General features: G+C 38.9%; 3 protein-coding genes across 10 annotated transcripts; 1 reads left to right on the plus strand and 2 right to left on the minus strand.

The window, feature by feature from the left end:
* Positions 1 to 335: 335 nt before the first annotated feature.
* Positions 336 to 24,805, minus strand: NDUFAF7 (NADH:ubiquinone oxidoreductase complex assembly factor 7). Its single transcript, XM_043604157.1, has 10 exons — positions 24,670 to 24,805; positions 24,217 to 24,377; positions 11,067 to 11,147; positions 9,598 to 9,708; positions 6,337 to 6,550; positions 5,438 to 5,496; positions 4,418 to 4,528; positions 2,180 to 2,323; positions 1,599 to 1,772; positions 336 to 631 (listed from the first exon to the last, which is right to left on the minus strand). Exons 1-10 carry the CDS (start codon positions 24,722 to 24,724, stop codon positions 419 to 421), a joined length of 1,323 nt encoding a protein of 440 aa, XP_043460092.1. The 5' UTR covers positions 24,725 to 24,805; the 3' UTR covers positions 336 to 418.
* On the plus strand, positions 24,805 to 47,580 carry CEBPZ (CCAAT enhancer binding protein zeta). Its single transcript, XM_043604152.1, has 16 exons — positions 24,805 to 25,020; positions 27,244 to 28,742; positions 31,819 to 32,050; positions 32,627 to 32,807; positions 33,802 to 33,890; positions 36,725 to 36,778; positions 37,344 to 37,446; positions 37,550 to 37,618; positions 39,038 to 39,104; positions 40,178 to 40,278; positions 41,086 to 41,143; positions 41,423 to 41,604; positions 42,356 to 42,442; positions 46,118 to 46,179; positions 46,383 to 46,464; positions 47,249 to 47,580. The coding sequence occupies exons 1-16, from the start codon at positions 24,865 to 24,867 to the stop codon at positions 47,386 to 47,388; spliced, it is 3,162 nt and encodes a 1,053-aa protein (XP_043460087.1). The 5' UTR covers positions 24,805 to 24,864; the 3' UTR covers positions 47,389 to 47,580.
* On the minus strand, positions 32,591 to 52,146 carry CEBPZOS (CEBPZ opposite strand). Of its 8 annotated transcripts, XR_006301067.1 has the most exons (6): positions 51,603 to 51,801; positions 49,233 to 49,348; positions 48,097 to 48,141; positions 47,426 to 47,510; positions 33,142 to 33,232; positions 32,591 to 32,750 (listed from the first exon to the last, which is right to left on the minus strand). XR_006301067.1 is itself a non-coding variant. In XM_043604165.1 (5 exons), exons 2-4 carry the CDS (start codon positions 49,345 to 49,347, stop codon positions 47,428 to 47,430), a joined length of 243 nt encoding a protein of 80 aa, XP_043460100.1. In that variant the 5' UTR covers position 49,348; positions 52,115 to 52,146; the 3' UTR covers positions 46,879 to 47,289; positions 47,426 to 47,427. The 8 variants fall into 8 exon arrangements, 7 of the variants coding, with proteins under 7 accessions (XP_043460100.1, XP_043460094.1, XP_043460098.1 ...); XM_043604165.1 differs by lacking the exons at positions 32,591 to 32,750; positions 33,142 to 33,232; positions 51,603 to 51,801 and adding exons at positions 46,879 to 47,289; positions 52,115 to 52,146; XM_043604159.1 differs by lacking the exons at positions 32,591 to 32,750; positions 33,142 to 33,232; positions 51,603 to 51,801 and adding exons at positions 46,879 to 47,289; positions 52,052 to 52,134.
* Between the last annotated feature and the right edge of the window lie 3,566 nt (positions 52,147 to 55,712).

The raw sequence follows: 55,712 nt of genomic DNA on the forward strand, positions 1-55,712 counted from the left end.
GTTAGGTGTCCAACTCTTGATACAGCTCAGATCACGATCTCACAGTTGTGGGATCGAGCCCTGCATCAGGCTCTGTCTGCACTGATGGCATGAAGGCCGCTTGGGATCCTGTCTCTCCGCCCCTCCCCAGTATGTTCACATGTACGTTCTCTTCCACAAAATAAACTTTAAAAAAATTAAGGATACTCTGTTTCATGGTAACTTGTTTCATTAAGCTGAAAGCACACAATTGTGCCAAAAGCCACACACAACCTTAAAAGATCAATGTTTAGTTGTACTGTATATAAAATGGGCTACTTTTATTGGCTGTGAGACATAAAATACTGCGATATGGATTTTACCTGTGATATATGTAAATGGGTTCCCTTTATTTTGCTTGCATAGGCAGACTTAGGGGTAAAACGTCCACATTGAGATATCACCTCCAGGCAAGTTCACCAAACCCAGCTACAGGTGACGGAGAAGGTTTTGACTGACACGCATTCATCGGATGGCTTCCACCATGAAGTCTCTGATGAGGTAGCAAGGCAAAAAAGTGAAATCTTTCTCCCATCTTCTTAGGATTCATCAACATATCATACCCCTGAAGTAACTGCTGCCTGGATGGCTCATCTGATTTGTCTGCAAGAACCTGAAAGGAAAAACTTCTTAGAAGAAATAACCAGAAGGATTCCTAGTTACATGCAGCAACACTCATGACTGTTAGCCACTCAGTAAAGCACTACTTAAGATGGGATTTCTGATCACCTGCCTCAAGAGTCATGGAGTGCTCACTAAAAGCCCAGGTTGCTGGGGTGCCGGGGTGGCTTAGTCGGTTAAGCGTCCAACTTTCGATTTTGGCTCAGGTCATGAGATCGAGTCCTGTGTCAGACTCTACACTGAGCATGGAGCCTAGGATTTTCTCTCCCTCTCCCTCTACTCTCTCTCATAATAAAATAAAAAATAAAAATTACTGGGGGGGCGGGGGGAACGTAGGTTGCCAAGACCCAAACCTGTGGATTTGTAGGTTTAGCAAATATTCCCAGGTGGTTTGATCTACTGATAAACACAGTCAAGTTTTCTTAACAAACACGAACACCATTTGGAAGTCTTAAATCTACCTCACACAGAAACACAGGAACTTACAAGGCTCCCCCGCCACAACAGGCAATCTGGTTCCACCATACCCTACAATAGCAATACCAAGCATCTGGCTAACAATAGGAGCGCTGAGGCCAGACGTACTTATTATTTTAAAGGTTTTTTTGGGGCGCCTGGGTGGCGCAGTCGGTTAAGCGTCCGACTTCAGCCAGGTCACGATCTCCCGGTCCGGGAGTTCGAGCCCCGCATCAGGCTCTGGGCTGATGGCTCAGAGCCTGGAGCCAGTTTCCGATTCTGTGTCTCCCTCTCTCTCTGACCCTCCCCCGTTCATGCTCTGTCTCTCTGTCCCAAAAATAAATAAACGTTGAAAAAAAAAATTAAAAAAAAAAAAAAAGGTTTTTTTGAAATACTACAAAATTTTTTGTTTCAAGTTTTTATTTGAATCCCAGTTAACACATAGCGTAACATTAGAAATACTACAAAATTGAAATATTTAAGATAGTGAAATAAATCATTACCTTCAGCCGGACATCAATGCCCATGTTTTTTAAAAACGTCTGTTGTTTTATTGGACCCAGAGAAGCTACTTTTCCCTCTGCCATTCTGCGCAAATAACTGAAGTCCACATCAGCTGTTAGGTCTGCGGTTCCCGGGGTGATAAGGACATCATGAAGCTTATGGCCACAAAATCCCTTGAAAATAATTTTAAAAAGATGAATTTTTGTCCTTTTGTGGTTATCAAGATTAAGGAAATGCTATCATTTTAGTACATTTTACATAACAGCTGTTAAAAAGAAAAACGTAGCCTGAATCATTGGTTTCCAAACTCTTAAAACAGCACCCTTTCTTCAAATGAGATGCTATGTGGAAAACCCAATATAAAGTGCCGCCTGGAGTGCCTGAAGATGCTGCCCACAGTGATGGAATAGAGAAGGAATTATAATACTATAAATGAATATTCATGACAAAACAATGTGATATTACAATGCTAGCCACTGTAGAAGCCAAAGATAAAGATCTTCAATGAGTTTCAAACCTAAAAACTTAATAGAGCACGCCAATTAACTTTTGAGAAGTCATCTTGCTGAATTATACGTACTCTGAAGGTGTCTGTCTTAGTCCCATCATGACCATAATCGGCAATCAGCGCAGCCCCTCCAGTCAGCGCAATGCGTTGAGAAAGTTCCTGAATAATTACACCAGCTTCAGGACACACTTCCACGTGATCCCTCGTTTCATCACTCTAGTAAAGGAACAGCTGCATCAAAATGCATCACTGAAAAAACGGTTTCCTTAGGGTTTTTCTATAATGAGCATTTCTTGGTTACAATACACTCCTTCTCAATACACATTATGTTGTCCACACTCAACTTTCCACATGACGTCCTCTTTATTATATGGAACTCCCTAGTGCTTTGATGCCGTCCACTAAGTTTACAAAGATACTTTAATTTTAATCCCTCTTATAAAAAGGCATATGCCTCCCAAACCCCTAGATGGCTGGTTCATTATAGTTTTATTTATGGTGATATTATGCTCGTAATTCATATAAATATATTCCCCTGGGCTGAATGCATGGGAAAGGAATTTTTGTCTGCCTAGAATAGTGCCTGGCAAATAACAGATGCTCTAAAATTTGTGCTGAAAGAACAAATGATATAAATCCAATATAACAAGATAGACCCTAGCAAGTAAGTATGTTTTGATACCTTCTTTTAGGGCAAAAGATACTCCAATGATATGCCCTCTGTCTAGAAACCTCAGCTCATGACCTTGTACCTGAGGCCATAATTTCCCAAGATATTCAACTATTTACTAAGGGTCCTTAATAAGTGCCTAATAGTCTAGATGATTCTTTTGATGTTTATTTATTTTAGTGCCCATTAGTCTAAAAAGTGAAATGACAGTATTAGAACTTGTCAACTTGACTAGTATATATGACATTACACTAACTCCTGAGAAAATGGGAAAAAGCGTTGGTCTTTATTATGAAAACCTGTATTAACTTTTGTTCCTTCCTAATATACTCTTAAAAATGAAGTTTTGGGGTGCCTGGGTGGCTCAGTCAGTTAGGCCCATGTCATGATCCTGCACTTCTTGGGTTTGAGCCCCACGCTGGGCTCTGTGCTGACAGCTCAGAGCCTAGAGCCTGCTTCAGATTCTGTGTCTCCCTCTCCCTCTGCCTCTGCCCCTCCCCTGCTTGTACTCTGTCTCCCAAAAATAAATAAATATTAAAAAAAAAAAAAAAATGAAGTACTGACCTGCCCTGATCTTGCCTCTAATGGCACAGAGCTAACAGGTATGGAGTCACACACACTTAGCAATTGAGTCTCTGCTCTTCGTACTGCTTACTAGAAACAAGTTACTTCAACTTGCAGAGTGCTTCCTCATCATGTACACACAAGGCTTATTGTGAGGCTTAAATCAAACAATAAAGCACTTAGCCCCCAGCTTTATTATTTTTTAATGTTTATTTTAGAGAGAGAGAGAGCACGCGCCCACACACGAGTCGGGGAGGGGCAGAGAGAGAGGGAAAGTCATCGCTCCCTCTCTCGTGAGTACCACTCACTCAAGTCAAGAACTGAAAACAATTGTATCTCCCAGGAGCAGGGGGTTAGCTCTTGGTAGCTATGAATTTGCTTCTCACTCAGGTAAAACTGGGAAGCTAGAATATGAAAAAACAGAAATGCCCCCAAGCACTCAGGTTGCTATTTGAATTTAATTATGCTCTGGAAAAAAAAAAAAATTTAATTGATAGGTTCATGTTTAAAAGCTCCTGTGATTTTGAAACAAGTAACTTCTGAGGAAAAAGTACTTAGTTATGGCCCAAAAAGTAGACCTTTTTACAACATGCAATCCAAAACCTAAACGTTCCTCACAAGTATAGGGTTTTTTGAACCCTAAACACAAGAATGGCTCTTGTGATTACTCCTTGAGGGCAAAAGCAGCAGCAGCACATGAACCATTTTGGCAGTGTAGAATGAAGCTTACATAATCGTTTGAGAATTAAATGAGAAAATACAGAGTCACATATACAAAGTACTCATTAAACAGTTGTTGCATTACTGTACCATCAGGTAGGCAATACTATCACCGCGTGGTAGGGAAGTGAGTGAAGGGAGAAGGTGAAGAACTTGCAGAGTAAGTGCTTACTAACTTCCCTGTTACGTCAAGGTCACGCACCCAAGAAAGGATTTTACCCCAGGCTCCTGACTCGATAGCCTCTGCACTTCCCACTCATAAAATGCACCGCATATGTTATGAGCAAATCTCTCCTGGCCCCTGTAAAGCAGTAACTCAGAAAACAAGACTATGAAGATTCGCGTGGTATTCCTACTTGTATGAAGACTTCCGCTGGGGTGACACAAGGCGCCAAAACAAACCGCAGTTTATCAGAAGCTTGGGGATCAATATCGATGAATACTTCTCGCCATCCTTGCGGAGTTTTCTAAACACAAAATAACACATAAAAACTAATTCTTACAAGTTTTTTCCTCAAAACTGCCTCCCCAAAATAACTATTAATTCTCTCCTGCCATATACAAGATAGATGACTAACATTTACAAAGGATTTTACCACTTAAAATCACTTGAAGGCATTACTTCAATTCCTTCAAACAGTAAGACGGACAGATGAAAACTACTAGTATTGGTTAGATAAGTGATGGAGCTGAAGATAAACTAAGCAGCATGGAAAGTGCCCCCTAACATGGAAAACAGACTCTGAAGGACTAATCAAAAGCTTTTGCTAACAAATCAATGCATGCTCTTAGCCTTAAAAATTACCAGGACACATACATTACCACCAAATCTTAAGTCTGCTCACTTCAGTTTCAATGAGGAAAAAATTTAATCTTTGGATATCAAAACTATTGGCTAAAATGTAATCCTTCCTTGCAATAAAGCCATTTACCATGTTATATTCTCACATATCTTTGTCCTTGGAAAAATAAGCTTTTTTATTGAAATTCAAATTAGTTAACATACAGTGTAATCTTGACTTCAGGAGTAGATTCCAGTGATTCATCTCTTACCTATGACACCCAGTGCTCATCCCAAAACGTGTCCTCCTTACTGCCCATCCCCGATTTAATCCATCCCCCCCACCTCCCCTCCAGCAACCCTCCATTTGTTCTCTGTGTTTAAGAGTCTCTTATGGGAAATAAACATTCTTAATAGTTATCCTAAGACAATTAAGATTCTACTTAACCTTTTACTTTTGCTTTTCAATTATTTATATTCATCAGAATTCCAAACAGAGTTAACTTTAACAGTAATCAAATACCATTCACGTTTATTCTTCCAACATAAGCCCCTTTGTTATTCAATTATAAATATGACTTTATCCCATCAATACCTGAAACTTATGCACAGGAAGAACATCAAAAAATTCATGCGCAAGATAAAAGCTGTACCCTATTTAAAAACAGAAGGAAAACATAGTTTCAGCATTAAGGCAGTATCTAATCGTTCTTTTGAACATCAACAAAAGAAAGCGCCTAGCAGATCGAGTAGGAACCTGAGGTGGCTTCCACAACCATCGCTACCAGAGAATCATCCACCTCAGGCACTGCTTCGCCTACTCTGAGAACACGCTCAAGACCAATTACTACCGTCCTTATTTTCCACATATCCGGACCCGACGGCCAAAACATCCCAATTATCAATTTAACCCTTTATTCACCACAGGGCATGAAAGAAATTAGAACCCAAATTTGTTAGCTAAAAGAGGCTTTGAACTTCCTAAAATCATCTGAGACAGCTGAGCCCAGGACTCGCCGAGGTGGCTTGCCAAGGTCAGACCACCACTTTAGGTGGGAGCAGAGGTTCATCAACATAGTGGATGGTCCCTGCCGAGTGCAGGGATTTTCCCACCTCTCTGAAGGTAAGCAAGGATGTTCAAAAGATGAGACAGTTAAACTCAAACCACCTAACTCTGCTTCCATCAGTCCCCACCGCCTTGGACTGCCTCAGAGACAGTGCTATCTTAGGGGTCAGGAAAAACTTAAAGGTACAATAGGGATCTATCTACATTTTTGTGCAAAACCATATGAAAGGCATTTCTCCCTATTATTAGGCATGTTATTTTTTTAATACAATGCTACTTTCTAGAAACAAATTTGCTATTCCCTATGAGTAAGGGTCCTGGTGGCATCGCATCAACGTACTATAGTGCTCTACACGTTTGTAGTCGCCTATCATCGCTGGGATGGGTGGTAATCAAAATTAGCTCATCACGCAGTGTAAACTAATTACCTTTTGGAACATCTTGCAGATCTCGGTACCAGGAAATTGGAATCCCAGATTTAGTAACACCTTTCATATATGCGGGGGATCCAGGATTTCGCTCTAGAGGGACCTTCTCTTCAGTCAGTGTTAATGCTTGAATCTCACTCAGTTTTTCGCTCACCTCTACCAGATGTATTGAAATGTCACAGTTTTTCAGCACAGATCCCAGCTGACTGAACACCTAAATACAAAAAGAAAGAAAAAAATGGCAAAATACAATGTGTTGAGTAGATTTTAGGTTTTCTAACCATTTCCCTTAACACTTTGCTCATGTCACAGAAGTAAAATTTGGTTTCAGAGGAACTTCACACAAGCCACTCTCCAGCAGTCCGTGAGATTCATAAACTATCAGTTATTACAGTCTACATGAAAGACGAACAATGCACAATTTGGTTTCCTAATGAGAAAAATTAGAATTAAGACTAACAAACATTAGGGGCGCCTGGGTGGCGCAGTTGGTTAAGCGTCCGACTTCAGCCAGGTCACGATCTCGCGGTCCGTGAGTTCGAGCCCCGCGTCGGGCTCTGGGCTGATGGCTCGGAGCCTGGAGCCTGTTTCCGATTCTTTGTCTCCCTCTCTCTCTGCCCCTCCCCCGTTCATGCTCTGTCTCGCTCTGTCCCAAAAATAAATAAAAACGTTAAAAAAAAAAAAAATTTAAAAAAAAAAATAAATAAAAAAAAGACTAACAAACATTAAAGATTCAGCATCCAGTAAATAATCAGACTAGGGAGTCTAAAGAGAGAACAAAAACATGAAATGTATATATCCCCCTGATTTTATGAAGCTGCTATGTCTGTGAAATAATCTCATCTTTGAGATGTTTCAACTGTGTTCTCAGGAAATCAAATTCGAAGGGCACTAAAAACTTCACAGTTTAACTTCGCAGTTCTTTCAATTTTTAATTTTTTTTAGCCACACACATTTATAACTGTTGTAAACATGAAGAAAAAAGGAGTACACTGATATTTTATCAATATCTCAATGCTAAAAATTCAATGCCAAGGCATAAAGTACGCCAATAGTATTTTTCATTTGAATGTAATTTTCACTGCTGATTTGCCTCCTATTTTTGAGATCTGAATAAGCAGGTATAGGCTAATAATAAGACAATTTTTCCAAATTTCGTTTGGAAATGAAACTACAAATGGAAAACTTCCCAAGAGAAAAATCCTTCAGAAATTATGATCAAAAAATGAAAACAAATCCATAATTATGTCTTTGTCCATTTTATTAACATTCTTTTAAATTCTTTAGCTTTTTAAAGTTCTTAGGACTTGACCTAAAGAAGCATCCTGTATGCATTTTAAGAGCTGTGGGCTTGATTTTTATTGTACCTGAAACAAGACAATATTATTTGAGAACCTTATTAAGTATTTTGTATTCAAATGACTTTGCCAATTCAAAGCGATAAAATAGAACACTGGAAACCTAAAACAGTGGTTCATTTCTTTTACCCCCAAATATGATATAATCAGGGTATCTGTCATTTTTAAAAATCCTTTGATTCCAAATTTCAAGCAAAAATCATACTGCATCAAGACATTCAAATGTATACTGAATATGTTTTTGTTTTTAAAAGCCTAATGAATTCCAAAACAGTGTAACTACAAAAGTTTAACAAACACAATTACTTATCATGTACTATAAACAATATTCCTCCTCTTTAGTGTTTTTACAAAACATTAGGTAGAGTGCTAGAAATAACAATACATGGAAAGATACCGCATCTTTGGTTAAAGTGACACGACCCTTCCCTTGGAAAATGTGTCCTCCCTCACCCTCAGATGCCACCACCATCATTTCCTGCTCTTTCTTTATAAATGTTCCTAATTGCATTTGTATCACCAAACACAAATTGTTGAATGTTGACATTTGGGGATTTTATATAGATACAATCATATGATCCGGATTCTTTTACAAATTGTTATTTTCACTCACAAGACACTGAGGTCCATCTGAGTGTTGTGCATTCTGCTGTGATTTCATGCAGTTTCACAACCCTTGATGTTCCACTGTATGTCTGACTGTACCACAATTTATTGATCTATTTTCCCATTGATAGGCATTTGGGTTGTTTCCATTTTTTTTGCTCTTCTAAATAATGCTGCTGTCTTCTTGACCATGTTTCCTGGTACACATCTGCACTAGCTCCTGTAGGGCACACGTCTAGCAGTAAAAGTGCTGCTGGCTCATACAGTATAAGTTACTGTGACGTTAGCAGACGATGCCCAATAAGCACGTCTCAAAGTGCTTACCACAAATTACACTCTTACAAACAGTGTCTGCGAGTCCCCATTGCTCCCCATCTCTCCATCTTCAACAACCCTTGGTGATGCCAAATGTGCTAATCTTGCGGACACGGTGGTATCTCACTCTGATTTTAACTTTCATTTCCTTGACTACCAATCAGTCTGAGCATCTTTTTGTTTTTACTACCCATGAGGACTTCCTCTTTCATGAAGGGCCTGTTCACATCTTTAGCCTGACTTTTCTATTGAGTTATCTGTCACCTTCTTAATGATTGAAAGGAATTCTTCATGTATGCTAACTACCAGTTCTTTATGTGTTACAAAAAACTACTCCCACTTTGCAGCTTGTCTTATCACTCTCTTTATGTGTCTTTTGAAAATTTTTTTTAATGCTTGTTTATTTTTGAGAGAGAACCAGAGCATGAGCGGGCGAGGGGCAGACAAAGAGGGCTCCAGGCTCTGAAATGTCAGCACAGAACCTGACGCGGGGCTGGAACTCACAGACCATGAGATCATGACCTGAGCTGAAGTCGGACGCTAAACCAACTGAGCCACCCAGGCGCCCCTACAGTGTCTTTGAAGAATAAAAAATTCCTAATTTCTTTAAAGAACAATAACTTCTTAAATTTAATGTAGTTGAAATTATCCCTCTATTCATCTTTACCTTTATGGCTTCTACCCTTTATATAATTCACAAATTCTTTTCCCACCTAGAAGACAAATATATTCTCCCATGATGTCTTCTAAAGGTTTTAAACTTTTCCCTTTCACATTCTCCCTACCCTCACTTTTTAGATTACAAACAGACAACAATAAGTAATGATTCATTATATCATTCTGACATTGTATTTTGGCGGAGAAAGAGGAGGTAAGGAGAGGACCGAAAGCCATTGAAGTCAATGAAGTTTGCAAACAAATCAAAAGAACAAAGGTTCAGGCAAGTACACGAGACTCTGAAGACGTTCCTTTTATTACTTACCCTCAAAATATCTCCCAAGAGGGTACCCCTGCCTGGGCCCAGTTCCACCAGTTGGAAAGCTGCATTTTTTCCAGTGGCCATCCATTCACTAATGAACCATATACCTAGCAGCTGCGACAAGGAAAAAAAAAAACTGTACTGAAATATTATAGCGTAAAAGTATATAAAACTCCAAGGAAATATGCACTTTACGCCAGAAAGCAAAATATTTGCCAATGACCACATGTATGTCATTTACTATGTACATACATGTATGCACATCCAGAAGACTCATGGAGGTGGCATTACAAAAGACACCACTTAGGAAGCCTAGTAACAGAGCACCATTAAAAGGCAGCCCCACTGTAAGAGGTCCCCTGACACAAGGAAGAGGCTAGCACTTCCAGAAAGGTGCTGCTGTTGGGACAGCAGACAGACATATGAAATAAGATGATGCCATTTCTTTACATTCATATGACTGATACGATTACATGGCTTTTTAGGCACAATTACCATTTTTAATACCTGGATTCCACTTCCTCTTGTGTACTACTTTCTATTTCTAAATTCATGGGGGGGATTTTATGTGGAAATCAATGAACTGGAATTCCTGAGGAGAACTGAAAATTTGTGAGGGGGGTTTCCACTGGAACTACGGTACAACCACGGCAGGGTGGGGCCTGAGAACACATCTCGCCCCACGAACTCCTCAGGGTTTTGCAACTTTTCTCCCTTCACTTTTCTCTCTCTTTTCTCTATTATTCTGTATTCCTCCAGCATATAAATGATTAAAAATTAAAACTTTTGATGAGTCACAAAAGCAAAGGTGTAAAACACTACTTACTACAGAAGAATACAACCTGATCTGCTCTCAAGTGTTTGTGATACTAGCTTTTTAAAGTAATTTTTTTTTCCAATGTTTATTTATTTTTGGGACAGAGAGAGACAGAGCATGAACGGGGGAGGGGCAGAGAGAGAGGGAGACACAGAATCGGAAACAGGCTCCAGGCTCTGAGCCATCAGCCCAGAGCCTGACGCGGGGCTCGAACTCACGGACCGCGAGATCGTGACCTGGCTGAAGTCGGACGCTTAACCGACTGCGCCACCCAGGCGCCCCTTTTTTTTTTTTTTAAGTAATTTTTTTTTTCAATGTTTATTTATTTATTTTTGGGACAGAGAGAGACAGAGCATGAACGGGGGAGGGGCAGAGAGAGAGGGAGACACAGAATCGGAAACAGTATACTAGCTTTTTTAATTAATGTTTGTTTTGAGAGACACAGAGAGAGAGAGAGAGAGGCATGCAAAGACAGAGGGACAGAGAATCCCAGGCAGGCTTTTTTTGCACCTTTAGCACACAGCCCAATGCAGGGCTCAAGCTCATGAACTGTTAGATCATAACCTGAGCCAAAATCAACAGTCAGACACTTAACCAACTGAGCCACCTAGGCGCCCAGATATTAGCTTCTTTTATAGTTGAAATTGACGATTACCTCCCCAAAGATCTGACTTATTTCCGGTGAAGTAATGAAATCTCCTTTTTCTCCTAGCATGTCACGATACACGTAATATCCCTGAGTAAAAAGAGAAAGTGGAGAAAATGGATTAACTTTCAAGTAAGTTTTGTAAAACACCCCTCCAGAATCTTACATAACGTATACAATGACAATGACATAATCGTTTGGTAAGAAAGTTCCGTCTTCTAAATAAACATGATAAGCACTGTGACTTAATTCAAACTTTACACAGCACCAATCACATTGCAGAACTATACTATCCCAACATGACCCCTCCTTGACCATCAAGGCAGAAGCCACGCCACATCCATCTCCACACCCGCCAGCCCCTCCCTGCTCCCAACACCCAACACAGTAAGATCCTGCTTACTGTGTTTATATTTCCAAGAAAAGTTTTTTTGTTGTTTTTTTTTTTAATTAGCCCTCTTTGTCCACAAATCCATGCCATTGCAGATGCTCTCCTTTCTCCCTGCCTGTTTCCCCCTGGCAATCTTACACTCAATAAAAGTGAGTATCTGCTCAAATGTCACCCTCCCTGACCTCCTCCTCCAGCCCTCCAACTTCAGACTAAATGCAGTGCTTCCTTTTATGTGCTTATTTATTTATGTATCTGTGTTCCTCACCAAGAAACACAGTTATTCGGGATAGAGAACTATCTTATTTACCATACTATTCCAAGTTTCAGCATACTGTCTAAACTTCAAGAAATACTCAAGAATTCTGTTAAAAATTCCTCTATGCTCCTCAAGCCCCTTCTTTCACCATCTTACTCTTTGCAGGTGACCTGGGCTCCAGTCTACACAGGAAGTAAAGAATGTTACAAAATAGGACTGACTCAGCTTCCTGACCCCAACTGGCCTCCACCTGCTCCCATTCGTTCCTCGGAACTCAAAGGATGAAATGCCTTCACCTTCTGCTCTTACCCAAACCTAATCCCACCACCTGTGCTCTGGACCACTGCCTCTCCTCACACAGCCCTCATAGGCCAGGATCTTGTTATCATCCCCTTCTCTTATAGCTTTAACTTCCCTCTCTCAGCAGCAGAAATATACTTGAGTCACTCTCAACTTAAAAAAAAAACAAAAAACAACTTTTCACTTCATACAGCATCTCCCCCTCTAGCCTTTCTCTTCATAAGTGAAGATTGCAGGGATGTTTTTGTGGTGCATTACAAACCACTCTGGTAGCCTAATGAAGGCTATGGATCCCTTCATACAATGTTTTTAAATGCAAGGCTTTAAAACACATAGGGTTAAAAAAAAAAAAAGAAAAATACTTATCCAGTATTTAAAAACTAAACTGATGATATAATAATACATATGCAGCTTTAGAAGTATGTTAATAAAGCCAAACTTAAGGTCCAATAAGTAACAAAGTTTTGAAATACGGATGAGCACAATGGTATTGTGAGATACCTACGATCACTCTGTTGGGTATGACAACATCAGTGATTTCCACTAATGTTAAAGTCACAGGTATTACTGATGCCACAGGATGTCTCCTCTGTTCATAATGAGAGAAATGCTAACTTTCAGAAGCTAAGGAGGTAAATGCAAATTAAACCCATGAGATACCACCTCATGTTAGGTCACCATGAAAAACACAAGAGATGACAAATGTCGGTGTGGATGTGGAGAAAAGGGAACCCTTGTGCACTGTTGGTGGGACTGTAAAATGGTAGCGCCACCATGGAAAACAGTATGGAAGATCCTCAAAAACTTTAAAATAGAATACCATATGATTCAGCAATTCCACTTCTAGAATATATCCAAAGAAAATGAAAACACTACCTCGAAAAGAGACCTGCACCTCCATGTTCGCAGCAGCATTGTCTATAACAGGCAAGACATGGGAACAGCCTGTGTCCATCAATGGATGAATGGATAAAGAAACTGTGGTATATAAACAGGAGGGCACATGCAGCCACACAAGGGATATCCCTGGAGCATGTGGTTCTGGTGACCAGGGGAGACCGCACATAAGGTACCAGAAGACCTGTTTTACACAAGGCCACTACTTTCAAGACCAAAAGATGTAGCTGGTTTAACAAATACATATATACAAACACAGAGAGTGAAACAAAATGAGGGGACAGAGGACTATGTCCCAAATGAAAGAACAAAGCAAAATCACAGAAAAAACAGCTAAATGAAACTCAGATAAGCAATAACCCTAATAATAAAGAGTTCAAAGTAATGGCCATAAAGAAACTCGGCAGACTTAAGAGTGAATGAATGCAGTGAGAACTTCACAAGAAGATAGAAAATATTCAAAAAGAACCAGTCAGAGCTGAAGAATATAATAATTAAAATGAAAAATATCCTAGAGGGACTCAACAGCAGATTAGAGGATGCAGGACAGATTAGTTATCCAACAGGGTAATGAAAAGCAAACAAACTGAAGACCAAAAAGAAAAAGAATTTAGGGGTGCCTGGGTGGTTCAGTTGGTTGAGCATCCAACTTAGGTTCAGGTCATGATCTCACAGCTCATAGGTTTAAGCTCCACATCGGGCTCTGTGCTGACAGCTCAGAGTCTGAAGCCTGTTTAGATTCTGTGTCTCCCTCTCTCTCTCTCTGCCCCTCCCCTGCTCGTGCTCTGTCTCTCTCTCTTTCAAAATAAATAAACCTTTAAAAAACAATTTAAAAAATGAGAATAAGTTAAAGGAATTCTGCAACATCTTCAGGCATAATAGCATTCACATTATTAAGAATCCCAGAAGGATGAGAGAGAGAGGTTGGCGAAAATCTTATTTCAAGAAATAATAGTTGAAAACTTCCCTAATCTGAGGAAGAAAGCAGACATCCAGGAAGCACACAGAACACGTAACAAGACAAACCAGGGAGGTACACAACAAGACACATAATAATTAAAACCGCATAAAGTAATGATAAAGACAGTCTTTTCTTTTTTCATTTTTTAAAAATCTTTCTTTATTTTTAAGAGAGAGAGAGAGACAGAGTGAGAGCAGGGAAGGAACAGAGAGAGAGGGAGGTGCAGAATCCGGAGCGGGCTCCAGGCTCCAAGCTGTCAGCACAGAGCCCAACGTGGGGCTTGAACCCATGAACCATGAAATCATGACCTAAGCTGAAGTCAGACGCTTAACCGACTGAGCCACCCAGGTGCCCCCATAGAGACAGTCTTCAAAGCAGCAAGAGGGGCCCCTGGGTGGCTCAGTCAGTTAACCATTCGACTTTGGCTCAGGTCACGATCTTGCATTTCATGACTTTGAGCCCCGTATTGGGCTCTGTGCTGACACTTCAGAGCCTGAAGTCTGCTTTGGATTCTGTGTCTCCCTCTCTCTGCTCCTACCCAGCTCATTCTCTCTTAAAACTAAACAAACATTTAAAAAAAAGAAAAATTTTTTTAAAGAAGCAAGAGAAAACTGTAACATACAAGGGAAACCTCATAAGGCTATGAGCTGATTTTTCAGCAGAGACTTTACAGGGAACAAAGGAGTGCTATATTAAAAGCACTGAAAAGAAAAGACCTACAACCAAGAATACTCTACCATGCAAGATTAAAATTCAGAATAGAAGGAGAGACAAAGAATTTCCAAAACAAGATAAAGGAGATCATCATTACCAAACTGGCCTGACAAGAAATGTTAAAGAGAGGGGAGGAGGCAAGATGGCAGAAGTGCATGGAAGCTTTTTTCATGTCTCGTGTCCACGAAATACAGCCAGACCAACACTAAACCATTCTACACACCTAGAAAACTGATTGGATTAACACAACAATCTGCACAGCATGAACCACAGAATTCAGCAGGCACACAGCGTGGAGAGCTGAACTTGGGAAGCGAGAAGCCACGGAAGGTAGGGAACCACTTTTGCGGGTGGAGAGAGGATGGAGACCGGAGGCGGGGGGGGGGGGGAGGGGGGCGGATACGGGAAAAGTATCTAAAAGTATCTAAAAGCAGCTAGAGGAAAAAGTGGAAAATTGGAAACAGCCGCAGGGACTAAATTAAAAAGGGAGAAAGGAGAGGGTTTAAATTCCATTAAGACTGTAAACAAGGGGAGCACAAAGGCTGCAACTCAGCCGCTCAATACCTGGTGGTGCTCTGGTGGGAAGGGCGAATCCCCAGGAAAAGAGTGGGGTCCAGGAGGTTCTCAGGCCACACAGGGAAAAGTGGTTCCACTGATGAAAGGACATTTGGTAAAGACTGTTGAAGCCACCTGGTCCCAGTAGACCCCAGAAGGCAGCCACATTCGCTGGTGCTGGGGCAAGGCCATTGAGAGTGAGGCCTGGTGCCAGATGTGTGTTGTGATTTTCCATAATCCCTGAAATGCTGCTGCTACACTGTCTTGCGACCATTTTCTGGGACAGGCTTGCACCTGGCTGCAGCCTCAGGACATCGGCAACAGCAGGGTGCAGCAGGCGTTCCTGGGTGCAGATGACGTTCGGCCATTGCTCATTCAGCTATTGCTTGGTGAGACCATCCCGCAGAGGGGCACAATGGGTCAAAGCCACAGTCCTTCAGAAGTAAGGGGCCAGGGAAAACAGCCGCATCTGAGACAAAACTTGGGAGAGAGGTACTGCCTGGGGTCTGATCATGGAGAGTGAAAAAGCAGGGAGTGGACAAGAGCTGAAGACAGAGGATGGGTGTGCGATTGCTGATCCGGGAGAACAGGCTGGGTAGCTGCGAGGCACCATTTTCTCCACTCCTGTGCATGCGCATATGCACCTGCAAGTGCCGCAACAATCCACCCCAATAGGCTAGCAGCGCCATCTAGTGGAGAGCAGAGCTGTTACACTAAGCCCCACCCAACTGGGCCAACCTTGCTCTTTAAGAACACAAGTCTCACCATCGGCTTAATTTATGGACTATAAAGAGCTACATAGACTGACTTCTAGGGGAAAATGAAACAATTTCAGTCCTACTTCAATCTGTTAGCAGGTTCATCTATTCAATTTTCTTTCTTTTTTTTTTTTCTCTTTTACAATTCTTTTCTTGAATACAGAAAAAGAAAAAACTCATTTTTATTTTCAATTCTTATTAAAAATATCTTTAATTTTTATTACTATATTTTTTACTTTTGTGTAAATTTTTTCAAATTCTATTTTACTTCCATCATTCTAGTCTACTTCAGTGTATTCATACAATCTTTCAAATTTTCATACAATCTTTTTTATCTTTTTCTCTTTTCCATTTCTTTTCTTTTTCTTGAATGCAGAAAAACTTCATTTTGACTCTCAATTTCTATTAAAAATATTCTTATTTAATTTTCATTACTATATTTTTGGCTTTTATGTAAATTTTTTCAAATTCTATTTTACTTCCACCATTTTATTTTAGTCTACTACAGTGTATTCACTTTTTCAAATTTTCAAACGATTTTATTTTTTCTTTTTCATTTCTTTTTTCTTAAATACAGAAAATGAAAAAATTCATATTTATTTTTAACTTTTATTAAAAATATTTTAATTTTTTTCTACTATATTCTTGATTTTTGTGCATATTATTTCAAATTCTATTTTACCCCCATCATCTCATTTTAGTCTACTTCAGTGTATTCATTTTTTCAAATTCTCAAACGATTTCCGTCCCCCCCCCTTTTTTTTTTTCCTCTAATCTGTCAAACCACTTTCAACACCCAGACCAAAACACACCTAGGATCTAGCATTATCTATTTGATTTGTGTGTATGTGTGTGTTTTTAATGTTTAACTTTAATATTTTTTTAATTTTAATTTTTTTAATTTCAATTTTTCTACCTCATTAATTCCTTTTCTCCCTTCAAAATGACAAAACAAAGGAATTCACCCCCAAAAAAAGGGCACGAAGAAACAACAGCCAGGGATTCAACCAACACAAATACAAGCAAGATGTCTGAACCAGAATTTAGAATCATGATAATAAGAATACTAGCTGGAGTCAAAAATAGATTAGAATCCCTTTCTGTAGATATAAATGAAGTAAAAAATAGCCAGAATGAAATTAAAAGTGCTTTAACTGAGCCGCAATCATGGATAGATGCAGCAGCAGCAAGGATGGACAAGGCAGAACAGAGAATCAGCAATATAGAGGTCAAACTTATAGAGAATAACGAAGCAGAAAAAAAGAGGGAGATTAAGGCAAAAGAGCATGATTTAAGAATTAGAGAAATCAGTGACTCATTAAAAAGGAACAACATCAGAATCATAGGGGTCCCAGAAAAGGAAGAGAGAGAAACAGGGGTAGAAGGGTTATGTGAGCAAATAGTGGAAAACTTTCCTAACCTGGGGAAAGACACAGACATCAAAATCCAGGAAGCACAGAGGACTCCCATTAGATTCAACAAAAACCAACCATCAATAAGTCAAACAGTCAAATAGTCAAAATCACAAAATACTCAGGGAAGGAGAGAATCATGAAAGCAGCAAGGGAAAAAAAGTCCCTAACATACAAGGGAAGACAGATCAGGTTTGCAGCAGACCTATTCACAGAAACTTGGCAGGCCAGAAAGGAGTGGCGGGATATATTCAGTGTGCTGAATCAGAAAAATATGCAGCCAAGAATTCTTTATCCAGCAAGGCTGTCATTCAAAATAGAAAGAGAGATAAAAAGCTTCCCAGACAAACAAAAATTAAAAGAGTTTGTGACCATTAAACCAGCCCTGCAAGAAATTTTAAGGGGGACTTTCTGAGGGGAGAAAAGATGAAAAAAAAAAATACACACACACACACACACACACACACCAAAAACAACAAAAGATTAGAAAGGACCACAGAACACCACCAGAAACTCCAACTCTACAAGCATCAAAATGGCAATAAATTCATATCTTTCAGTACTCACTCTAAATGTCAATGGACTCAATGCTCCAATCAAAATACATAGGGTAACAGAATGGATAAGAAAACAAGACCCATCTATATGCTGTTTACAAGAGACCCACTTTAGACCTAAAGACACCTACAGATTGAAAATAAGGGTATGGAGAACCATCTACCATGCTAATGGTCAACAAAAGAAAGCCGGAGTAGCCATACTTATATCAGACAAGCTAGACTTTAAAATAAAGACTGTATCAAGAGATGCAGAAGGGCATTATATCATAATCAAGGGGTCTACAGAGCAAGAAGACCTAACAATTGTAAACAGTTATGTGCCAAATGTGGAAGCACCCAAATATATAAATCAATTAATCACAAACATAAAAAACTCATTGATAGTAATACCATAATAGTAGGAGACTTCAGCACCCCACTCACAACATCGGACAGATCATCTAATCAAAAAATCAACAAGGAGGGGTGCCTGGGTGGCTCAGTCGGTTGAGCGTCTGACTTCAGCTCAGGTCATGATCTCGCAGTTCATGAGTTTGAGCCCCGCATCGGGCTCTGTGCTGACAGCTCAGAGCCTGGAGCCTGCTTCGGATTCTGTGTCTCCCTCTCTCTCTGCCCCTTCCCCGCTCATGCTCTGTCTCTGTCTCCCAAAAATGAATAAATGTTAAAAAAAATTTTTTTTTAAATCATCAAGGAAACAATGGCTTTGAATGACACATTGGACCAGATGGACTTAAAAGATATATTCTGAACATTTCATCCTAAAGCAGCAGAATATACATTCTTCTCCAGTGTACATGGAATGTTCTCCAGAATAGACCATATACTGGGACACAAATCAGCCCTAAGTAAGTACAAAAAGATCAAGATCATACCATGCATATTTTCAGACCACAATGCTATGAAACTCAAAATCAATCACAAGAAAAAATTTGGAAAGGTAACAAATACTTGGAGATTGAAGAACATCCTACTAAAGAATGAATGGGCTAACTAAGCAGTTAAAGAGGAAATTAAAAAGTATATGGAAGTCAATGAAAATGATAGCACCACAACCCAAAACCTCTGGGATGCAGCAAAGGCGGTCATAAGAGGAAAGTATATAGCAATGCAGGCCTTCCTAAAGAAGGAAAAAAGATCTCAGATACACAACCTAATCTTACACCTTAAGGAGCTGGAAAAAGAACAGCAAATAAAACCCCAAACCAGCAGAAGACAAGAAATAATAAAAATTAGAGCCGAAATTAATGCTATCGAAACCAAAAAAACAGTAGAACAGATCAATGAAACCAGAATTAACAAAATTTGATTAACAAATTTCTTGGAAAGAACTAACAAAATTGATAAACTACTAGCCAGTCTGATCAAGAAGAAAAAGGACCCAAATAAATAAAATCAAGAATGAAAGAGGAGAGATCACAATCAACACAACAGAAATAAAAACAATAAGAGAATATTATGAGCAATTATATGCCAATCAAATGGGTAATCTGGAAGAAATGGACAAATTCCTAGAACATATACACTACCAAAACTGAAACAGGAAGAAATAGAAAATTTGAACAGACCCTTAACCAGTAAGGAAATCGAATTAGTAATCAAAAATCTGTCAAAAAACAAGAGTCCAGGGCCAGAAGGCTTTCCAGGGGAATTCTACCAAACATTTAAGGAAGAGTTAACACCTATTCTCTTGAAGCTTTTCCAAAAAATAGAAATGGAAGGAAAACTTCCAAACTCTTCCTATGATGCCAGCATTACCTTGATTCCAAAACCAGAGACCCCACTAAAAAGGAGAACGACAGACCAATTTCCCTGATGAATATGGATGCAAAAATCCTCAACAAGATATTAGCCAACCGGGTCCAACAATACGTTAAAAAAATTATTCACTACAACCAAGTGGGATTTATACCTGGGATGCAGAGCTGGTTCAATATCCACAAAACAACATGATTCATCACATCAATAAAAGAAAAGATAAGAACCATATGATCCTCTCAATAGATGCAGAGAAAGCATTTGACAAAACACAGCATCTTTTCTTGATAAAAACCATCAAGAAAGTAGGGATAGAAGGATCATACCTCAAGATCATAAAAGCCATATATGAACGACCCAATGCTAATATCATCCTCAATGGGGAAAAACTGAGAGCTTTCCCCCCAAGGTCAGGAACAAAACAGGGATATCCACTCTCACCAGTGTTGTTCAACATAGTATTGGAAGTCGTAGCCTCTGTAATCAGACAACACAAAGAAATAAAAGGCATCCAGATCAGCCAGGAAGAGGTCAGACTTTCACTCTTCGCAGATGGCATGATAGTCTATATGGAAAACCCAAAAGATTCCACCAGAAAACTGCTAGAACTGATTCATGAATTCAGCAAAGTTGCAGGATATAAAATCAATGCACAGAAATCGGTTGCATTCCTATACACCAACAATGAAGCGACAGAAAATCAAGGAATCGATCCCATTTACAGTTGCACAAAAAAACCACAAAATACCTAGGAATAAATCTCACCAAAGAGGTGAAAACTACAGAAAGCTTATGAAACAAATTGAAGAAGACACAAAGAAATGTAAAAAGATTCCATGCTCCTGGATAGGAAGAACAAATATTGTTAAAATGTCGATACTATGCAAAGCAATCTACATATTCAATGCAATCCCTATCAAAACAACACCAGCATTCTTCACAGAGCTAGGGCAAACAATCCTAAAATGTGTATGGAACCAGAAAAGACCCCGAATAGCCAAAGCAATCTTGAAAAAGAAAACCAAAGCAGGAGGCATCACAATCCCAGACTTCAAGCTATACTACAAAACTGTAATCATCAAGACAGTATGGTACTGGCACAAGAACAGACACTCAGATCAATGGAACAGAATAGAGAACCCAGACATGGACCCACAAATGTATGGGTAACTAATCTTTGATAAAGCAGGAAAGAATATCCAATGGAATAAAGACAGTCTCTTCAGCAAGTGGTGCTGGGAAAACCGGACAGCGACATGCAGAAGAATGAACATGGACCACTTTCTTACACCATACACAAAAATAAACTCAAAGTGGATGAAAGACCTCAATGTAAGACAGGAAGCCATCAAGATCCTGGAGGAGAAAGCAGGCAAAAACCTCTCTGATCTTGCCCACAGTAACTTCTTACTCAACACGTCTCCAGAGGCAAGGGAAACAAAAGCAAAAATGAACTACTGGGACCTCATCAAAATAAAAGGCTTCTGCACAGCAAAGGAAACAATCAGCAAAACTGAAAGGCAACCGACAGAATGGGAGAAGATATTTGCAAATGACATATCAGATAAAGGGTTAGTATCGAAAATCTACAAAGTTTTCTACAATCTATCAAACTCAACACCCAAGAAACAAATAAGCCAGTGAAGAAATGGGCAAAAGACATGAATAGACGCTTCTCCAAGGAAGACATCCAGATGGCCAACCGACACATGAAAAAATGCTCAATATCACTCATCATCAGGGAAATACAAATCAAAACCACGATAAGATACCACCTTACACCTGTCAGAATGGCTAACATTAACAACTCAGGCAACAACAGATGTTGGCGAGGATGTGGAGAAAGAGGATCTCTTTTGCATTGTTGGTGGCAATGCAAGCTGGTGCAGCCACTCTGGAAAACAGTATGGAGGTTCCTCAAAAAACTAAAAATAGAACTACCCACGACCCAGCAATTGCACTCCTAGGCATTTATCCACAGGATACAGGTGTGCTGTTTCAAAGGGACACATGCAACCTCATGTTTATAGCAGCACTATCAACAATAGCCAAAGTATGGAAAGAGCCCAAATGTCCATCAAAGGATGAATGGATAAAGAAGATGTGGTAAAAAAAAAAAAAAAAAAGAAAAAAGAAAAAAGAAAAAAAAAGATGTGGTATATGTATTCAATGTAGTATTACTCAGCAAGCAATAAATGAAATCTTGCCATTTACAACTACGTGGATGGAACTGGAGGGTACTATGCTAAGTGAAATTAGTCAGAGAAAGACAAAAATCATAGGACCTCACTCACATGAGGACTTTAAGAGACAAAACAGATGAACATAAGGGAAGGGAAACAAAAATAATTTAAAATAGGGAGGGGTACAAAACAGAAGAGACTCAAATATGGAGAACAAACTGAGGGTTGCTGGAGGGGTTGTGGGAGAGGGGATGGGCTAAATGGGTAAGGAGCACTAAGGAATCTACTGAAATCATTGTTTCACTATATGCTAACGAGTTTATATGTAAATTTTAAAAAACAAAAGATTAAATTAAAAAAAAAAAGAAAATCCTAAGAGTTCTCATTGTAAGAAAAAAAATTTTCTCCCTTTTTGTTTCCTTTCTTCTTAATGTATCTACATAAGGTGGATATTAACTGAATTCACTGTGGTAATGTCACAACATGTGCACATCAAGCCATCATGCTGTACCCCTTAAGCTTATACAGTGACGTACATCAATTATTTCTCAGTAAAAATGGGGGAAAAAAAGAAGCTAATGCAAATGGTGTAATTTTTATTCCCATCCAAGGTCACAGCCCTGTTTCTATTCAAGGATCCCTAGGTTAAGAAACTCTACTTTCAAATGGTAGCTACGTTTGTGGTGAGCATAGTATAAGGTACAGTCATCGAAATCACCATGTTGTACACCTGAAACTACTGTGACATTGTATCAACTATGCTCCAATTAAAAAAAAAGGTTTAACAAATTTTAAATAAAAATTAAGGCTGATTTAAAAAAAAAAAAAAAGCCTCTACTCTAAATTCAAAGAGTTTCCTCAAGGCTTAATCCGGGGTAACCTTCGGTTCTCTAAATATATTCTTTCAGATTCCTTGGATTTTAACACCATCCATACGCTGGTGAACAAATTAATATATGCATATCCAATCTTTCTCAAGAACTCTAGACCCTTACAGCCAGCTGCTCACTTGCTGTCTCCGCCTGGATGTCATCACCAATATGCATCAAATGCACCTCCTGATGTTCTCCCCTTACACTAACACAAAAGTCTAAGTTCCAGGAAAGTCTTGAATGAACTGGCTCCTCCCTCAAACTCATCTACTTTCCTCACCATTACCTGCAACCCCCAGTCACCACCCACCAGCCAAACTGGTGCCTTTTTTTTCTCTGTGAATGCCAAGACATTTGCCAGCTCCAAAACTTTGTACTTCCCCTTCCTCCATCGGGGACTCACTCCCAGTTCTTTGCCAGGCTGGCCTATCTCGACCATCTAGCCTTTCCTGGCCACCTACCTACCAAGGGAACTTTTACAACCCCTACTCCCACTGCACCACTTATTTTCAAACCCACCAACCCGTTAAGGTTTTTTTTTTTCTTCTTTTCCTTGCCTTCAGAAGCACTTGCAACAATTTATAATTATCTTGTTTCCTTATTTACAGATCATTTCCTCACTAGAACATAAGTGCCATGTTCCACTGTCCACTGCAGTATTCCCAGTGCCTGAGATAGTGCCTGGCCCTTTTGGAGCCTGAATCAATGATGAATGAACCCTCACTCTAACACACAGATGTTTGTTCTAAAGTTTCTCCCTATGTGAACTGTTGGTATGTGGTAGCACTGAGTACAGGTATGAAAGGATCCCTGCCTTCACCACATCCAACAGCAATAGGCCAAACAAACCCCAGAAGTCCAGATTTCATATTTCGACCCACCAACAGGTAATACATTCTAAACCAAAAGGACCCCAGCTTTCACCAAGTGGCTTTGTTGAGCAGAGAAGGAAATCCAGGACAGAGAGCAGGGGCAGTGCTTAATCCTTGAAGCGTAAAGAACTAGACCTTCCATTCCCAAAAAGGAAACCCAGAATATGCTTCCAATGCCTGCTAATGCCATCCCAACACAGACAAAGCTCCAGGACTAAATTCATAATTCCAGATGCCTATTGTAGATTTCCACTTAAGTCCTGTCTGCACTTCAGGTTCATATATTGGATTGAATTCTGTCCTTTCCCTCCCTCTTAAAGAGGCTACTGCTCTTTCTCCTTCTACATTCCCTTCTCCCAGAGAAATGATACCACCAGCTACCATCAATCAGCCCAGGTAGGAAAGACATCCTCATTTCCTAAATTCAGTGGGTTACACTGCCTCCTGAACAGCTTTGGAATTCGTTCTCCCTTCTTTATGGCACTGCCACTGACTTGATCCATCCCTAACCACCTGACACTAATTCTCCATCTCCAGGTCTGTGGGAGTGGCTCTTCCCCTGCATTAGGCACCACCGCTGCCTGGACTTGGGGCTTCCCTGTGCACACCCCTCCTGGCTCACACCTCAAGGCCGCTAGAGCAGGGCCTGGTCCTCGGGCTCCCCGACTGGTACCTTGGCGGGGTTGGTCAAGACCTCCTTCATGTACTCAGCCACAGTGATAGGGCCAGTTGCTTTGATTTTGTACACAAGATGCCGCAGCATTGGTGTCACCTGGTTTTCTGCCGGCTCTCTCCCGGAACTGAAGTATTTCCCTCTCCAAAAACAGGGAATGACTGCGAAAAACAGTTAAACGGGACCATGAAAAAATCTTAGTTTCTTTGCAAGTGCAAGCAGCCTGAGTACTTCCGAAGCAGCTGCGTTAACTCTTAACCTCGCACGAAGCAAGCCCACCAGGCGCCGGCAGGAACGCACAGTGCCCGCGACCAGCCATTTGGGGTCTGAGGCTGGACTCGTCTGCACCTCAAAACCCCCAAGAGGCGTCCTGCACCCCAGGAGCGCCCAACTGAGGAAGGCACCCCAGACAGTCTCTACCGCAACCGGGGCTCTGGCGAGGCGAACGCTTACCCGCGCGAGCCGCGGAGCACAGCGGCCCCACGCCTACCCTTGCAAGGACTCTCATGCCGAACTTCGCAGGCTGCAGCGCGCAGTCCCGGGGTGTGGAGTAAAGCCATTTCCGGGAGAGAGCCCGCCCCTGCAGGAAGTACGTCACTCAGGCAAACGAAAGGAGGCTCTGGGCTGTTTGCGCGTGCTGTGCTGGTAATGGCGGCCGCTAGGAAGCCTTTGGAGTTCCATGCCAAGCGGCCCTGGGGCGGAGAGGAGGCGGTAGAAGATCCGGACGAGGACAGCGAAGAGGATAACGATGAAGCCGAAAATGGGTTCTCTCTGGAGGAAGTATTACGGCTTGGAGGCACCAAGGTAATGGCCTCGGACTCAGACAAGGGGACAGAGGCGCCCGGGGTGGTCTCGCAAGTGACCCGGCGAGTGGCGTGGGAGGGGGTCCTGAACCCCGATTCCAGCTTCGAAACTGTGTTGTGCCCTTCCTGCACTACTTTTCTACTGCTCTCTACGAGAGAAGAGTGCTTTAGAATTGAACGTGTTTACGCTATGGCCTTTCTTAGGATGTAGGTCACTCATTTTCACTGATGGATAATTGGCACTCCATAAGGTCAGAGAGGACTGACCTTTTTTGGGTCCTGACATCGTGGCATCAGTGTTCTGTACTCCAGTGCGGTTGGAACGTTAACTTCTGTCCTCACGGAGTACATGCACGTGTTTACTGTGCGCTCTAGAAGCCTTCTGCGCTCTCGGAATTTACATCCTAATTAAGGAAAAGAAACAGTAACCAATTTTTGAATGCATAGAACGTTGGATGCTGAGTAGTGCCACGGAGAAAAAGAAAATCAGAAAAGAGGGTAATGAGTGGGAAGGGCGTAACAGTTTCACATGAGGTGATCGGGGAACTCATCACGGAGATGTTTAGGCATAAAACTAGGAAAGAAAGGAGTGAGCCATGCTGCTCTCTGAACAACAAAAATGTCAAGTGTAGCTGAGGCCCAGTGAGGTAAGGAGAGAGTGTAAGAAATGAAGTAAGAAAGGTAAGAATGTAGGCCTGTCCCTGGGTTTGATGGAAAACCTTAAAAGGTTTGGAGCAAATAGCTGGCAGAATTTAGCTTATTTTTTTAGTAAATGTTTGAGACCATAGCTTGGGGAGGGGGAGACATGGGGGCAGGAGAAATGCACTTTACAGGGGCAGATTCACAATTTTCCCTGTACTTAATTTTTGAATATATAATATTTCCGATGTTACAAAAAGGTTCTCTTAAAAAGGAGGAGTACACGGTAAAAAGTCGTCTTTCCCGCTTTTATGTCCAGCCATGCAATTTCCTTTCCATGATTTTTATGTGTCTTGGATATCTTCCAAGCAAACACACAACACAGGTTCTTTTTTACACAAAAGATACCATATTGTATAATATTTTGTGTGTCTTTTTTTTCTTGCTGTCTTGAAGATTTTTCCCTATCTGTATATGCAGTTGTGTCACTGGTTTTATTGGTTTTATGCCTGCATAAATCGTTGTTTAATCTGTCTAACCAGCCATTTATTGTGGGTTGTCAACTTTTTGCTATCTTAAATAATGCTTCAGTGAATACCTTGAAAATAAATCCTTTCCCACATTGTAAGTGTTATGTATAACCCAAATTGATAGAAATGGAACTGCTGGATCGAAGGAAGTGTGTCTTGTATTTTGATTTGAAGGTAGCAAATTGCCCTCTATAGAGGTTGTGCTAGTTTGCATTTCCATCAACCATGTAGGAAAATGCCTGTTCCTCACACTCTCCCCAGCACCAGCTGTCATAATTTTATCTTTGCTCATCTGACACATTAGAAAATCGTGGTGGTTTTAAATCCTATTTTTCTTTTAATGTTTTATTCATTTTGGGGAGAGAGTGCACACAAGCAGGGTAGAGGCAGAGAGGGAGACAGGATCTGAAGCAGGCTGTGTGCTGACAGTACAGATTCATTTGACGTGGGGCTCGAATCCATGAACCGTGAAACCATGACCTGAGCCAAAGCCAGATACCCAACAAACTGAGCCACCCAGGCGCCCCATAATTTGGATTTTTCTTAATGTCAGTGAGGTTGAGCATCCTTTCATATTTTGAAAAAAATACATTTTTCTCTGTGAACCATTTGTTTATATCCTTTGCAAATCTTTTTGGTTGTCACTTCCTTAATTGACATGTAGGAACTTTTGTATTAAATATTAAGCCCAATTACTTTGATGTCAGTTGCCATTACTTTTTTCCCCGTATTTGTGTTTTGACTTTTGCATGTTTTCTGTGAATGACAATCATACCCATCTTTGCCTTTAAAGTCCTGCAGTTTATGTCAGATTTGGAAAGATTTTCTCTACTCTGAAATTATTTGAATTACAGTGTGCATCCTCCTATTTATGGTTTTATTTTTCACATAAATCTTTAATTCATCAAGTATTTATTTGGTTGTGGGGTGGGAGCCCAGGCAATACCATGGTAATTGAATTTAATTGCTTTTGAAGATACAGATTTCAAATTAACTTTTGAAACTTACCTAAACTGTTGGATTTGTAATTTAAACTTTCTTATGTTTTAATGCAGCAAGATTACCTTATGCTGGCTACGTTGGATGAAAATGAGGAAGTGGTGGATGGAGGCAAAAAAGGAGCAATTGACGACCTTCAGCAAGGTGAATTAGAAGCATTTATTCAAAATCTTAGTTTGGCCAAGTATGCAAAAGCTTTCTTAGTTGAAGAAGATGAACCAGCTAAAAAAGAGAATGCCAGCAAAAAAGCAAGCGAATCTAAAGTAGATAAAAAAAAGCAAAACGCAGCAGAAAGTGAAAGGACATCACTCGGTAAGGTGAAGAATAAGAAGAGGCCAGAACAGCATTCTGGTGAGAACAACAGTGCCACACCAAAAGTTAAGAAAGATAAACAACAGGACATCTTTGAATTTTGTGAGAGACAGACATTGTTGCTCAAGCCTGGAGGCAAATGGTATGATCTAGAATACAGCAACGAGTATTCTTTGGAACCCCAGCCTCGGGATGTTGTGTCTCAGTACAAAACCTTAGCTCAGAAATTGTATGAGCACGAAATCAACTTATTCAAAAATAAGACAAATAATCAAAAGGGAGCTGCTTCTACCTGGATGAAGGCAATTGTGTCGTCAGGGACGCTAGGTGACAGGATGGCAGCCATGATTCTTCTTATTCAGGATGATGCTATTCACACACTGCAGTTTGTAGAAACTCTTGTGAGCCTTGTTAAAAAGAAGGGTAGCAAACAGCAGTGCCTCATGGCTTTGGATACTTTCAAAGAGTTACTGATTACAGACCTTTTGCCAGACAGTCGGAAACTACGGATTTTCAGCCAGCATCCTTTCAACAAACTGGAACAGTTGTCCAGTGGCAACAAGGACTCAAGAGATAGAAGGTTGATATTATGGTATTTTGAACACCAGCTGAAACATTTAGTGGCTGAATTTGTGCAGGTCTTAGAAACTTTAAGTCATGATTCATTAGTAGCCACTAAAACTCGAGCCCTTGTGGTAGCTCATGAACTTCTCTGCAACAAACCAGAGGAAGAAAAGGCTCTTCTTGTGCAGGTGGTAAATAAACTGGGAGATCCTCAGAACAGAATAGCCACAAAAGCCTCCCATCTGTTAGAGACCTTGCTCTCTAAACATCCAAATATGAAAGGAGTTGTATGTGGCGAAGTAGAAAGACTGCTCTTTCGTTCAAATATCAGCTCCAAAGCCCAATATTATGCAATTTGCTTTTTAAATCAAATGGTCCTTTCCCATGAAGAAAGTGAATTAGCTAATAAATTAATTACTCTTTATTTTTGTTTTTTTCGGACTTGTATCAAGAAAAAAGATATTGAATCAAAAATGCTTAGTGCCCTTTTAACAGGAGTAAATAGAGCATACCCTTATGCCCAGACTGGTGATGACAAAGTGAGGGAGCAGGTTGACACGCTCTTTAAAGTGCTACATGTTGTGAATTTTAATACCAGCGTCCAGGCTTTAATGTTGCTTTTTCAAGTAATGAATTCTCAGCAGACAATATCAGATCGATATTATGCAGCACTATATAGGTAAGTACGTACCATTAATAACATGATTTAATAATAATGTGATTTAATATACAGCACCTACTGTGCCCCACTTTGGGGAAAAAGACTTAGAAAACTGGATTTTGGGTCCCCCTCCTCAGCAACTTGCTAATCACCGACTTTGAGTAAGTCACTTAATCTTTGTTTCCTTCTTGGAAAACTGTTAAATGTTTTGCATACATTACTTTTTGTTTTAAGAAGTTGTTAAAATTCATAAGAATACCCTCCCCAAAGAAAGCATCCATATCCTACCACCTAATATTTCAACTTTAACATTTTGCTATATTTGTTTTAAATCTTTCAAATATTAAAAAATTAGAACTGCTGGGGCACCTGAGTAGCTCATTCCGTTAAGTATCCTGCTCTTGGTTTTGGCTCAGGTCATGATCTTGTGGTTCACTGAGATCAAGCCCCATGTCAGGCTCTGTGCTGACAGGGAGGAACCTGCTTGGGATTCTCTCTGCCCCTCCCCAGTTCACATGCATACCCTCTCTGTCTCAAAAATAAACTTTAAAAAATAAAGGAAATTTAAAAAATTAGAACTGCAGTTAAAATTTCCCACCACTCCCATCCTCAGCCCTATATTTCTTCCCCCTGCCCTTCACGCAGCCATTTAGTAATTCATTCAACAGGAATTTTTTTTTTTTTTTTTGAGTGACATCTATATGCTGGACACTGTTATAAGGGCTCCAGCTATAGCACTGGACAAAATTCCTACCCCTAGAGGTGCTTACGTTTATAATGGGGAAGACAGATGGTACATAAGAAAGTCTGTTAGGGAGGGTTAGGGTTGCGTTTTTGGAATGTTTTAGTTATTAGAATTAAGATTTTGTTTACTGAATTTTGCAATTGTCCTGACACCTATTGAGGGATGGTATTTTGAACAGTGTATAAACAAACACTTTGGAACTGTTCAAGTATACCAACAAGCTATATGTTCCTTTTTTTTTTTTTTTTTTCTTTTTTTCTTTTTAGAGAAAAAGTGTGAGTGGGGGAGCAGGGCAGAGAGAAGGAGAGACAGAAACTTAAGGAGGCTCGACACCCAGCACGGAGCCTGACGCATGGCTCAGTCCTGCGACCCTGGGATTAGGACCTGAACTGAAATCAAGAGTCGGACACTTAACCGACTGAGCCATCCAGGCACCCCTATGTTCCTTTCTAATTCATTTTACTAATTTTACATACATGTATTTTATAAGAAATACAATGTGCTAATTAATATTTTGAACTTAAGACCCAGCGCCTGGCTTTGAGTCCCAGCCATTAGTTTGCTGTGTAACTTTGGACAAATTACTTAATCCTCTTTAAAACCCTGTTGGTAAACATGATTGATCCCATTTTACTGTGGCCCAGTTTGTCTGTAAAATGGAAAGGAGTGCACCTCTCCTGTAGGGTTAATTGTTCTAAAATTTCCCAAGGTTACATAGCTAAAAAATGACAGAACTGGGGCTTTATTGAGTCCATGTATATGTTAACCCATGTAATCTTCACATGTATGTTGTGTTTAATAATGCCTCATATACAATGAGTGCTCTGCAAGTGTTGGCTGCTATTGTTATTAATGTTACTCACATGAATTTCTTCCCTTTAACACCTCTCCAGTCTGTGAGGTACAGTGATTTGTGCAAAATCACACAGACATGACAAGGCCAACTGAGATGGCAAATCCTGGACTTCGAGCTCTGGGAATTCATAATGTTGCACGGTACTGACTGCACTGGTAAACTAAAGAAAATCTAAGAGTCCTTTCCATAACTCCTAACAGTCTACAATTTTTTTAAGTAATAAAAACTTCTTTACTTTGGAAAGAGTTCCAGGACTGAAAATGTAGAGGTTTCAAGGTCCTAGGGGTTTTTTTTTTTGTAACTTTTGATGGTCACAAGAACCTTTTGGACAACATTTAGAGTCTATTGGAAACATACTTTTCTAATATCCATTTACTATCTCAGTGTTTAACACAACAGTCTAATATCTGAGGAGTACATTCTTAAATTCTTTAAATTATTGCTTGCCAGGAGCTCTCACAGATGTATCTCCTCAAAGGGCATCTAAGCCTTCTTATAGTATTTTATTTAAGCAGAATTCCCTATAAACAAAAATTCCCTAATATTATTTGAAGGATAAAGGAAACAGATGATTTCATTTACAAAAATATGATTTATCAAAAACTTCCAGAGCATGTTCTCTGCCAAGTGGTGGGGACACACCTATCTAAACTCTCAAGTGTTTTAAAAAATGAGTCATAAAACAGATGGAAATACTGACAATTTTAAATGTGCAGAGAGAAAATTGAATATCAAAAATTAGATAATATAGGAGATCTCAGAATATCACCAGAATTACAGAACTGACAAATGGGGAAAACTGGGATGCAGAGCAATATGAAAATGTTTCACAAGATGAAATATTTCCATTTCTAGTATTAACGGGAAAAAGTTAATAGAAGTGCTTAGAATAAGAAGTAATACTGCACATGAGCATGTACCAAGGATTGTGTTAATTCTGGATATCCTAATGTCTGAAGCATCTCTAGGATTCAGCAACTAGGATAAAGACAATTTTAAAAGTATCATGTTCAGTTTCCTACTCTACATGTGTGTTTTTCATTAGAAATATGTTGAGGCTGCCTCTGGTCCCCAGGTAGGAGGTAGTACTACAAGGATAGGAAGAGCCCTGGTCTAGTCCACTGCTTTCATAAGTCAGTTTTCATTATTTGGTTTTGGATTAGCCTTTCATGTATGGTTTTGTATCCATATAAAAATTAGGCTGTTATCCTAGAGAATGGAGAAACACTTGGAAAAGAAACCCACAAAAAGCCTCTTTTTCCTGTGATAACTCCCGCGCCCCCCCCCCCCCCACACACACACACATACCCGACACCCCCAAGATCATCATTCTTTATGTTTTGGTCATTGACTTCCATTTTACCAGAAATGGTCTCTTGTTGTAAAATAAACAGGAAGGTTATCCCTAACTAAGATGAGGTTAGCAGCTGCCTCTGCTGCTGGTTGTGGAGGTATTTTATGAATAAATATTTGATCTTGTTTTTGTTTTATAGGAAAATGTTGGATCCAGGGTTGATGTTGTGTTCTAAGCAAGCCATGTTTCTTAATCTTGTCTACAAGTCTCTGAAAGCGGACATCGTGTTGCGCAGGGTCAAGGCTTTTGTGAAGAGGTTACTCCAAGTTACTTGCGAACAGATGCCACCATTCATATGTGGAGCTTTATATCTTGTGTCGGAGATCCTTAAAGCAAAACCAGGTTTAAGAAGCCAACTAGATGATCATCCGGTATATTTCACAACTGCTTTTTAAATCGAGTGGGTTCTGAAATATATTGGTATTTTCTTCTTTGCTTCAATAACTTAGTTCTCTGGAACATAAACAAGTGTGAGTCCTGGATTTGGACAGACCTAGATTTTAATCCCAGGTGTACAGTTTACTAGGTGGGCATGTTGCTTGATCCCTTTACTCATAATAAACTGTACTAAACTAAAATTATATGAGGTGGTTACAGATAGTTACAGAGCTAGTAGATCTCTTAAACCTGTTTCCTTGGTTGTGAAATGGACATATCAGCACCTACTTCATAGGGTTATTTATAACATGTCCGAAATTTGAGGGCTGAATGTTTTCATGTAAAAAAAAAAACAAAAAATCCCCAAAGTCTTCAGGGAATTGTGGCTGAAAACTTAATCCTTTTACATTTAGGAAAAAGAACATGGAATCCTCTCATTATCAATTTGATTGATGGAACTTTCATGTTTCACCATTATTGCAATAAGTGGATCTTCTTCAGAACTCCCTCACTTAACTAAATACAGACTTCCAGCTGATTAATATAGATTTATTAAAACATTGTTTTAGGAGTCTGATGAAGAGAATTTTATTGACATAGGAGATGATGAAGACACAGAACAATTCACTGATGCAGATAAAGAAACAGATACAGTAAAAAAAGCTGAGATAGAAGAAACTGTGTCTGACGGACCTGTGGGGACAAAAAAATCAGAGTCTGCTTCTTGGGTGCACTTTGATAATTTGAAAGGTGAGTTTCTTAATCTTCAAATTTTTCTCTTGAACTTTTAAACCAGGGAATTGGATTCCCCTTTGATCTTAATAGAAATTAATAGTATACCATTTTAGAAGACCTCAGTATTTCTTTCTTTTTTTTTTTTTTTTTTTTTTTTAAATAGAGCTTTTATAACCAGATATATTCAGGAACTTAGAACTAAATTTTTAATATAGTGAATCACTGATCTGTTTATTAATATTATAGATAATAGCACATTTTAAAGTAATTTAGATCTTAAAAAATGAAGCAAATACCTTTTGGAAATGTAGCTTCTTCATTTGAGGCTCTAAAAGAAAAGCACACTAACCTTGGAGATCAAGAAATGGGCCAGATCCATTTCTTCAAACTTGTCATGGGACTCTTAGTCAAATTATTTCATCTCCCCAGATTCAGTTTGCCTGTGAAATATAAAAGAGAAGTATGATAGCAAGCAGGAAAGTTTTTAAAAGAATCCATCAGAAAGATGGTGAGCGTGTACATTGTGAAGTAGAGACATTGTGATCTGTTCTGAAAGTTCTCTTAAATTTTTCATCCTGAGTTTCTGCAAACATGAAGATAATGTAAAACTTGTTTGAAGTGAGAATTATTTCTGCACATAATTTAATAACAAATATTCAGTGCTCTTAAAGTTCTGAAAGAATTTAGATGTATTTCATCATCAGGTTATTTGCCATTTTAACACTAACGACCGAATTGACCCAGATTTGGGTACCTTTTGCTGCCTGGTTTATTCAGTTTGCTATTTCAAGGTAGCAAATGCTATTTTGGGTACCATAACTAATTCTCGTTGGGGCTTAGAATTTTTAATCTAGGTAGATACCTGGCTAACTAAGAATGTTGAAAATTGTAGTTACATTACATACACACATACATATTATAGTTGTTAGAGACATTAATGGTGATAGCTTTTAGTGAACTCTTGGGCTGGGAATAAAGCATTTGAGAAATAGTATTTTTTTATTCTCAGGTGGCAAAAAGTTAAAGACCTATGATCCATTCAGTAGAAACCCTCTGTTCTGTGGAGCTGAAAACACAAGTCTCTGGGAACTCAAAAAGGTAAAGTAATTTTAAATTGTCTTTTAATTCAATAGTGCTTTCTATTTGCCCTCATGGATTTAACACTTTGAAGTTTCCATTTTTCTTGTAAATGATAGTGTTTACTTGCTTAGACATTAGTTAATTGGCATAAGGAACCAATTTGAAGTATGTCACCCAGCTGTAATGCTTTATAACTCATACTTCTGTGGCCTCTGCTAAACATTAAATTTACACATTTATTTATTTGTTTGTTTGAAGTTTATTTAAGAGAGCGTGCATGTGTGCACGGGAGGGGCATAGAGAGGGGAGAGAGAGAATCCCAAGCAGGCTCTGCACTGTCAGCGCAGAGCCCACTGCAGGGCTGAAACTCATGAACTGTGAGATCATGACCTAAGCTGCAATGAAGAGCCGGACGCTTAACCGACCAAGCCATCCAGGCACCCCTAAATTTACGCATTTATACGTTTCTACATTCACATGTAGAAAATCTTAAATAATGTGCATGCAAAATTAATAATAAATATAACATCTTAATACTAATAAAAGAAATGGTGTTTTTAGCAGGTTATTGCATATAAGGACTCTATATAAAGGGTAAATTTTGCTTCATGCATTAGATCTCCCTGAGAAGTTTTGTGTAGATAGAACTATTTACAAATATAGTTACTTTTTAAATGCATTAGAGAAGGGGCACCTGGGTGGCTCAATCTGTTAAGTGTCCAACTTCGGCTCAGGTCATGATCTCACAGTTTTTGAGTTCAAGCCCCGTGTCCGGCTCTGTGCTGACAGCTCAGAGCCTGGAGTGTGCTTCAGATTATGTTTCCATCTCTCTCTGCCCCTCCCCTGCTCACACTCTCTCTCTCTCAAAAATAAATAAACGTTAAAAAAAAGTTTTTTTAAATAAGTGCATTAGAGGAATTAATATATCCTATAAACTTTCTATGATACCTTTGGTTAAACAAGTGCTTCATTATAGACTCCTTTGTGTCCTTCACACCTTTTCAATGAGTCTACAAGGTCACAGCTACTTTCATAGTGATACCAAGGCACATTATTTGCCTTTGTAACTGTGTTGACCGTGGTACTGATGATATTAAAATGGATAAAATTGTTTGTGCCTTAGCACACATAGGGACAGTAGCACCATACTGCAATTCATGGCCATTATATTCTTCATTACCACTTACTTTCCAAGAAAAACCAAAAAAAGCCAGTATCACATAGGAATGATGGAACAGGAAAAATTAGTGATGATCTTTACTCTAGAGTACATGTCTTTTTATATTCTGTGTGCATATACAGCAAGAATCCATAACATACTTGTGCATACCTAAGTAAGTATGAAGGTTTTCTCGTGTCTTAGGAAAAGTACATGTGTAGTTTGTTGTAAGCTCAACTAGCTGCTTTTTTCATGAAAGACTGGCTGACTGATAAACCGGTTATTCAGATTTGGGTATTTGGGAGACATTTTCTTGAAAGTGAATGAAGTGAATCTCTTATTTCAAGTGAAACAGCTGACAGTATTTATGGTCAATGATAAAATTCAAGCTTTTTTTTTTTTTAATGTTTATTCACTTTTGAGAGAGAGATAGTGCAGGCGGGGAGGGGCAGAGAGAGAAGGCGACACAGAAACCGAAGCAGTTTCCAGGCTCTGAGCTGTCAGCACAGAGCCCAATGTGGGTCTCAAACTCATGAACCGCAAGATCATGACCTGAGCTGAAGTCGGATGCTTAGCTGACTGAGCCACCCAGGCACCCTTAAAATTCAAGCCTTTAAGCAAAGACTAAAAGTTTAGAAATCTTGTAACCACCACCTTGAACTAGACATTTTCTCAATATGTGAAAACTTTCCTGATAAAATCAGTGGGATACCACCAGTGTAATTTTTGTGATAATGTAACCAGCATTTGGAAGAACTGCATAACTCAGTCAGTATTTTCCAAATGACTGATGCACAGTGTTACAAAGTCATGAATAAGAGATCTATTCAAAGTAGACTAATTTTAAGTAGCAAGTACGAAAAGCTGATTGATAATGGTTTCAGATTCCATATTGCAACTAATCTTCAGTTTGGGTGTAGTAGCAAAGAAGAAAATCCACAATTATGTGAAAGACTATTAGTTAACCCTCCTATTTCCAACTATGTATCTGTGTGAAGAAAGACCATTCATATACTTCCAACTAAAAATAACATGGACTACAGAAGCATGTATGCGAATCCACTGTCTTCTATTAAGCCAGCCATTGAGTAGTTTTACAAAACTGTGAAATAATTCTGCTCTTCTAATAGTTACTTATCCTGAAAAACTTACTTTTGGTAAACTCTGTTATTTACATTACTGTATAATAGGCTCATTGTTATTTTAAGTTGACTGTAAACAGTTGTTTAAAATTTTTCTGTTGTGGGGCACCTGGCTGGCTCAGTCAGAAGAGCGTGTGACTCTTGATCTCCGGGTCGAGTTTGAGCCCCGCTTTGGCTGTACAGATTATTTAAGTAAATAAAAACTTAAAATTCTTTTGCCGGTGGCTGGGTGGCTCAGTTGGTTAAGCATCTGACTCTTGGTTTCAGCTCAGGTCATGATCTCACAGTTCCAATCCCGCATCTGACTTTCTATCAAAATTAATAAATAAACTTAAAAAAATGTTTTCTGTTGTAATTTCTAATTAGGTAAATAACAGTAGATATATCCCACTTAAATTAAGGAAGCTCTTGAGGTCCCTGACTTTTAAATGTATAAAGTACTCCTGAGACCAAAATTTTGAGAATCATTCTTCTCTAATGTATTGGCTCAAGTTTCAGTTTTTTGGATTTACTGTAGTAAAAGTTGACTTTGCTCACATTTTTCTTTTTAGCTATCTGAGCATTTTCATCCCTCTGTGGCCCTTTTTGCAAAGACTATCCTTCAGGTAAGTCTAAAATACTACAAAGATAAGAGATAAGAAATAAGAAATAATCTAGTTTTAGATAATCAATAATTGGTCATACACTGTTTTCTGTCTACCACATAGAATCATAAACATTTTCTGCTGTTGTAAAGGAGCAGTGGCTTGTCTAATACAGTGCAGCAGATAAGTCTTCCCACTCTGAGGTGAATGGAAATACAGAATATTAAAAAACTTCAGCCATTACTTAACTACATTCTGGCTTGTCTCCTGAGGAAAGAGTGCCCATTCCTTTCCCATTTGCTGTGTTTGCCATGTCAGTGTTCCTGGTTAATAGTTAGATGACCTATAGTATTAATATCATTGGCCTATTGATAAAGTTGGCAGTGCATCATAAAGTACATATGTGTATATATGAGTGTGTGTGTAATTCTTCAAGTAAAGAGGGATGAGACGGATATTTGAACCATCATTTATGGCATATTTGTGCCTTTGTGCATTGTGTTTTTCCTTTTTTTTTTTTCTTATCTGGATGCATCTATATAACTTGAGTTAAGCTCTTAATCCTCCCACCCTGTCCGCCTTTCAGGGAGATCATATTCAGTATTCAGGGGACCCACTCCAGGATTTTACATTAATGAGATTCTTAGATCGATTTGTATACCGAAATCCAAAGCCACATAAAGGCAAAGGTATGCTTCTATTTAATTATTTGGTTTTCAGTGTTGATATTTAATAAATAAAATGAGCATACAACTAGGTTTTACATTGCACTGTCTTGATTTTACATTTCAGAAAACACAGATAGTGTTGTGATGCAGCCAAAAAGAAAACATTTTATGAAGGATGTTCGTAGTCTTGCTGGTAAGCATCAAGCCTGGACAGTTGAAATGAACAAGTCAATAATACATAAGTTGTGTTATTCTTTCCTCCACTTTACCATAATAAAACTGAGCACCAGAGACATTATCCATCTCTTACTCCCAAAAATGTGTATGCATTCGTGAGTTTACCATGTCTGACTGGGCTTTTTCTTTTCTTTTTTTCTTTTTTTTTTTTTTTTTTTACGTTACAGAAAGTTTCAAACATATCCAGAGTAAATACACATATAGTATAATGAACCCCCTATAACTATCACCAGCTTGAACAGTTATCAATATTTTGCCATTTCTGTATCATCTATAGCTTTATTGGTGATGACCCCCCCACACACACACATATAACTATCTTTCATAGTTGAATACCATCTTAAGCTCTCTAATATGGGTTCAGCAGAAAACCCACAACTGCTTTTGTCACAAAGCATCATTTCTTTTTAATAGATTTCTCCCCTTTTTTTTAATGTTTATTATTTTGAAAGAGAGTGAGCATATGCGCACGCATGCAAGAGTAGGGGAAGGAAGGGGCAGAGAGAGAATCCCCAAGCAGCAGAGCCCAACGTGGGGCTCTATCCCACAAACTGTGAGATCGTGACCTAAGCTGAGATCAAGAGTCAGACGTTTAACCAACTGAGCCACCCTGGCGCCCCACAAAGCATCATTTTAAACTAGCTGATAACCTTCTGTGGGTTTTGAGTACCCATCTTGTGGACCTGATTCTGTTTCTGTATTCAGATATTTCTTTATATAATAAGTCACAGCTTTTTGTTCAGAGACTAGGGTTAATTTGCACCTTATAAATCATTTAATTCCCAACTGATTTCACAGAGACCCAGAGATGTAAATGGACTTGCCCAAAGTTAATAGTTAGAATTCACCCAAATCTGCTTTTAATCAAGAGGAGTTAGAAAATTTTATTCAGAAGAGGGAAAACTAATATTCCTATAGTGCCTTGTTCTTGTTCCTTAGTTTCCGTCTTAGTATTATGTAAAATTGTGGATAATTCTGTTTACGTTTACTTCCTGTTCCAGAATGGCAGGCATTACTGTCTTTTTTCTGAGATGAAAATGTCAAGTTTAAAGTGATTATTAAGAGAACTCTAATTTTCTCTTGAAATTGGGATCCTGGATGCAGTTGGGAGGACAATGAGAGAACCATGTTCTTTCTCTGTGATGCACTGGTGGCTGCATACTTCATTGTAGCTGACAAATAGTTTCAAATGTTGGGTCTTCTGCACTCAGACTTTTCCAGAGATTGTCCTATGCACTAGAAGATGCCTTCTGTCCATCTTCCTTAACATTTTGAGACTTTAGAGTTATAGGTATGCTGTATGTAGTCTTAAGAGCTTGAATAACATAAAAAAGGATTACTTTAATAAAATTTTTGTCTTAATCTGTTTTCGTAGTGAACAGTAAGGAGTTCCTTGCAAAAGAAGAAAGCCAAATACCAGTGGATGAACTATTTTTCTACAGGTAATATACTTAATACAGTTTCATTTGGGGTACTATTAAAATTGAAATTTTTAGATTCCATAAAATGTTTCATTAACATAGGTGTGTCTTGAAAAGATTAGAAGGTAGGTTTTTTGTTGTTTTGCAAAGGGAATTTATAAATCATTCAGTTTGCTAATCTTAAGATATCTAAGTGAAATCTGGGGCACCTGTGTGTCTCAGTTGGCTGAACGTCTGACTCTTGATTTTGTCTTAAGCCTTGCCTCAGGCTCTGCTGAGTGTCAAGTCTACTTGGGATTCTCTCTCTCCCTCTGCCCCTTTCCCCCTTTCCCCAGCTTATGTGCATTCTGTCTCACTCGCTTTTTCTGTCTCTCAAATTAAAAAAAAAGGATATGTAAGTGAAACTTAAGAACAAGTAAATTTGGGGGAATTTTTTATGACTCTTGACTTTATGAAGCTTATCTTTCTTATTTTTTTAATATAGTAATTGTCTTATAGGCTTTAAATCTGTTACCAGTCTAACATAATAAGCAACTCATGAGTAAGTTGTCTAAAACATGGTTCTAAGCAGAATTAGCAAAATTCACTGTGCTGCGGTAGAGAGAAGTCCTAAACCTACTAGTACGTTATCATTATCTGATTAATTCCACTTGATTTGATTTACTTTTTAAAAAACATTTTGTGTGAAGAATTTTGAGGGTATAATCCCATTTGCAGAATGCCAAGTTTCACCGTACCCTTGTAAGAGGATGCATCTGACTGATAAAATATTGTGATTAGATATTCTCTAGAGTCACAGTTGGTCTTATTCTAACACTTAGATCGTTAGTGTTGATGCTAAAACAACTTTTTACTATGCCGTTTAATTAAGATGAAGTGTTTTTATGAAATCTTTGAAATGTATTATACTTCACATCCAGAGGCTTCTATTTTAATTCAAAACTTTTTCTACAATAAATGCAAATTTTAGTCATTTATATCCAGCTGAGTTAAGTTTTTACATTTGTTTGTGTCACTGGTCATAGGTGCTTTAATTATAGTTAAATGGGCTCTTTCATAAAATTATCAAATATATAACATCTATTTTATTTTAGATACTATAAAAAGGTTGCTATTGTTAAGGAGAAACAAAAACGGAATGCAGATGAAGAAAGTATAGAAGATGTGGACGATGAGGAATTTGAAAAGATGATTGGTAATTTGTTTTTGTCAGCTCTTCAATTTGTAAAATAATCTATTTCTATTTCCTTTTAGAATATTGGAATATTAGTTGTAGTAATAATCTTAGTTTTAGAAAAATCATTTAGCTAAGAATGCCATGAAAATGACAACAGAGGATTGAGAAGTACCTTGGTGGCATACGGTAGTTCACCTACACTTGTTCCAGAGGAATGTATGGGATTGTGCATGGACTATTAGTGGGAAAAATAAGTTTGTATTTACATGGTATGTATTCCTTCTTAAGGCCTACTCTCTTTTAAAAGAGAAGCCATTGTTACTTTTACTAATAATCTCCTTGCACTATTCGTAGCAGTAGTCTGCTGTTTCATCTGTTTTACCTTTGTGATCCACAGAGCTAGAAAAATTTTAATCTATACTTAGGCTAAAACAAAAAATGGGAAATTAGAAAAGCTTACATTGAGTTTGTTTTTCTTGTGCATCGTATAGATAGAATACCGTAAGCGCTTAAACAACAACCACTTAAAAGGACTACACATTGATAAGTATTTTGATATTTACCCTCTTTCCATAAAAGAGTTGTAGAAAGAAGTTGAAATGAACTGGAATCCACTTTAGTTTGGGGATTTAATTAAGGTCAGTATATTCATAGGTTTATGTAGATTAATCAAACACACCAGCAGTAATCAGATTTATATCGTTTTGGTGTTTGCTTGTCATAACTAGCACAATCATAACTGTGTTAATTGATTCAAATGGAAGACATAGGTCAACTTTGTTATTCCTTGCTATATCTGACAATTTGTATATTGTTCTCTGACAGACACATTTGAAGATGATAATTGTTTCACCTCTGGAAAGGATGATCTTGATTTTGCTGGGTAAAATACTTCAACTTTTTTGGTCTTTTCTTAACTTTGTTGTTTTCTCAGCATTTCCCAAATTGTCCTCAGAACAGTAAAGTACAGGACTATGATGTGTAGGAGAAGTTTATTGAAATAAGTTTGGGAAATGGATTTGTACTTTCATTTTAGACCTTTATAATACACATTAGTGTATTAAATAGAGATTCTGTGCTCTTATTAGCCTAGTACCCTCTGGTCACCAAAAAACACTTAGGAAAACAATGTTCTCCATTACAAGTTTTTGGTTTTCTTCAGCAACATGAAAAAGAAAAAAAAAGGTGCTAAGGAAGACCCAGAAGATGAAGATTCAGAAGGCAGTGATGATGACCTATTTGATAACTTAGATGATGATGAAGTTTCTTTAGGAAGTCTGAATGAAGAATTTACTGAAATTGATGAGGATGGAGGAACATTCATGGATGTGTCGGATGAGGAAAGTAAGGGCATTTTTTAAATATGGGCCAAAAAAACATATCTTCCTTTATTCCTCAGTGTAAGCTAGTTTTTCTACTACAGTGTTTGTTTTTTTTTTTTACATATTATCCTATATTCAAATTAATAATGAGATCGGCCAAAAATTTAAATAGGACCTTTTCCCCTCTTATTTTTATTTGGAACTGAAGGGTTTTTTGTTTTTGTTTTTTTTTTTTTTTTCTTTTAAAGAGTTGAGTTTTGGGCATTTATTTATATATGTATATATATTTTATATATATATATATATACACACACATATATACATATATACACATAAATATATATATATATGTATATATATTATTTTATTTTAAGTAGCATGAGCTGGGAAAAGGGGCAGAAGGAGAGGGGGAGAGAGAGAGAGAGAGAGAGAGAGAGAGAAAGAAATATGAATCCCAAGCAAGCTCCATGCTCAGTGCGGAGCCAGATGCAGAGCTTGATCCCACTACCCTGGGATCATGACCTGTGCCAGAATCAGGAATTGGACACCCAACCTACTGAGTCACCCAGGTGTTTGGGCTTTTATTTTAATCAGCACTTAAGCTGTCTCTTCAATACCTGTTGAGCTGTTACGTTCCCCTTTTTCAATTTTAGAGTAGTAATTATTTCTAAAAGTTAGTCAGAATAATCATTTTTCTTAGCCCAGTGGCAGTTCTGTTTTTTAAATTGCTTAATAGCATGGTGTTGTTTTTTGTTTTGGGTTTTTTGAAATAGAAGTTGATGATGTCAGCTCCAAAATCAATACAAAGAGAAGCAAAAGGAAAGGTGCAAATGATTTGGACTTTGCTGGATCATTTCAAGGTAAGGAATGCATTTGCTCTCTTTTAAACTTAAACAGTGGTTATGGGAAAGTTACCACTCATTATTATTTTGGGAAACTTCTTAATTGGTTAGTACAATTTAGTTTTTGTTTTTATAATGGATAATAACGGTTTTCTTTATTTTTAATATGTGAAAGTTGTTTGCCACATATGCCTTCAATTATTTTCTCTTCATAACTTTTTTCTTATTTAAATCTCTCGATCATCTATAAAGTATATCATAACAGATTATGCCTTTTAATGTTAACACTTGTAAAGTGGTAATAAAAGAAAAAGGTACTGTATCAGGTGACAATTTTAACTTTTTGATAAATGTATAGAAAGCAAGGGGCTCCTGGGTGGCTCAGTGGGTTAAGCGTCTGACTTTGGCTCAGGTCATGATCTCACAGTTTGTGTGTTCAAGCCCCACATCAGGCTCTGTGCTGACAACTTAGAGCCTGGAGCCCATTTCACATTCTGTGTCTCCTCTCTCTGCCCCTCCCCCCCTGCTTGTGCGCTCTCACTCTCTCTCTCTCTCTCAAAACTAAATAAACATTAAAAAAATTTTTGTGATGTAGAAAGCATTATATTTTATTCCTGAAATCTGTGATAAATTCATAGGCTTACTTTTTTTCTATGCTTTGCTTCTAATGTCTCGTTTCTGCTGACTAATACTGATAACGAATAAAAATAGATTTGCAAAGTTAAAAATAATTAAAATGCTTGACAACATTTCTTTTAAAATTAAATGTTAAAATATTTTGGACATTAAATATTTTTGCTAATAAGTATCAAAAATAATAACTATATTTTGGTAGTAGTCTTTCATACATTTATACCCGCAAAACTTTTATAAGCCCTTTCAAGTACTGACAACCATAGTCCTCTTAATTAGATTGACTCACCTGATATGTAAATAACATTATCTTTCAGATTTTGTCATCCGTTGAGTGGTGTAAGGTCGCAATTTAATACTAGCCTGTGCTCAAATATAAGACAGCTTTCCCCAAAATCATCTCCAAAAAGAAACATTGGGGCTCCTGGCTGTCTCAGCAGAGCATGCAACTTGGAATTCTAAATTTAAGCCCCATGTTGGGTGTAGAGATTACTTAAAATTATGAAAACGGCACCTGGGTGGCTCAGTCAGCTAAGCATGCAACTGTTTTGGCTTAGGTCATCATCTCACAGCATTCCTGAGTTCAAGCTCCATGTCAGGTTCTGCACTGAGTACAGAGCATGCTTGGGATCTCTCTCTCATTCTCCACCCCTCCCCCCTGTGCTCTCTCAAATAAGTAAACTTAAAAATGTTGCTTTATCATAAGTCCTACTGAGACTTTCATTAAAAGATGCTCTCTCAGTGACCTTACTATTATTTCTGAAGACCAGAGCCTGAAAGATGTTAGATCTCAGCTGACAATAGTTTTGAATTAAAGGATACCTGACATAATTGATTAAAACAAAAGAAGGCAAAGGAATTTCAAACACTGATAAATTGCAGAGGGAGAGGTGGGTGGTATTCACCCTATATTTGCAAATGTTGGATATCCTTAAGGATAAACAAACCTTAAGGCAACTTTAAGAGGGCAGTAACAGGGCTCACCAGTTGAAGTTATAGATGTATACATATAATGTGAGTGAACACCAAAAATGCGTTTCCAAATGCTATACACAAATGGGAATTTTAGCTAAAGAGAAAATACTCAATAACAGTATCCCATTTAAGGATACACAAAATTTGAGATGAAATGCTGTAGAAACTATTTTATCAAAAGTGGCTTTGGTATCAATGCACAGACTTTACATGATTGTTAGTAGCACCATTATTATTAACCGCCAAAAAGTGGGAACAGTTTAAATGTCTGTTGACTAAAGAATAGATAATGGAATATTATTCAGCAATAAAATGGTATTAAGTACTGATCTGTTACATGTTATAACATGGATGAGCTTCAGAAATACTACGCTAAGTGAAAGTAGCCAAATACAGAATACCATATAATGATCCCACTTACATGAAATAACCAGAAAAGGCAAAAGCCTTCTTGGGAAAAGGGCACATGACTGCAGATGGGCACCAGGATCTTCTGGAGTTGATGGAATTGTCCTAAAATTGCATTTTGATGACGTTGAACAACTCTGTAAATTTACTAAAACATACTGAATTACACACTTAAAAACAGCTGGGTTTTATTATGAATTTTATTCCCTAAAAAAGCTATTTTAAAAATTGGCCCACTGTGGGGTGTCTGACTCTTGATTTTGCCTCAGGTCATGATCTCATGGTACATGGGATCGAGCCCCATGTCAGGTTCTGCGCTGACAATGTGGAGCCTAATTGGGATTCTCTCTCTCCCCCCCCCTCTGCCCCTCCCCCACTCACACATGCATATTCTCTCTCAAAAAATAAAAGTAAATAAAAATCAAAAAAAGGTTTTTTTAATGTTTGCTTATTTTTGAGAGGGAGAGAGAGACAGAATGTGAATGGGGGAGGGGCAGAGAGAGGGAGACAGGATCTGAGCTGTCAGCACAGACCCTGACCTGGGGCTTGAACTCACGCACTGAGATCATGACCTGAGCCAAAGTTGGATGCTTAGCCAACTGAGTCACCCAGGTGCCCCATAGTTAATAAAAAATTTTTAAAAATGGCTCTACTAGATGCAAAGAATTTGAGTAATACTGTTTCAGAAAAAGTGAAAATGGATAAAAACAGTATTTCTAGTTAAAATCACATTATCTAAAATATATTAACTAGAAATACTGTTTTTATCCATTTTCACTTTTTCTGAAACAATATTACTCATTCTTTGCGTCTAGTAGAGCCATTTTTTAAAAATTTTTATTAGTGTATGAATTAAAATTTAATGAATATTAGAAATAGATGTTCTAGTTTTTTATTTTGAAAAGTTTATGTTCAGAACGTGGGTGGCTCAGTCAGTTAAGCATCCCAATTCTTGATTTCAGCCTAGGTCATGATCTCGCATTCATGAGTTGAAGTCCTGTGTCATGCTCTGTGCTGGTAACGCAGAGCCTGCTTGGGATTCTCTGTGCCCCTACCCCTCTCTTGCGCCCAGTGTCTCAAAATAAATAAATAAACAAACTTAAAAAAAGTTTATATTCACAATTATAAGTTATTTTTTCTAAGGAGAACCATTTTGAGAAGTGTAAACAAAAATTTCATTTACAACATAATATACCTTCCATCACTTTCTTCACTGTTAGTCCAAAGAATAAAACCTCTGACTTAATGAGAATTTACAGTTTGCCTTAAAAATTCCAAAATTCATCCATGTCACCCTTAGAATTAATCTTGCCTGATACTATGAAATTAGGTAAACCTTGATCAGTGGCCAAATCGGAAAGGCAGTCAAGAAGACACTATTTGTCATCTAAATTTTATTAGGATACAATTAAAAGTACTATATACCAACTCTTAAATAAAATATATTTATTTTAAAATGCCAGCTACTTAATGGTGCTATGAGGAAACTGTAATTCTGTATTTTAACCCAAATACAACTTTTTTACAACAAAACTATGTTGAAAGATTGTTGAATCACTGTGTCGTATACTTGAAATTAATGTAACGTGTGCCCACTATACTTCAATTTAAAAATGTTGTATTTTTCCAAAATTAATGGATTTACAATTTAATAACCTACACTTACACTTTTTTTAGGACCAAGGAAAAAAAAGAAAGGAAATTTCAATGACTCCAGCCTATTTGTATCAGCTGAAGAGGTAAGGTTAAAATACTGCTTCATGATGTTAGCTACTCTGGGGGTAACTAGCTGGCTCAGTCGGTAGAGTACAGGACTCTTGATCTAAGGGTTGTGAGTTCAAGCCCCATGTTGGGTGGAGAGATTAAAAAATAAAATTTTTTTTAAAAAAGCTAGCTATTCTACACTGCTTTGAGTTTTCTAATAAATGTATCTCTTTTTAAGTTTGGCCACCTACTGGATGAAAATATGGGATCCAAGTTTGATAACATTGGCATGAATGCCATGGCTAACAAAGACAATGCAAGTAAGTAACTTGAATTTTTATGGAGGTTTTTAAATAGCCTTACAACTTCCGAAGACGTATTTTTAGACAACCTTTTTTAGTAAGGATAAATAAAATGGTTCCTTACAACCCTGAAGGAATGGCTTTTTTCATCAGTGTCTGGGGAGCATGTAGGATTAAAAAGCATTTAGACTACAGCAATAAAGACTGTAGTTACGTTTGGGGCCCGTGGGTGATGCAGTCAGTTAGGCATCCAACTCTTCATTTCGGCTCAGGTCATGATCCCATGATTTGTGGTCATGATCCCATGGTTTGTGGATCCTGCGGAGCCTGCTTGGGATTCTGTCTCTCCTTCTCTCTGCCCCTCCCCCACTTGTGTACTCTGTCTCCCTCTCTCTCTCAAAATAAATATAAAAAACATTTTTTAATAAAGACTGTAGTTACTTTAAACTGTTTAATTCTTTTAGAGAGGCAGTTTTTATATATTGTGAGTATGCTTAGTAGCTTTATAAGTACTTTATAGACATAATTTCTGATATTGTTACTGGATTCTGTTCTTTTGCCAATAAAAGCGTTCAGGGGAAATAAAATCTTTAGGGTATTTGTTCCTTTGTTGACCTAGTCTTTTATTTGTTAAACAGTAATCTTTAACAATAAATGCAGAAGGAAAGCAACAAACAAGAGCAGGGGATTTGCATAGTGGATGGGAAATGACTAAGCCATAGCAGACCAGAAGTTCCTGTTTTGTTCTGTGGGGCCAGGAGTCTACAACATGGTGTGTTCATCTTTCTTCTTCCCCACAAAGGTCTCAAACAGCTTAGATGGGAGGCTGAACGTGATGACTGGCTACACAACAGAGATGTAAAAAGTATCATCAAGAAAAAGAAAAATTTCAAAAAGAAGAGGCCAAAAACCACTCAGAAAATTAAAAAGCAAAGAAATTGATTGTTTTCTAAATAAACTATGTTAAAATTGTACTTACTCTTAATTTTTGCTATTCAGCCATTTTTCTTGATCTTGCTCTCTGACTCCATACATTCCAGACTGTTCAATGGATTTGTAATAAACTATAAATAAAGACAGCTGTCATTTATAAAATCATGTAAAAGTGACAAAATTAAACTATATTGAAAGAAACCAAACCTCTTTTCCTTATTTCTTAATAGTAAAGTAAAAAAGACAGTAGGATACGTATTTCACTTACAAGCCCTCTAGCATCTGTACTGTTATAATAAGCACTATTTATTAAGCATTACTTTATAGCAGATACTGCGCTAAGTGATTACACAATGTCATCTTGTTTAATCCTTACAACAGTTCATAAAGATGGCCATTATTATCACTACTGTATGGAGAAACAGCTCCCAAGAAATTAGCAAACCAGAGGTCACTCAAGTTTTAGGTTGTGATTTGATTCCATCACCATCTCAGATAGGTTTCATTCCAAAGTCTACACTTTTAACCACTGGCTAACTACTCTCATCTCCAAATGAGAATTTTCTCCACCCTGTGTTCTCAGAGGAGCTAAAATAGGAATAGGCAGTAATTCTTGGAAATTGACACCACAAAATTAAAGTCTCAACCATTAATTGGTCATTTAAAAAATTACTTAAAGGGTACCTGAAAAAGTTTTTGTATACTCTTAAAACATACCTTCCAAGATGAAGGGGAATTTTTTGCTCATTGTTTGCCTGAAATCTGATGGAGAAAAAGTGTTAAAATTAAATATTAAAGCATAGAGTCCATAATTAGTGCTAGCTTTAGGGTTTATGAGATAAGAATCTGTGTTAAGGTCCTTCTGGCAATCAGGAACTATATCCTTTTGGACAGGGTGTAAGTTGTACTTGCCTTACATGTTGCCTCCCATAGTTCCTTTTGGAGTTTTTCAAATTTGGCTTGTATACATGATGTAATTTATTTAGAAAAGGGAAAAAAAGCAACTTTTCATTGTTAATGTGTTTGAGACACATTAGCTATGACGTTTGAGATAAAAAACTGAGTAGACGTATTTCTAATTCCATAGTAAGGCAAAATGGAATCCATAAAAATTCATTGTTCGATGGATTCTATTTTACCCTCTTAATATAATTAGAAACTTTAAATTAATTTGCTCTTAAATTCCATGTCGATGTTTTCTTTTACACCCTTACACTTGAAAAGTGTAGAGACTTTGTGAGATCGAATAGCATCCAGAACACAGTGTTGCACTAAAATACTTTAAGAAGACACATGATAAGTTTCAAAGATGGCCACCACCCAGGACTACTATTATCTGCTTTAGGGAAAGAAAGCAGCACTTAATAATTCAAAAAGTTGAGGACTCTAAAATTTCCCCCCACAAAATGTCAAGCACTTTCAGTGATAGCCGGTGGCATGGGAAAGGTTTTTAGTGTCCAATATTGACACACAGGAAGAACTCAGATATGATAGCCTTTGAGAGTGGTTATTTGATGATTCAGCTATGCCACCACTACTCTACCAGACGATGAGGTATAATTGGCAGGCTGAATTTCTTCCACCCATGTTCCCAAACTAAGCCAGACCAAAAATACTTGCTCTATGCCCCCGACTAGTAAAATCCATAGAAGTGTGAAACTTTCTCTTTCATCTACAAACAACATTTAGGAAGAAGAGTCATTAGGTCCATAATTAACACCAAGTGTTCCTCTTATACCCATAAAAATGCCCAATACCTGGAAGAAGCAATTTCTCTAAAACTGTTCAGCACCTAAATGCATTAACAGACTGTACACCGCTCTAGAAAACATTAACTTCTGAATTAGAATTACCTTGACTTGTGTTCATCTTATTAAACAAAAAATATGCTCCAAAAACGCCCACAAGTTCAACTACTAAAACTCCTTTAAAGATCTTCTTTGCCAGTGGTTCCATAGTGCGGGCCATCCTAAGTTTAACAATAACAACATGTAAACCTGAGTGAACATATACAAACTTAATACCACTTCCATAAAAATAATTCATTCCCAGTTTGAACGATGTATACTGTATACTTATTTGTATTAGATGTCCCACATTCCTAGTTTTCAATCTCCACCCCTAAGGGGCACAATGAACCAAAGACACCATTGGATAAAGCACGAGCAGGAGATAAAACTGAAAAAAGCACTGTAAAAAGAACTAATAATTTATGGAACTAAGATTTTTAATTACCTAAGAATATAGAATGTTGAGAGAGAGGGTAAATCCTTTCTTTTTAACCAAAAAAATATTAAGATGATCTAAATGGGCAGCATATGTGAAAGCCCTTTGTAAGTACCCTACAAAAGTAAGGCTATTCTGTGAGTGGTTGTACATGTTTCATAGCTGGAGGTTTTCATTTTATTTATACAGCATATAGTGAACTAGGTGCCACAGCCCAAGCATTTCAAAGTTGAGCAACAAATCAACTTGTTCTGGGGAGGTGCTATTCTAACAGTACTTTCAAACTAAGTACATCACCCACAAGGCTTCTTAAAAATGCACATTCCTGGGCCTCACCCTGCAGTTCCCGAGTTCCCAGCTTTCTGATTCAGCAAGTTGAGGGTTAGCATCCCAGTAAGGTGCCCATTTGCACACAACTCCAATGACTTGTATACAAGAGGCCCCTGTACCACATTAGGAAAACTGATCACCACCATCCAGTAAGTGGCAACCTAGACTTCAGATCTTGATTCGCTTCAATTAAAATAAAAGCCAACCAAAAAGGTTTGAGTCTTCATTCTCTTTCTCTAATGTAAAAGCTAAACAAGGGAAAGGGGCTATATAAGTCAAGAAAATAACGTATGACTCTTACTGAGTATATGAAACATAAACTCAAGTTATTACTCTGCCTCCCTAGAACCCCAACAACAGGAGAAACCAGTCGTTTTTAATTTTAGGATTTTGATATCATCAATGTATGCTGTGTCATAGTGTTTGTTCTCTAACATCTGTGCAGAGATGGTAAGCTCTGTGATACTCTACAGTCCCAGCTCTCTGCTCACGGTCACGCGTTTGCACCATTTCCTTTTGACTCCTTTTTATAATGCCTCAGACGGGGTAATTAAATACCCTACTTTATGAGATTATCCTATTAATCTCTTTACCAGGTGTCCCTTCCCTCCAAAATTCCTTTCCCTCATTTTGATAATATGATCACCCTGGGGACTATAAGATTAAAACTTTATTATTCGTATCTTTATTTTTTTTTAATTTTTTTTTTAACGTTTATTTATTTTTGAGACAGAGAGAGACAGAGCATGAACGGGGGAGGGGCAGAGAGAGAGGGAGACACAGAATCGCAAGCAGGCTCCAGGCTCTGAGCCATCAGCCCAGAGCCGGACGCGGGGCTCGAACTCACGGACCGTGAGATCGTGACCTGAGCTGAAGTTGGAGGCTTAACCGACTGAACCACCCAGGCGCCCCTATTATTCGTATCTTTAAAAACCAAAGCAGAGGAAGTTAATAAAGAACTTGCATGTAACCAACAGGCAGTTGAGTGGGTGGGAATGGAGAACTGTTTTGTTTACAATGCTGTACCTGACACCAAGTAAGTCATGATTGGTACAGGGACCTCTCGTGGGATAAGTTTTAATGTTCAACGGGCGAAAAAAAAATATTCTTTTAACTTAAAAATAAAGCCTGACTGCAGCCATAACCACAGTGTAAGGAATCCAAGTAAAATCTGGTTTTGTTCTGTTGGGAGGTGAAGTTAAGGGTTCAAAACATAAAGTGCAAGTAACACTGTATAATTCAGTGTTTACCTTTTTGAAAAATATATACACACATTTTACATTACAAGTCCCTCGACTTCAGTAAAGGTGTTTATAACGACTGATAAAGCCTAGTTGACAAAGACCACCAAAGGCATACCTGTCCACGACGAAGTTAGGTTACTAACTAGCAGAGGAGGAACAAGATTAGACAAGATTTTGGAGAAGGACAGAACTTAGGCGAAGTTTAAAAGAAAGCAGTCCCCGAATGGGCTCGAAGGAAAGCAGGGCTGTGCGTCATGGGGGTTCACAAAGCACCGGGCTGAGAAGCTGATTCAGGGTGCACAAGCTTAAACGTGCAAATGTTGCGTCTGAAAACCCTCATCCGTCCACTACAGCTGGAAACCGACACGGCTCAGCATCAGCAGGCAACACGATTTATCACACAGCAAGGTCTCTCACACGCACGCTATATGTTGGAGAGCAAGGTTTCTCAGCTACGTCCCTGGGTTTGATTAGCTAAAGCACTTTGTCCAGATTCCCACGGTCAAGAACCAAGGAACCAGCGAGGCCTCCGGGAGCTGCCTCAGGCTGGCTACCCACGATCCTCAGGCCCTCGCGCGGCCCCCAGGCCCCCGGGTCTCCGGTGTATCTCGGCGGCCCCCCGTGCTCTCCCGCCTGCCCGGGCTCCCCTTACGCTCCCGCCCGGCCCGCAGCCGACTCCCGCGGGCATCATCGCAGGCTGCACTGCCCGGTCACGGGGCCAAGGTCGCCGAGCGACCCGGAAACACTCGGTCCTCTCCCGCGACTCTCCCGCTGAATGGATGGATATAGCGACACCCGACTTTCCTCCTTATGAACCCAGAACTTTAGCGCGCACCCACCCCCACCTCCTACCCCCGCCAAAGAAAACCTGCCCGGCTCAGCGTTCCGAGGATCAAGAGTCAGGACTCTCAACTAGAGTCAGCCCCCGCTCTTACCTGAGGCGCTTATTGCGGACTGCGCATGCGCGAGTGTTGCCAAAGCCCCGCCCCTCCCGGCGTTGGGCCTGCCCCGCCCCGTGATTACTTTTTATTGCGCTCCTTTAAAAAAAAAAAAATTTTTTTTTTATTTTTTTTTAACCTTTATTTATTTTTGAGACAGAGAGAGACAGAGCATGAATGGGGGAGGACCAGAGAGAGGGAGACACAGAATCTGAAACAGGCTCTAGGCTCTGAGCTGTCAGCACAGAGCCCGACGCGGGGCTCCAACTAACGGACTGAGAGATCACGACCTGAGCCAAAGTCGGACGCTTAACCGACTGAGCCACCTAGGCGCCCCCCCCCCTTTTTTTTTTTTTTTTACATTTATTTATTTTTAAGAAACAGAGTGAGACAAAGTGTGAGCGGGGGAGGGGCAGAGAGAGAAGGAGACACAGAATCCGAAGCAGGCTCCAGGCTCTGAGCAAGCGGTCAGCACAGAGCCTGATGCGGGCCTCAAACCCACGAACTGTGTGAGACTGTGACCTGAGCCCAAGTTGGACGCTCAACCGACTGAGCCACCCAGGTGCCCCTATTGTGGTCCTTTTATTTTTCTTTTAAGTTTTACTTATTTCAATAATTTCTACACTCCACGTGGAACTGGGGACTCCTAGATCAAGGAACGCATGTTCTTCCGACTGAGCCAGCCAAGTGCCCCGTTATTGTGCTTTCCTTATAGAAAGTAGATCCTGACTGCTGCCAATGTATGTTAATTTATTTAATCCTCAGAAAAACCCTATGTCATATTAGGTGGTATGAGTATCTCATTTTACAGAGAAGGCGGGAGTTTTACCCTGCCCACAAGCACAGAGTTAACAAGAGTTAAAATTGGATTTGAACTCGGGACACTGGAAAACCTGTGCTCAATTATTTTTCTACACTCTGCAACCCAAAGTGTGATAGAATCAGCAACCTGGGAGCTTCTTAGAAATGCAGACCTACGGGGGCACCTGGCTGGCACAGTCCGTTAGAGCAAGCAACTCAGAGACATGAGCTTGAGCCCCATGCTGGTCATGGAGGCTACTTAAAAAACAAAACAAAGTTGTAGGAAATGCAGACCTACTGAATCAGAACCTGCATTTTAGCCAGATCCCTAGACAATTCGCTTGTAAATTGAATTTTGAGATGCACTGCCCATACTACCCAAAAGGAAGAGAAGGAGAAGCAGAAGGGGAGAAGGAGGAAGAGGAGAAAAGGAATATAAAGGTCTATTATGGTACTATGTACAAGACGAAGCCTGGGCTAGCCAAAATAGTTACACAGATCTACCTTCATTGAGGTTATAGTCTAGTGGGGGTAAAATACATTCACAAATAGCCAATGAAAAGTACACAGCGATTAGGGTCTTGCTTCTGACTGAGCCAGCCAGGAGCCCCTAGGGTCTTGGTACTAATCTGAAGGACCCCTGAGGTTTTAGAGAAGGGATGAGTTGTCTTTGGCAAGCTAGTTGGAGCTGTCTTTGTCAAAGCCAGGTAAAGGAAATGCCTCTGAGGAGCTCTTTGTGATGTCCCCAGTTTTCCTGTACAACCCCACAGTGCCGCATACATGGTTCATTTACACAACTAAACCATCATAAGTTGTGAGAAATGTGGATCTGCAAACTACTAATTTATAGCATGTCATTGGTCAAGATCACTCAGATCCCTACAGATCCAGATCCCCAACTTCCACAACACGGCTTTATCAGTATCCGCTTAACGTCTGGGCTTTGTATAGTCTCTATCTCTTCTATCTGCTCTATGGTAACGATCTCTGGCTTGAGCCCCCATTCTATTAATATTATATATCTGACTTTCTCTCCAGTTTTTCTCCCAAGATCTCTTTTTTTTTTTTTTGGTCTGTTTTTTTTTTTTATTTTGTCAGTTATTGTTTTTGCTGTCATGATCTGTTTTTCTCAAAGCTTTTCAGGGGTGCCTGGGTGGCGCAGTCGGTTAAGCGTCCGACTTCAGCCGGGTCACAATCTCGCGGTCCGTGAGTTCGAGCCCCGCGTCGGGCTCTGGGCTGATGGCCCGGAGCTTGGAGCCTGTTTCTGATTCTGTGTCTCCCTCTCTCTCTGCCCCTCCCCCGTTCATGCTCTGTCTCTCTCTGTCCCAAAAATAAATAAACGTTGAAAAAATTAAAAAAAAAAAAACTTTTCAGAACTCCACCCCCAGCTATTACCTACTCTGTTAATGTTCTTCTTTTTCCTCCAGCTGAGACATGTGCAGTCTTTAGAGATTCATTTCTATTCAAAGATTCACCCAGGATAAATATTTCCCATTTCAAAAGCAGCCCCAATGACTTCCAGGAATTTAATATATATTGTATTTAATACACAATATGATATAATATATAATTTATATTTATATTTGTTATATACATACATACATAGATATATGAACCAGGGTGACAAAACAAGACGAAAAGGTTAATTGGAATGGTTCAGATTGAGAAAAGAAAAGAAGGGCGCCTCGGTTGAGCATCTGGCCCTTGATTTTGGCTCAGGTCATGATCCTAGGGTTGTGGGATCAAGCCCAGAGTTGGGCTCTGTGCTAAGCATGGAGCCTGCTTAAGATTCTCCCTCTGTCTCTCTCTCTCTCTCTCTCTCTCTCTCTCAAATAAAAAAAAAAAGAAAGAAAAGAAAAAACTTGGTAACAAAGGCTGAAATAATTGCACAGAGACGCAATCACTTCCACTGAGAGTGTATATAAACTAATTAAAGGAGGCTGTCCATTAGAGTGGGAGTTTCCTGGTATTACACAAAACTTATATGGCATCCTCATATTCATTTTTTACACATCCTGGACCCCATCATAGATTTCACAAACATGTTTGCAGGTAAGGACCATTTGCCCACAAGGTTTAGAACAGGAGAAATATAGACTCCAATGGAGACTTGTGTTAAGTTAATACAATCAGTGAATTGGGGTAGAGGGCAGAGGGTATTGGGGGGTGGTGGGAAAGACTCTGATGGCAGATTTTCAAAGTGGCACCGATTCCCACCAGCGTCAATTGGAAAGACTCACAAGTAGCAGGTAAGGCAGCAGGGATCTCTTCACTAATAAATACGTAGGAGGTTTGCTGACCATTCTCCCATGGTTATCTCAGAGAAAGAGCAGCTACCCAACCTGTCTGGGATCCTCCAAATAAAGCTCTTTCAGTTAACTGGCATGAGGTTACAGAGATTAGATGACCCATGGCCACTGGTGCCAAAAGGCACCTACTGGAAAAGAGAGGCCCAGGATCTTGGTGACAACCCAGCCTTCCCTTAGGAGGGCCACAGAACACAGAACAGTGGGTGACTGAGCCTCTGGTGGCACTGTCCCTGAAACACGGGCAGTGGCGACAGGATCTTGCCAGCTGCCCAGGGCTGGAGTGGAGTGGTTCTTCATTGTCCCCATTCTAGGATGTCAAAGTGTCACCAGATAAACCATCCTGGATCCTGAATGTTTTCAGCATCCACTAACTCATACACATCATCCCTGACTTTCTGGTGTTCAAGTTCTAAAGAGGGAAGCCAATTTTTATTTTTATTTATTTATTTTTTAATTTTTTTTAACATTTATTTATTTTTGAGACA

The sequence above is a fragment of the Prionailurus bengalensis genome, chromosome A3 (assembly GCF_016509475.1).
Source record: "Prionailurus bengalensis isolate Pbe53 chromosome A3, Fcat_Pben_1.1_paternal_pri, whole genome shotgun sequence".
NCBI lineage: Eukaryota > Metazoa > Chordata > Mammalia > Carnivora > Felidae > Prionailurus > Prionailurus bengalensis.

What these genes read in the sequence shown, in the direction of transcription:
- CEBPZ (XM_043604152.1), top strand. Translation starts at nt 24,865, where the DNA reads ATGGCGGCCGCTAGGAAGCCTTTGGAGTTCCATGCCAAGCGGCCCTGG. An exon ending in TACGGCTTGGAGGCACCAAG is followed by an intron (nt 25,021 to 27,243) that starts GTAATGGCCTCG and finishes GTTTTAATGCAG; the next exon opens with CAAGATTACCTTATGCTGGC. An exon ending in GGATGTGTCGGATGAGGAAA is followed by an intron (nt 41,605 to 42,355) that starts GTAAGGGCATTT and finishes TTTTTGAAATAG; the next exon opens with AAGTTGATGATGTCAGCTCC.
- NDUFAF7 (XM_043604157.1), bottom strand. Translation starts at nt 24,724, where the DNA reads ATGAGAGTCCTTGCAAGGGTAGGCGTGGGGCCGCTGTGCTCCGCGGCT. An exon ending in GTGCTCCGCGGCTCGCGCGG is followed by an intron (nt 24,378 to 24,669) that starts GTAAGCGTTCGC and finishes TGTTTTTCGCAG; the next exon opens with TCATTCCCTGTTTTTGGAGA. An exon ending in TCTTGACCAACCCCGCCAAG is followed by an intron (nt 11,148 to 24,216) that starts GTACCAGTCGGG and finishes CTTTTTACTCAG; the next exon opens with GGATATTACGTGTATCGTGA.
- CEBPZOS (XM_043604165.1), bottom strand. Translation starts at nt 49,347, where the DNA reads ATGGCCCGCACTATGGAACCACTGGCAAAGAAGATCTTTAAAGGAGTT. An exon ending in TAAGATGAACACAAGTCAAG is followed by an intron (nt 48,142 to 49,232) that starts GTAATTCTAATT and finishes TTTCTCCATCAG; the next exon opens with ATTTCAGGCAAACAATGAGC. An exon ending in ATTCCCCTTCATCTTGGAAG is followed by an intron (nt 47,511 to 48,096) that starts GTATGTTTTAAG and finishes CTTTATTTATAG; the next exon opens with TTTATTACAAATCCATTGAA.